Consider the following 72089-nt stretch of genomic DNA (forward strand, 5'->3'; position numbering starts at 1 on the left):
CTGCAGCAAGAGATAGCAGTATCTCAGGAAATAAGACTTTACACAGATTTATTGGAACCAATAAGCTAAAATATACCTTAAATAAGCAGATAATATCAGTTTCATTGACCATGGTGGGTGATTTGTTTCTTTACTTTTATTACTAAGCACAGCCTCTGTCTCAGCAGTAATTTAGTTTCTACAATTAATACTGTCCTTATAGTTAAAGCATTTTATTTCTTTTTTTCTAGATTCTAAACACTTTATAAATAAAAGTGTGCAGGAGGGGGAGACACCACTGTTTTATGTCCATCTCTGTGGAAACAAAGAGTGCAAGTCAGATGTTGTGAGAAATAAACCACCCCATTTCCTACCAGTGGGTAAGGAACAAAACCAGGGCAAATGTGTGGTGAAAGTAAATCTTAAGATAGCTTCATTAATTTTATTATTTATCCATGGCATTTATATGCCACTGGTCAGGCAGACCTTACAAAGTAGTTTACATGATACGATTGGAACAGTATGCACCTGTAACAATAAAACAAAACAAGATAAAACAGGGGAAATAAAACTTTTTTGAAAGACTGTTTTTGCTTCTCCCTCCCTTCAGAGCATGATGCTTGCTCAGGATCTCCTGTGGGTGATGGTTAGAAAACGGAGGAGCCACTACTGAGAGCTAGATAGCGATAGCACAACAAGATGCTTCTCTTTCTTCTCTCCTTGTCTCCAGGCAGGGTGGTTTTTCAGAAGACCCTGTGGTGGCAGTTAGTGAACGGTTTCTTAAGATTACTACCCTTTGAAAAATGCAGACAGGATGTTGTGACCACTGTGGTCACACACACCCCTGACCCCTGCTCTGTTTTTGTCCCTGCAGTGTTGTTAAAACACCCAGGCCAGGCTCAGAGACTCTGGCAGGAAATTTCTGAGGCTGGGCTGAGTTAGTTGCTTTAGCAGTCAGAGATTACGTTACATGCTCTGGCAGAGTTGTCAGTGCACTTGATTTCTGGGCTGCCCAAGCCCCTGTGATCCTTGGCTGACGATGACTTCGCTCTGCTAGGAGACAGATATTTCTTTGCAGGGCAAAGTATTTATCAGCTGGCAATTGTTCCTCAGTTCAGATTGCCATTTGAGCCAGAGAAGAAGTCAGGAGCTTTTCAATCTCCCATCTGCTTTGAATCAGGCTTTTGTGAGTCTCAGATGCTCTCCTCAGAACCATCTTGAGAGGTCTCTAATGACAGGGACTAGGTGAGAAAGCACTGGATTGGAGTGGATAGGGTTCAAGGTTTGAATCTCCTATGCAGGGAACTCAAAATGCAGAGTTATCTTCAAAATTTTGGAACCCCTTAGGCAAGAGACCACATGTGTCCCCCTCTTGAAGGGTGAGATTCCACAAACTCTGAGATTGTCTCAGTAATCACTTTACATCAGACAGAAGCTTTCCTCCAGAATTCACCTGGTCATCTGTCTTCATTCCCCTACAGTGCTTTGCATGCCCTTTATTGACTTCTGGCTCTTGGTCTCACTTTGAATATTTTTTAAAAAAAAAATCTTCACAATTGGTAAATCTTCTTACCATTGGTATTATTATCATGTCAGCATTCTTATGTCCATTTCTCATAGCTTTTCTACAAAAATGGTTTCACACTAGAAATAACTGCTCATCTTCTCTCCAAGTTAACTACCAAAATAGAAACTGCATGCTACTTCTTATCAGTGTGGTATATATAGTAATATCCCCCTTAAGTGCTCAGCCCCATCTGCTTCCTTTTTAGCTGCCTGGTTAGAGGGAAAGGTATGAGAGTTAAATACGTTTACATTTTATTTTCTAGCATAGCTCTCACAATGGCAACAGTTCATCTCCTAATCCAGATGGCAGATAGGTTCAGATGGTGATAGCAGAACAACTTGGTTTTCTTTTGATTATTGGACTGCAGGATGTTTGTCCAAACTCCAGAGGTTAATGTGACCTGACCCTGAAAGTCAGTGAAAGGACTTCCATTGACTGACAGGATTTGACTCAAGAAGGTCTAATATTTCTGCCAGGGAATATGCTGTGCAAGCAATCAGGTAGGCATAAAACTATGGGTTTATACTTATTGATCTTGAGTCCTGAGATACTGGAAGGCCGGTAATCAATACAAGGCTATGCGCCGGTCACATAATATTTTTCCAATATCTTCCAACATTCATCTGATTAATTTTGTCACAGGTGTAGCCTTGGCTCATTTATTAAAAGTGTTCTCAAAGCTGATGTAAATTAGCATGATAACAAAGAGAGTGGCTGCCTGAGTGAAGGCAAAATTGTACAACAAACGCAGGCAGTTTATAGATGTCTGAAAAAATGTACATGGCTAATGTATACAGCAGCCCCTAAACTACAAGGGACAAACTACAAGGGACAAACCAATCTGATAAGTAGTTCCACTAAAACCAATAGGACTCATCTATGCATTCTAGGTCGTCTCTCTCTCTCACACACACACATAGTTGAAAATGGTTGGGGAAATATCACAGTGGATACCCTGACATTGGATTTTGCAGCCTTAAAACATATCCCTTAAAAAAAAAAAAAGAAACTATCCCTAACTTTAATTAGGAATGACATACTAGCTGAACCTTAGCTTGCTAAGCAAAGTCAAACAGCCGCCACTGCATTTTTGGCCAGAAATCAGGTGCTCATTGCCTGCGCCTGATGCCCAGACATAGCTGCTTGGCTACTTACCCTCATGTCCATCTGTTGAAATGGCAAGGCGCCTTCACAGAAGTCACTTGGACTCATGCCTTCAGGGCAGAGAAACCAGTCATTGACAGACAGCCTGTGTTACAATGCCGACATCATATCTTCTGGAGGTGCCTCTCCTTTGAGCCTTTCCTATAGATCTGTTAATTGCAGACATCCTAAGGCCTTGTTACAGCTGATGGGAATGGGGAGCCAAGGGAGGAAAATATGTGAATTGTGCAGGAGGGTTTTTCTGAGTTGCCAGCGAGACAGATTGCGTTTGCAATAGGTGCAGGAAAACTCAGCTGTACTACCTGGAGTGGCAAAATAAAAATATGCAATGTGCAACCATGGCCTTTTGGTTTGTCAGGAAGAAAATGAGACAGAAAGAGCACATTTACAAAACGGGTAGAATAATAGATCAACACTGTTTCCTTGCCCCTTGATGCATGAAATTTACATGAAAATAGTGAATCTGTGTAGAACAACTAAATGACTCAGATCTCCAATACCTGCCTTGTTATCTACAGGCACCGTCTCAGGTGCCGTCTCTATCTGCAGTGGGTGCCCTCTTAGTTTTTCCTTTGCCCTCAGAGGGTCAGGGTGATGGCAGCCCAGGTAAGGGCATTCTCTGCAACAACCAGCATTCTTGACCTTGTCTTGTCTGCAGATCCTAGAAGAGGGTGTTAAAGCAATGGGTAATGGGATACAGAATGGCAAAGCGTGTTCTCCTTCATGGAGAGCACGTGTTGCGGTGGGGCCGACAGAAAACTCCAAAGTTGTGGGGTGGGCTAATTGATCGTTGGCCACTGATGTGATTGGGCTTCCCTTGTTGTTGGGAAGGAGTTAATGTTGCCATTTGTTGATTGACAGCCAGAAATGCTAAAACTCCTTGCACGAGGCGTAGAGCTTCCTCTTTTCGCCCCGTGGATCGGATTGCCTGTCCCCCCTTCCTATATTTAGGGTTGTTTGCTTAGACCTTGCTATGCCTGTCATGGGGTCGTCTGCTCTTGGGGCAGGGGCCCGGTAGGAATTTTGTCCATCTGGCTGATTGGCTGGGGCCATTTGGTTTTTGCCTACTGCGTAGCAAATCGTCACAACTTGGAAGGTTGAGGTTAGGCATTGGTTTATGGTTTGGTTAGATGAGGGGCATGGATTGGCTGTGCCTGCCCCTCTAATGCTACTGCTGCAAGGGATTCCATTAAAGGAATACAGGGGCTCACTATTGCTTTTGTCCACCCTGTCAAGGGGCTCGGGCCATGCAAGAGCCCCTGGTTGCATTTGGGGAGGGCTGAGGGCAGGTTCCCTGCTCCGTTGCTACCCCCAAGTGTATTCCCCTTTTCTGACTTTCACAGGCGTGCGGAATGTCAGTCTGTCCCCATGGGGCGGCAGATATTCGCAACCAATGCCTAAGCAACCACTCACATTTTTGTATTTTAATAAAGTTGTGGCCAAAATTATGCCAAAAACCTTAAACAAAATTTCTGTGTGATGTGTGAATTATTGGGGTGGCCCTGGGGACCTCAACACGCAAAGGGTTTTTTGTTTTTGGATCTATGCCAGGGCATTGGAGCACATTTGGTAAATGGGCTATCTGCCTTGCACTGTGTCTTCACAAGGAAGAGGGATGAAGAGAAAAGTAGTGAAGCTCCCAAGGAATACCAGAAATCCCACATGTCTCCAATTTCTCTCTCCATTTTTATTACAGTCAGAAGTGGCTTGCCTTGATCCAGATCACCATGGGAGGACTGGCAGGCCACGTGCATGTTTGCAGAGAAACAGTGCTTAAGGATCTACGATTAGGACAATTGCATAGTGGTTCCCCAGGGAAGTTCGCCTGCTGCCTTCATTATACACCTTTAGGCGCCAGACAAAACCGTTCCTTTTTAACCAGGCCTTTGGTTGACTAGATCAACATCCTATACCATTTCAAAATGTGGCTTTTGGGGGGTGTTATTGGGTTATTGTTTTTATTTTGATTTTATATACTGTGATCTTTTCTGTGAACTGCCCGGAGACCTCTCGGTATAGGGCGGTATATAAATTCAATAAATAAAATAAAATAAAAAAATCTGCGTGCAGCAATGGATGAGCTGCTGGGTATATTCTGTATCTCTTCTTCAGCATTTACCACACTTGGCTGCATATGCTTTGGAGCACATATAGATTGCATTTGCTGACTCCGATCAGCTAAGTTATTGGATCAGAGTATGAGCTCAGTTTGTTTTAGATTTTGAGATGTAAACATTTGCATGACAGCTATTCATTATGGTCAGGGTTTTCTTTTTTGCCTAGGATCAATAGAATGTGCTGGGTTTTTTTAATTATCTCCTTGTATTCTCAAAGGACGTTCTATACCCTGTAGTGGCTGTTATATTTTTACTTATATGATCTTTTCACAAGGGCAGAACCAGTGTAAATGCATTTTAAAGTACAATATAGAAAAGAACTAAAAGTGTTCATTTGCCTCTGTCTATGACAATGGTCTCAGGAAGAAAATTTTGCCCCACACCCAAAATTTATTTTGTGGATTAAAGGGAACAGCCAAAACGTACCATGAACATCTGGTAAGTAATTATGTGGAGCAAAAGTGGTGTAATAAAATAAGCAGAAGGGTCACTGCTGCCCTTCAAGTCACTTCTAAAAATGACTATCTTTTATGCGGTATAGTATGCAGAATTTAAGAGCAAGAATTAAGCTCTGCATACTGATCCCAAGAAACCTCAGAAAAGTCTTCATTTCAACTAGAGTTTGTTCTGTGATGACCTCTGCTACCATTTGACTACGTAAAATTACCTCGTATTAGAAAAGGAAGTCAAGTTCATCCACTCTCAGATGGCCTTTGAATTTTTATCTCTTAGGCCTTGATCTCTGTTATTGGGACTGAAGCCATTATCAGGCGTGGCTGACTCCAGAGGCCAGACAAAGTTCTCAGCTCAGGTTGTTGCCTCCAGAATTTCTCTTCCATTCATCACAGCCCAAAGTAGACTCTGCCTATGTACACATTACCCTTTACTCCAGCTCCATTGCTTTCTCTTTGCTGGAGTACACAAGGTGTTAGCCACAATCCTTTCAAATCCTGTACCTTGGTTTTCGAACAGCTTAGTTCCTGAACGTTTTGGCCGCCGAACGTCGCAACCCCGGAAGTGACTGTTCTGGTTTGCAAACTATTTTTGGAAGCCGAACGTTCGACTGGAGCTTCCTGCAGCCAATCAGAAGCCGCGATTTGGTTTTTGAATGTTTTGGAAGTCAAAAGGACTTGTGGAACGGATTCCATTTGACTTCCACAGTACAACTGTAGTTTCTTGAGAAATACTGCTGCTAGATGGGTTTCCCCTCCAACCAGCTCCCATCCAATTTGAAAAAGTAGGTGTTAAATTGATGTGCATACATTTTAGACGTCTGTTATCTATGAGCACATGCAGCAGGGGATATGACCTCATTGCATTTTTAGCCGCTAATGTGAACATATCCTCTCTGACACCACTCAACTCTCTCTTTTGACCATTCTGCTTGTTGTGAATGTATTTCTATGTCAGGAACAGTGATTCTAAATGATGTTTGGGATGGTGAAAATAGAATACAACAGTGGTAGTTGCTCCATATCAATTAACAAACGTAGGAACCTGCCTTATCAGCACTTTGGTCCATCCCACTACTGATTGCCCTGATTGGCAGCTGCTCCCCAGGGTCTCTGACAGAGATCTCTCCCAATCCTACTACCCCAAATGCTTTTAACTAGAAACAAATTAACCAGATTGAATTTGGGGGTCTCCTGATGAAAGGCACATTACTTGCATTGAATTGTAGCACTTCTATAATTTTCATGTGTCTAATCCCAGATGTCCCACTCAGCAAAACTAATATCAGAAAGATGCAACTGGTATTGATTAGCTTGCAAATGATTTGGGTTGTGAATGCTGATGTGCTTAAGGTGAGCACAAACTGATTGTAATATTAGCTCACTGACTTTGTAATAGAAAAAGCCGCAGTGAATCCTGAATACTTGCACCTAAAACTAGTCATAAAACCAAAACACAAACTTTACATTTTTCGGGGGCACCAAATCTCCTATCCCAGAAGCTCAGTTCCAGTTCTGAATACCAAGTCTCAGGAATGAAGAAATAAGGGGGGAAAGGTGATTTGAGCACACAGATAAAAATAATATTCAAAGACCATGGTTTTCTAGGTGTGGATTGGGTTTTCATGAGTTACCTGTAACTTTCCAGATGTGATGATGATGATTTTATTATTTATATGCTGCCCATCTGACTGGGCTGCCCCAGCCACTCTGGACAGCTTCCAGCAAAATATAAAAACATAATAAAACATCAAACATTTAAAACTTCCTTGAACAGGACTGTTTGGATGTATCATTTACTGTTTTTTCATTTAAAAGTTCTTCAAGTAAACTATTGAATTTAACTTATGGGCCTTGGGTATGTTTTTATTCAAAAAGGACTCAGTTTTTATGCATCCAGTCGCTTCAGACTCCACAGTATTAATATCTGCAGTGAGCCCCACATAGAGTGCATTGCAGTAGCCCAAGTGGGAGATAACCAGAGCATGTACCACTTTGGCGAGACAGTGCATAGGCAGGAATCCCATGATTCCTGACCATTGGCCATGCTTGCTGGGGCTGATGGGAGTTTGAGTCCAAGAACACCTGGAAGTTGCAGATGCCTACACCCAGCCTAGTGCATTTGATTGTGTGAAATTTTGGAAATAAAGAATTAACAATTAGCCTCCAGGCAGTCTTGAGTCCCCAGCACCTCTTTCCTTTTTTTCTTTTGCGAACTATTCACTGCTGAACCATATCTTCGAGGTATTCCAAACAGTAAGTTTCTGGCATGTAATGTACTAACTGTATATTTATTAAAGTACTGCTTCTGAATGTGTTTAGGTTAAAGAAGCAATGGAACGGCTTTTAAAAGAAAAAAGAAAAATACCCTCCTCACTCCTGCCGAGTAATCTTGAGTTCTCAAACCCTGCTGATGTTATGCTTCTTTCCTTCAGACATTTTTTAATTCCAGTTTTACTGTACAAAACTCTGAGGCATTAATTCTCCAGCTAATCTTTCTCCTTAGAAAATTCCCTGCCATTAAAAAGAATAGCTAATCACCATAAACACTGCTTAGACTCTCTCATGTTTTCCAGACTCTTTCAATAATTAATGAGTTTGCATTAACACTTTTAAAAAATATACGATATCAGAGCAATTTGTTTGGCTGAAGATCTGAACTTCAAAGAGTCTGTCAGTCTTATTATTCACTTGGGACCAAAGCGCACATTGGCCCAGTTGCTACAGCTGCCCCAATCTCCTTGGAGAAAGGGTGAGATTCATGTAATAAATAAAATACCAATATTTTTGCATGTCATCGCTCAGCTCATGTTGCAGCAGGTTGCAGAGGAGTTCAAAATTGATGATATTTTCTATGGGAAGCAAGTTAGAAGGCCTGTTTGCCACAATATGGCTGCAAAGAGAAGCGGGGGAAAGCAATTGTCATAAGTAGAATGGCCTTGCACCCTTAGTTGGGCAAAGTGTTCCAGAAGTTGAATTGCTCAGGTGTGCATAGTAGAATCTCGAAAGGAAAAGGAAATCTCCACGTGGGGTTGAGAGAGAGGGTTTGTTGACATTTTCCTGATAGAAAAATCAAACTTGGGGTCAGAGGGTGGGAAGAGACGTTCAGCTTGAATATTGCAATTCCAGGAATTCAGAAACCTTCTGTGAAAATTCTAGATGCTATTCTGACATGCTTTCAAGGAGTCCACCACACTTTTTAATATTCTACTGGGAGCTGCCCAGAGTGGCTGGGGAAACACAGCCACATGGGTGGGGTATAAATAAATTTGGTCAGGGTTCAGTCTGACTCATTTTTTCTTTGTATAAGAACAAGCATGAAGGAGGTTTCTCAGCCCACTCACAGGTCCTTATAATATCAGTGGGAACCGTTGGTCCTGGCGAGTATTAACCACTTTCAGTTTTAACCTGAGGATTGTCATTTGTCCAGTTTTAACTTTAACTTTAATTTATTTGAATTAATTATGGGATGCATTTTAATCAATTGATTGCTTGCTTTAGCCCCTCTGAGCCTGGCTCTGGCCCGGGGAGGGTGGGGTACAAATAAAAATTATTATTTATTATTATTCACTCTGTAACCTGCTGTGATTACAGCATGACAATTTATGTACATTTGTTGCCACCTACATTTTCACAGAGTTTTAACTCTTTCTTCTGAAACCATCTCTGCCCAAGACATATTTCACCTCTTTCATACCCTGGATGCTCTGCACGCTGCCATGTAGCGCACCTGTGAACAGAAACAGGTTGTGTGTGTTAGATCCAGAACCTTGAATTGAAACAAACCACTCACGCAAAGGGGAGGGAAGTGCAACCAGAATTAAATGAAATGCAAGTCAACTGATGGATTCTATGAAACATGCTGCCTAGGTTAAGGAAACTGCATCAATTTTGTATATTGCCACCTAATTAATTGTACTTTTATTCTGCTCATTGCTCAGTTTTCTATAAATTATATGGAAAGCTTCTGCTCTAAATTTTTGACCTTGGATATTTGAACAAAACCAGCTGGATGTGTACCAAGGACAATGTATTTTCACTGATTTTGGTAGCCCAGAAAATTGAATGTCCTGATCACGTACGGACAGGGATCCTCTTGCAGACGATAGTGCTGAAAGACAATAGTGCTGCCACGGTTGAAGACAGAAATGCTTCTGAATACCAGTTGCTGGAAACATCTGGAGGGTAAAGTGCTCTTGTGCTCAGATCCTGCATGTGGGTTTCTCACAGGCATCCGATTGGCCACTGTGAGAACAAGAGGCTGGATGGGCCATTGGCCAGATCCAGCAGGCTCTTCTTAGGTGCATAGTTAGGACAGAGCAAACACTTGTGACACAATGTTGGGGTTGGGGAGCACAGGCACATTCCTGATACGGCAAGTGCTCTACATATAAGTAGTGCATGAACAGAGCTAGGGTGACAATAAAATATGGTTTTCGAGTTTGAAGAATCCTAGCGTCCGGCTCTGAATAAACAAAGGTGCCTGATTTTCAAGAGTGTTACATACCACAAAACCTGGCATGACTGAAAACCTGGCACTTATAGGGAAAAAAGAAGGGAGGAAGTAGTAATGTGAGCTGTCTCCTGACTTGGCAAAACACGGGTCAGCTGGCTGTTCATATAGGCTCTCTCTGAAGACTTTAGCACTGCAATCAATGCAGTATTTTTCATTTTTTTACTTTCTGCTGACACATATTGGGAGAAGTGCAATGCAGTCCATGACAAGCAGGAAGCCTGTCTTTTCAACCCACCCTCTGAGTGCATTTTATGGAACTCTTCCACCATCACAGGGTGCTCTCAGCAAATCATTCTTTGACAGGAAGCACTAGATAGTGAGATACCATCTTAGGTCTTCTGCCTTCTGTGAATTCTTCCTTTCAGAAGGCCTTGGAGGTCAGAATCCATAGGATTGTGGCTGTAAAGGGAAATGACAGAAGGCATTATTGCAACACCAGACTACCTTATGCGTCCTGTCATGATCTTCATGGTCATGAGAAATTGAAATGTTGTGTTTCTTTCAAAATAGTAAGCGAGTTGTCACACATGTGAAATATAAACAACACAGAGTTTCGTAGGCCCTGTAGAACCTTAAGCATCTGACCTGAATTCTGCCGAAACCACAACAAGCTTCTAGTCCTGTAGATGACAGCTTAAAACCATTGATAAATAAAGATGACCATCTACCAAGTGATAACTAACTACCGTGTGCATGTAACCACCTGGTAAGCCGTATGGTACTGCTATGTGGTCAGGAGAACATTTGCTTATGTTTCTGCACCTGTTCCGAAATAAGGGGAGCAAAGGGAATGTAAAATTCTCATCTGTATTTGTCTGGATGGTGCAGACAACTGGCTTACCAAGTGATCACTCCAAACACTGAGATTAATCTCGGTGTTGGAAAAAGTAGCACAAGAAGCAGCTCATAGTGCTTTAAACTTTTGATTGCTTATATGAGCAACAATATATGAATCCATGGCTTTTGGCTGCTGTATTACCCACTGCAGTACTAAACTGCATATAATTTGATCACATTGGAACTTCCTCTTTTAATTTGCACATGGCTAGATTGTTTTCTTCCCCCTCTTTTGCAGCTCCCTTTGAATTTTATATCCCTTTAATGAGGAACTAAAATGGGTGCAGCTTCTGCCAGATGTTGTTTAATAATTTCATCCCAGTCAATCCTTTTGGAGATTCGATGGTGGGAATTGCACTTGGCTGTCTGCTGTAGCATTTCTTTAAAATCCAACCATTTTCTTAGCTCCTCTTCTTCATGTACTGAAGAAAATCATCCTTAAATAGTCCTGTTTCCTTCTGATCCTGTAGTCTCCAAGTGTGGTCATACAACAATGGTTATGATTCTCATTTCTCTATTGAAAATGGTTGTAATACTCATATAACTTTTTGGTGTTGTGGCTTTATTATAGAAATAATGCCTCTGAGCATGAGCTTCTCTTTCACCACTGCAGGGTACTCAAGGGACATTGGGAGGAATTCAGCATTGCACTAAGGTGATCATTCTGTCAGGGTAAGCATTTCTGCTTGCCTGACAGAATTATCCTCCCTCTTCTATCCCTAGAATTCTCTGGACCCCACAAACCAATTTGGGAGTGGGCACACAGGGGGAGGAGAGGGGAAAGTCACATTACATAAGTGGAAGTCCTTGTGCAGGGCTTTCACTCACGGAACTCATTAGTTGAATCCCTCCTAATGTTTCTCATGCTGTATTCTGGCTCAGGGCAATGTAAACCAGGAGGAGGAAGGGTTACATCATTTGTTTTACCAGACCCACACTTCAGGTTGGTTATACTGAGAATGGGTTATTGGCACTAAGTCACCCAGTGAATATTGGAGCAAGGATTCTTCTAACCCAGTTCTATCCAGTCCAAGTCCAACCCTCTAGCCATTACTCTACAACAGTGGTGGGCCTCTGGATGTTAACTGAAAAATCTAGAGACTCTAGAGAGATGGGAGAAAAATTCAGAGGCAAGCAGGCATGTATTTGTTTTTTTAAGAGGTTGGTCTCAGGAGCTATCAACATGAATGCTATTCAAGCAATCTATTTCTCCATGTGCAAGGCAACAGAAAGCTAGCAGCCTTGACAAACTGCTTCTTGCATAACTGAACATGATCACACTCACTCTTTTTCATTCAAAGAAATCTAATAAACACCAGGAGACAAATCCCAGGCCAACAGTTCAGCTGTCCAGTTGATTGACTGGGTTGCATCCTGTCTGCCCACTAAGGGCAACGGCGTGAAGGGAAGGGATTGAAGATCAAAGGCAATTTTGTGAACCTTCCAGGTTCCTGGGGCTGAGAGAGAACCAGGAACAATGAAGCTGCCTGTAAAAAGAAAGAAGTCCTGTCATGTCGTTTCAGCTTGCAATGGAAAAACAAAACAATTGTTAGTGCAGTGAGTGACATAGTACTCTTTAATTGCATTTTCCCTTTGTCGTTAGAGTGAGAGAAAGCCCCATAGTTCATAATAGATTCCGCTCCCCTGGCGATAGATATGGCAATCATGTTGTTGCTGCAATGTAATGCCAGGCCCTTTATAACCTTCTATAACACAAAGAAGGGGTTCTATTTGAGGGACAAGTTACAAGAAATCCTGCCTCTGCTTAGCTCCCCAGAAATGTGAAGCTATTGTTCATGGTGCACTAGGCCCAACCAGAATGAGCTTATTTCTGTACTTTTGGTGTATTTATTACTCTAGTTTGCTTTTTAAACAGGGATCAACATGGAAAAGTTCTGTCCCACAAATGCTTCCCTTTTGGGAACCTGAGTCTCTTCACTTTGTTCTCTCACCCAACCATCCTTCCATTCTAGGAAGTTTTGAATCAAGCTGCTGCCTCAACAGATTAAAATAAACTCAACTTTTGGAAGGGACCCCAAGGGTCATCTAGTCCAACCTCCTGTAATGCAAGAATCATAGCTGTCAAATTTTCCCTTTTCTTGCGAGGAATCCTATTCAGAATAAGGGAATTTCCCTTTAAAAAAGGGAACGTTGACGGCTATGGCAAGAATTCCAGCTAAAGAATCAGTGACAGATGGCCATTCAATTCATTGTCTTGTTGTGAACCACCCTGAGACCTTTGTGTATAGGGCAGTATATAAGTTGAATAAATAAATAATAATAATAATAACCTCCAATGAAGGACATCACCACCTTTCAAGGTAGCACATTCCATTGTCAAACAGTTCCTACTGTCAGAAAGTTTTCCCCAACATATAGTTGGAATCTCTTTTCTTGCAATTTGAATCCATTGGTCTAGGTCCTAACCTCTGGAACAGGAGAAAACAGGCTTGCTCTGTCTTCCACGTAACAGCTCTTCAGAAACTTGGAGGGGTTTCCTTTGTCAAGCAACCTTTCCCAACTTCAAGCCCTAAAGACACCAGAAGTAGACCCACTGAAATCAAAAGGATTTAAAGTAGTTTGGATCTAACTTAATCTCTTTCCCTTTACCTTCTTTCCAATAAAAAGAAAGGATGGCTAATATTAAAAGCTGTTGGAAATACTATTGCAGCATCTGTCAAAGTCATCGGTGACAAAGCTGGGTATTGAATTTAGCCACTTGCATTTCTAATTTCAGTCCGGTAGAGGGCAATTGTGCTCAGAACAGCAGTGAAAAAGCATCTCCTCTGCAGCTTTGAATACTGATTAGTGATGCCTGTTGAAAGAATGCAGTCAAAAGTTTGGCCTTGATATTTGATCCTGAATCACTGATCTAGTACACCACACAATGTGTCTATAGTTTAACGACATAATGCATTTTCAGGTGGAAAATAAAGCTGCACTTCTGCCTGGAAATTAGAGCTGCTGCTGCTTCTTTGGCGATCACTCGTAGCCGAGTAATATTGTCTTCCATAAACATGGTTTTAACAATGAGTCCGTAAGTGACTGTGGAGACCAATTCTGGACCCACACGTCCTTCCACAGTGGGGACATTGGTTGAGTGGGGACATTGGTGGGAGTTGATCACAGTGTGGATTTGCCAAGCGTGCCTTCCTCTTAGCACGTTTGAGCATCTAGCACACCTTACAGCCCATGGGTATGCTAAATTAAATACAGAACGCAACCCAGGCTTCTTCATCACATCTACATAGCACATGTGATAGTTTATATTATGTAATTTTTTTGTCTCTTTTGAGGACTAAGCATGAGAATAGCAATGAATAAATACTCTGTTCTTCTTAATCTTAACATTGGTTCTACCATTATGACAGTAGCATCACACACACACACACACACACACACACACACACACAATGTTTCCATGTAATTGGGTCAGACATGGCTGCTATAACTTAAGGAATTGGCATCTGACCTTTATTGGTTGACTTGAACCATTAATCTTCCTGGGCTCCTGGCTCCAGGACTGACACAGAGGCATACCATGTGATTTATTGTTATTTATTTATCACATTGTCCCCTGCTTTTCCACCAAGCTGCTGAGAGCAGCATACAAGGTGTTCCCCCAATTTTTATCTTTACCCTGTGGGTCAAGCTGAGAAGTAGTGACTAGCTCAAGGTTACTCAAGAAGAACCAGATCAGAAAGGAAAAAATAGCCTATGTAATCTAGCATTTGCTACAGTGGCCAAACACGTAGGAATATAGGAAGCTGCTTTATAATGAGTCATACCACTGCCCATCTAGCTCACTGTTATCTATACTGACTGGGGAAGGGTAGTACTTCTGGTGGGGGGACACGGTGTGTTTCTTCTGGTGTAGTTTGGCCACCTTTGTCCCCACTTTGCACTCAGCTCTCACCTGAGGCTCCTAGAAGCTGTCAAATGCGACAGCGTCCACACCCCAGGAATGGCTTCGACTGGCTGGCTAAACCAGGTGAGGGTAGCTGAATGTGAAGACAGGCTCTGGTGCATTTACCAGATGAGACCAATAGTGAGCCCAACAGTCAAGAAGCCTTTTTTTTTTTTTTTTTGCCTTGTCAGGTAGGGAAGGTAGCTCATCTAGGAGAAGGAAAACTCTGAATCTAAACCTCCTCTGCCTTGTGGGATATCTTTGGGAGAAGAAAACTCTGAGTAGTAAACCCTACACAAATTCAGAGTGGAGTCCCTAAGAGGGCTGGATGGCACCTTGTACGCCTTCTTCTGGCAACTCCTGCAGCCAAGGTGGTGCCAAATGTAGAGCTCTGCTTTCCTTTGGACCACATCAGCAAGGTCAAGAGGAAGGTCTTGTCGTCTGGCCAGCTCAGGACCTCCATACACACTGCCCAGGTTTGCACCCCCAGGGAGGTCACTTTGCTGCTGCCTAACACAGTGGTTTAGCTTCCTCCCTGGAGGCGCACTCTATTGTCACTCAAGACAGATGGATGTGAACAACAACAACAAAACCACTGAGCTATGGCCCTTCCCCATAAGAGGAAAGCCTTTGAGAAATCTGCATGCAAGACAGGAAGGCTCTTTCCTGCTGTGGTTCCCCATCAGCTGCTATTTCTGTGGTGTAGTGCCTCTGATGCTGGAAGTCACACATAGCAATAATGGGTAGCATCCATTGATAGAAAAATTCATGCAGGATAAGGCATCCCCTTACAAAGCCACCCAAGTTGGTGGACATCAGTACATTCTGTGGCAGTGAATGCCACAGTTTACTTAGGTACTGTGAGATAAAGTATTTTCTTTGTCCTGAATCTCCTACAATTCAGCTTCACTGGTGACGCCCTGCTTGGGGCTCTGGCTATATTGATTTTTCAGGTTGAGGCCACAAAGAAAACAAGATGGCCTATCCAAACTTTACCCTAGTTTGGCAGTTCCCAACTAAAGGCACCATGTGTTTAAAGTTTCCCAACACACATTTAAAGCATATTACTCCCCCCCCCCGGGTGGCACTGTGGGTTAAACCACAGAGCCTAGGACTTGCTGATCGAAAGGTTGGCGGTTCGAATCCTCGCGGCGGGGTGAGCTCCCGTCGTTCGGTCCCAGCTCCTGCCCACCTAGCAGTTCGAAAGCACCCCTAAGTGCAAGTAGATAAATAGGGACAGCTTTCTAGTGGGAAGGTAAATGGCATTTCCGTGTGCGGCGCTGGTGCTGGCTCACCAGATGCAGCTTCATCACGCTGGCCACGTGACCTGGAAGTGTCTTCGGACAGCGCTGGCTCCCGGCCTCTTGAGCAAGATGAGCGCGCAACCCTAGAGTCGGTCACGACTGGCCCTGACGGGCAGGGGTACCTTTACCTTTACCTTACTCCCCCCCTACTAAAATCCATCCTGAGAATTCTACTTAGTTAAGGGTGCTGGGAAAACTACAGTTCCCAGGATTCTTGGGGGGAAGTCTTGTGCTTTAAATGTGTGTTGGGTGTGCTTTAAGTGGCCAAAGTAATGAATAGAGAAAACCAAGCTGACCTCCAGGGACGCAGGACAGCAAGTCCCTTGTTCTATTTTCATAATCACTTGAAACAGATTAAAATAATTGGGAGTAAACATTAACAAGCTCGTAATGTTTAAATACCCTTTTCTCACCCTACTTTCATCAAGAAATGCATCGTCTAAGTTAATCTGAAGCCGCCAGTGTTACCACAAAACTGTAATTGCTTTTACCTGTCAATATATTTGGGGGGTGCGTGTGTTTGTTTTCCTGGAGATCCCAGTTGCTGATTTTGGATTTCCAAAGAAACAAAGCAAGGTACTTATCTACAAATTCTCTAAAGGCTGCAGAGGTGACTGCAGGAGTACAAACCTTTCCTTCTGTGTCCAGCATGCCAATATGCTGAAAATCTGTGGAATAGTTTTTTTGGGGTTGTCCCCCCCCCGTAAACCCCTAGTAAAATTCCAAAGTTATGCATTCTGGCACTCAAGAGTATCATGCTGCCAGTGTACTTAATTACACAGTCAGCTACTGCAGAGCTCCTGTAAGTGATAGGTCACTTTGCCGTTTTAGCAACTGGTAGCCTGCATATAGAACAGCCAGCAAAAAGGCTTTGGATTTTGTAGGCACATTAGAAATCATTATTTTACCCTCCCAACGACCCTGGGCCATGGTCAGCCAAATAAAACCTTGCTGCCTTCAGTGAAATGCAGAAGCAGCTTTGGCTCAATACAATGCACAAGCCACAGTGGAGTGGAGATTCCATTAATACACATACAGACCCCAAAGTCTGTGAACTCTCATATCCGCCCTGCGGAGTGCTCTCACATCAGATGTCAAAGAAATAAACAACTACCTGACATTTAGAAGACATCTGAAGGCAGCCCTGTTTAGGGAAGTTTTTAATGACTGATGTTTTAATGTATTATTTATCTTTTGTTGGAAGCTGCCCAGAATGGCTGGGGAAAACCAACCAGATAGGCAAGGTAGAAATAATAAATCATCATCATCATCACCACCACCATCCCAAACCCCTCTGCACAGCTTTCTTGGGTTGCGTACACTCAATGCCATTTTTGTCAATCCAAAATCATTCATTCTCTACCAACTCAACATGCTGCTTTCAGTCTTGATTGCTGTCCGCAAGGGTGGGAGTGCTTACTTGATACATTTGAAAAGCCTCCTTTTGATTAGGTTATGCTTCTTCTCTGCACATGCCCCAAGTGAAGGATGAAGGAAGCAGCAGTTGCAATGTCATAGGGCAGGCGTGTGGATACACCACTGGTGCCAGCACCCCCTGCACCTGTTTTCAAAGGAACACACTACAATGTAATGAAGAATCAGTGCACTCCCTGATTTGTAATCATAACACGCATCTAATACTAGTAGCATGTAGCTAAGACATACATCCAAGATTCCTGGAATTTCACTCCGGATTGGGAGTTATGTTTTTCTGTGAAACTAAAATGCCATGTTGTTTATCCTGAACCAGGATAATGCAGTAAGCTTTAACTAGAGGGCTGGGGGAGTTAAGGTGGGTCAATTCAGCAATAATTGGGGATACACGTGGTGCTGTGGTCTAAACCACCGAGCCTCTTGGGTTTCTTGATCGGAAGTTTGGCGGTTCGAATCCCTGCAACGGGGTGAGCTCCCGTTGCTCTGTCCCAGCTCCTGCCAACCTAGCAGCTCAAAAGCACACCAGTGCAAGTAGATAAATAGGTACCACTGTGGTGGGAAGGTAAACGGTGTTTCTGTGCGCTCTGGTTTCCGTCACAGTGCTCCATTGCGCCAGAAGCGGTTTAGTCATGCTGTGGCGGGAAAGTAAACAGCATTTTCATGCACTCTGGCTTTCATCACAGTGTTCCGTTGCACCAGTAGTGGTTTAGTCATGCTGGCCACATGACCCAGAAAGCTGTCTGTGGACAAACAGCGGCTCCCTTGGCTTGAAAGCAAGATGAGCGATGCAACCCCATAGTTGCCTTTGACTGGACTTAACCGTCCAGGGGTCCTTTACCTTTTCAGCAATAATTAATAGTTAAAGATTCTGATCTTGCATGTTTTTTCCTCTGAGTAAAGTTTCATAGTTGCTTACTCATATTCTACTTTATTTTCCTTACAATCACTATTTGCATACATTGTTCCTTATTCCTCCATTCCCCGGGATTCATTCCTGTATTTCTGCTGCCAATTTCTTTTTGATGCAACCCTGCTTATATCTTTTATAAACTGAAATGCATTCACTGGTCTTCTGCTGGTGTGTTTAAAATATTTGCCCTCTTGAATCCTGTCTGGTAACTACCCTCTTGCCCACTGGGACAATTTAAGAACCTCATTTTTCACAAGAAGCCATCAACAGCAGTGGCAGTAGCAGGGGGCCCAGTCGCTGATTCAGGCTAGATGTCATTTTGCCATTGGCTGGATGTGGCCCATCTTCCAAGGATTCATTACCCATGTCCCAGAGTGTCTGTTATTTCCTCAACCCTCTGAGGTATCCTTCCCCCAACCTGGAGTCCTCCAAATGTTCTGGATCACAACTCCCATCAGCTCCTGGGGCTAAAGTGACAAAACTATAGGAGGGCACCAGGTTGGGGAATGATGCTCTGAAGATCAAGAAGGTGTTTCAGATATTTTACAACTTCTGGATGTGCAGATTACAATGGTTCAAAGCCTTAATGATTGAATATAAATGAAATGTGTGGGTGTTTAATGGTGCCAAAGTAACATTATAAATAAATATTCAAGTAGCAGCAAAAGAAATAATTGTGAATTAAATAAACAAGAATTATCAAGTTAACCATGAAGGCTATTGACAGGCTTAATCTTAATAAAGAGACTAATAGTTCCTGCTAGACTAAAGATTTAGAATAAATTCCTATTCCTTATAAATAAGTTCCTTATACATTTCATATCAACCTGTCCAAGGTTGCTATAGTTACCAGATGTGTAGCTGCTGATGTTTCTCCAGGGTGGTCATTCCATTAATTGGTTCAGAAGTTAATCTTACTTTGAATTTGAAGTTCTCCTAACAAGCCCAAACCAGACTTGTGGATTTGATTGATTGTCTCCTATAGCTGCTTCGGTAACCATGACAACCTTTATCCAAACTGGAGAGTAAAGGCTGTTTCCCCCAGTCTGTGGATACCCATCCTTATATTGGCCATTGACGTCTTTAGCATTACTTGTCTTTTCTGCCGCATGCCTGCCATTAAAAGGAGGAAGAGGTTTTGCCTTAAGCTCACATAAGATGTGGGGAAATCGGCTGTTGATCTTTAGCCATCAGCACATCTGAAACTGCTTCACTGTTGCGCGAGAGATCTTCTAAAGCTGGACAAAGAATTATAATGCCACATTAGCTTCGCTTTGGCGTCCATTTCGGAAGGCCTGGCTCTACCCCTCGCAGCAAGAGCAAGGCAGTCAGGGAGAATGAATGGCTATTCCATAGGGGATCGAAGTTAGTGTCTCAGTCAACAGTTGCACTGCTGCTCCTTGCTCTGTGGCTGTTCAACAGCCCATAGTACTGCATGATTTAAGGAGTCTGCCAGACTCTCCTGACTTCCTGCCTTGCTTTGAATTAGATCTATGCTCAGCAGGCCTGAGCTACACAAGAGGAAGGGGGAAATCACTGGGCCAGGTCCCCAGCACCTGTGCAAAGAGCAGAATTGCCTTAAGGCACCTTTAGATGCCATATATTATTTACTGAATATTTATCCTGATTTGTTTGCACAAAACATAGATGATGTCTGTTGTTCTTTGACTGGGCATTCTGATTTGTTTATACAATTTCCCACCAGCTGATTCTTATTCCACACTTCCGAGTGCATTTCCCCATCACAAAAAATCCAGTTTATTTATTTATTATTATTATTATTTTAAAAGTGGATTTGTTGTGCCAGAGAACTTTAATGCACTGTAATTGTGGAAACCTACATTTGCTGGTACATAATTAGATCCAATTGTGTATTGGAGGTTAGGGGAGGGGTACTATCTCTGCTGCGGGACACATTTTACTCCTTCTAGGGTAGTTTGTCCACCTCTGGTCCCCACCCTGCACACAGTTCTCACCTGTAGCTCCTAGAAACTGTCAGCATGTGACAGCAGCCACACCCCGGTAATGGTTTCGACTGTCTGGTTAAACCAAGTGAGGATAGACAATGGGTCTCAGACCCTCGGTGAGTTAATGACTTCCCCCTGCATGTGAAGACAGGCTCCAGCAGACTGAGTGGAAGAGACCAATAGTGGGCCCAACGTTCAAGAAGGCAGTTTTTGCTTGTGGTGTAGAGGGCTGTTAGGGGCAGATGGGGCTCGTCAACCTGGGAAGGTAGCCCATCTAGGAAAAGGAAAACTCTGATCCTAAAACTCTGCTGACCTACAGGACATCTTTGGGAGAAGAAAACGCTTTGGAGTAAACCCTACACAAATCCAGAGTGGAGTCTCTAAGAAAGCTGGATGGCACCTTGTATGCCTCCTTCTGGCAATGTCTGCAGCCAAGCTGGTGCCAACTGTATTGCTCTGCTTTCCTTTGGACCACATCAGCAAGGCCAAGAGGGACGTCTTGTCATTTGGGCAGGCCAGGACTTCCATACACACTGCTTGTGCCCCAGGGAGGTCACTTTGGTGCAAGGATTTGCCTTCACCCTCAGAGCTGCACTCCATTGTCTCTCGAGACAGATGGATGCCAACAACTGAATCCTTCCTACAAATTAATGACAGTCTCTTCTGTGTAATTCACAGAATGAGGCTTGCTGATATTAGTACACCAGCCTCAGTACACCAGCTCATGTAATAGGAATGTTAGTGGCACATGGGGAAACCTAAGATGAAGTGAGGGAGCTCAGCTAGACTTTGTTTCATTCTAGTATCCAATTTCCCTTTCTGACATTTAACAACCTGACAGAGCTTACCCAATGTCATAAACAAGGTTTCCTACAGGAGCCTTGAGACGCTCTCATAGTTTGGCACCTTAGCAGCTATTAGCAAGGCACTTAAAAAGTCAATATGTCTGTACACAAGGAAAATAAGCTCTGCTTCTTACATTTCACACTCGTGTCTAAAAATCTGGATGCTCTGTAATGTGAAAATGGCCATGCAGGTGTTTTTTATACCCAGACATCTGGCAAAACAAAGTTGCTTGTTTAACCCTTCACATGTTGCATGCACAAGTGTGGCTCCATATCTGAGAAGCAGCCCTTGGGTGATTGGCACTCTGTCACAGATGCAGCCATGCACTCCATTTGACCTGCATTACAAACGCAAGCAGAAAGGATCCATTGTAGTATAAAAAATAGCACAGATGGACAGAGACCTTTTAAGCCCATTTTCTCAGGGATTTGAAGCTTCTCCATTTGATTCCTCCTCCCTAGCCATCACTCAAGCTCCATGTTTCTATTACAGATGCCTTAAAAGAAACCTCCTTTTTCACTTTCTCGTTTGCGCCCCTGCATCACATCAATCTCCACACAGTTCAAAGATTAGTATTTATTAGCAAACTGCTGCTTTTGTGTCAGCGGGGAACGTGTACACAAGTTCTCCGGTAATTGTGACTTTATGTATGCCTTTGGTGACAGAGTAAAGTGAATTAAACAAGGATAAAAAGGACAGGACGTTTACACAGGATACACAAGAAAGCAGTTTCTATATTAGCCTCTTTTTGGAAACCAGCCTTCCCAGAAACCCCTTGTGAATCAGAATTAGGACAGAGCAACTCGCATTTATATTGCAACTCTCATTCATTCCAATCTATAGGCTATTTGGTTTTCAAGTGTGTGTGTGTGTGTGTGTGTGTGTGTTTGCATTCCCAGTCCCAATGCCACCCTCCCCTAGGCAGTGGCCAAGTGAGATGTGATAGAACAAACTCAAGCAGACAACAATCAGGATTGAAAATGGCCACAACATTATTGATTACAGATGTAGGTGGAATTTTGGCTCAGCCATTGCATGTATACCCTCCTGCCAGACTGGAACTGCTTCAGGGTCTTGCCAAGGATTATGACCTCCCCAAGAAGGTCAATATACAATGCTCCCTGACCGGGCAAGGCAGCAACCAATGCCTAGCCAGCCAGCAAGGCACTGCGCAACAGGTGGGGCCTCTGATTGGGCCATTTGAAGCTAGCTTTCTGGCAGGAGTCTTGCCCTCTGATCCTGCTGGTTGAGGGAATTCCCAAAAGGCTGGCAAACACATGTGATCTGGCTGCTAGGGATGGTGGTGGAAAGTGAGAGGCTGCAATCGCTGCCACCTGGAAAAGTCATGAGTGGCTATAATCATCCTGGTTCTTTCCCAGTTGTGATTAGAATAGGTAAAAAAGGTAAAGGTGAAGGACCCCTGGACGGTTAAGTCCAGTCAAAGGTAACTATGGGGTTGCAACACTCATCTCGCTTTCAGGCCAAGGGAGCTGGTGTTTGTCCACAGACAGCTTTCTGGGTCATGTGGCCAGCATGACTAAACCACTACTGGCGCAACGGAACACTGTGATGAAAGCCAGAGTGCATGAAAATGCTGTTTACCTTCCCGCCACAGCGATACCTATTTATCTACTTGCACTGGTGTGTTTTCGAACTGCTAGGTTGGCAGAAGCTGGGACAGAGCAATGGGAGATCACACCTTTGCGGGGATTCTGATCAGCAAGCCCAAGAGGCTCAGTGGTTTAGACCACAGCGCCACCCGCGTCCCCTGTGATTAGAATACCACACCCATGACAAAGGGGTGGTTTCCATTTGTGCTTCATTGTTCAGCTTGTTCAGCTTTATTTCCATTAATCCCTCCCCTCTTATTTCTGGCCTCCTTTGCAGTATAAAATCATACATTTTCTTTTTCCTTTTTCCTTTTTGTGCTGCGTTGTTATTGCCTGTTGGTTTTGCTTTAATTGGATATGAGAAAACAACATAGGTGCAGCAAGAAGTTCACAGAGATAGGAGATTAGATTTACCTGTTTTCATGGGAGTAATATTTTACCCTTTTATTTCCTCCCCTCCACTATAATCACCAATATCTCTCATTTTTTTCTCTTTCACCTTCCCCCCTCCATCTTGTTTGCATTCCTTTTATTTTATTTTATTTTTAGAACAGTTTGCCCTTATTGTCATAGAGCACGCTATTAGAAAACTCAGGGAAAGAAAGTAGGAAGCTACAGGTTAGGCTAATTGGCAACACCTGCATGTCAGGATGCTATGAATTACAAAACAGCATCTCACTCTGAAGGATACAGAGCTGTGAATTGAGGAGCTACAAAAATGAGGAATGTTTTCTGACATTTTCCAATTCTCAGAAACTGGCTTAAAAGGAAAGAGCACTTAGAGAAGAAGTTTGAGGTACTTTTTGATTTCACACGAGGCAAGATCAAGTTTTCCCTTCTTGGAAGAAGGTTCTGAAAAAACATTTAGTGAGTAAAGAGAATGGCCAAACTTTAAGCCTGTCCTATTGAACTGAATGCGCTGGATTATGGAGAAAGCTAGAGAGTTCCAGAAAAACATCTACTTCTGCTTCATTGACTATGCAAAAGCCTTTGACTGTGTCAACCATAGCAAACGATGGCAAGTTCTTAAAGAACTTCTTAAAGAAATGGGAGTGCCTAATCACCTCATCTGTCTGCTGAGAAATCTCTATGTGGGACAAGAAGCTACAGTTAGAACTGGATATGGAACAACTGATTGGTTCAAAATTGGGAAAGGAGTACGGCAAGGCTGTATATTGTCTCCCTGCTTATTTAACTTATATGCAGAATTCATCATGCGAACGGCTGGGCTGGATGAATCCCAAACCGGAATTAAGATTGCCGGAAGAAATATCAACAACCTCAGATATGCAGAAGACACAACCTTGATGGCAGAAAGTGAGGAGGAATTAAAGAACCTTTTAATGAGGGTGAAAGAGGAGAGTGCAAAATATGGTCTGAAGCTCAACATCAAAAAAACTAAGATCATGGCCACTGGGCCCATCACCTCCTGGCAAATAGAAGGGGAAGAAATGGAGGCAGTGAGAGATTTTACTTTCTTGGGCTCCATGATCACTGCAGATGGTGACAGCAGCCACGAAATTAAAAGACACCTGCTTTTTGGGAGAAAAGCGATGGCAAACCTAGACAGCATCTTAAAAAGCAGAGACATCACCTTGCCAACAAAGGTCCGTATAGTTAAAGCCATGGTTTTCCCAGTAGTGATGTATGGAAGTGAGAGCTGGACCATAAAGAAGGCTGATCGCCGAAGAATTGATGCTTTTGAATTATGGTGCTGGAGGAGATTCTTGAGAGTCCCATGGACTGCAAGAAGATCAAACGTATCCATTCTTAAGGAAATCAGCCCTGAGTGCTCACTGGAAGGACAGATTGTGAAGCCGAGGCTCCAATACTTTGGCCACCTCATGAGAAGAGAAGACTCCCTGGAAAAGACCCTGATGTTGGGAAAGATGGAGGGCACAAGAAGAAGGGGATTGACAGAGGGTGAGATGGTTGGACGGTGTTCTCGAAACTATAAACATGAGTCTGACCAAACTGCGGGAGGCAGTGGAAGACAGAAGTGCCTGGCGTGCTCTGGTCCATGGGGTCACGAAGAGTCGGACATGACTAAATGACTAACAACAACAATAATTGAACTGAAAGGGGTTTTTCTCTCCCTTTCTCTTCCTTATTTTGAAAAAAAGCCAAACCACTGCTAATTTGTATTTCTATTAGTTTCATCAGAAACCTTCTCTTGCTTTTTTCTTGCTTATCAATAGGTTTTGTCAGGAAAGACATAAAGCTATTATCTATTATTATTTTCATTTTTTTAATAAAATATTTATTAAAGTTTTACAAAAAACAAAGGTTTACAGAATAAAAAGAAAACATAAAAAAGAAAAAATAAGAAAAAATACATAAAAAGAAAAAAGAAATAAAGTACAAGATACAAAAAGCAAATAGGTAAGAAAAATTAAAAACAAATCCATTTTTTGATATCTTTAAGCTCATTTGCTTGTTTCCTTGACCTCCTCACACCTCCCCTTTTTGTATTCCCATTTACATAATCAATTCAGCAAATCCTTACCCTCTTTCATTTATCTTAACTCTATATCTTAACATATTATAACTAAATATTTTCATCCATTATCTATCCATTTTTGCATATTCTTATTAACTTTGTTACTAATGCCTCTTGTTTTCAATCCAACATCATTTTAACATTCATTGATTTTACAATATTTCTGCAAGTAGTCTTTAAATTTCTTCCAATCTTCTTCCACCAACTCTTCTCCCTGGTCTCGGATTCTGCCAGTCATTTCCGCCAATTCCATATAGTCCATCATATCTATTATTATTTTCAGATTCTCTCATTCAATTATAATCTGTTGACACACTGGCAAGAATTCTTCATTGGAAACTGCTGTATTATAGTTCTCATAGTCAATAAAATGTTAAAATTCACTCATGGAGTGTGCCCACATTACAAATTAAGTAGCATGGTAGTAAACCCCATTGAATTCAATGGGGCTTTTGAGCAGACATGTATAGGATTGCACTGCTAAACCAGTTTCAAACTAGTTTAGCCAGCATGTCTTGTAGAATCTCCAGGATCTGTAGTTTCCTGTGAACCTTCAACAGAGGAAAATCTAGACTCTCACGAAACTGCTATTCTCAAAATTCTTGGTAGAAGGCAGGCCAGATTTACCGTATTTTTCGCTCTATAGGACGCACTTTTTCCCCTCCAAAAATGAAGGGGAAATGTGTGTGCGTCCTATGGAGCGAATGCAGGCTCCCTGGCTTCAGCGATAGCAAGGCAAAGCCTCCGAAGCCTGCGCTCCGGAGGCTTTGCGTTGCTTCCGCTGAAGCCAGGAGAGTCTGCTCTTTGAGGCTGGCGGTGGGGAAAGCAGCGCTTCCCCCATTGCCAGCCCCAGAGATTGGGGGCAGTGGGAAGGCGCGCAACGCCTTCCCGCTACTCTCCAACCCGGCTTCGAGGCTGGCGGTGGGGAAAGCAGCGCTTCCCCCATCGCCAGCCCCAGAGATTGGGGGGCAGCGGGAAGGCGAGCGATGCCTTCCCGCTACTCTCCAACCCAGGTTTGAGGCTGGCGGTGGGGAAAGCAGCACTTCCCCCATCGCCAGCCCCAGAGGATGGGGGGCAGCAGGAAGGCGCGCAACGCCTTTCCGCTACTCTCCAACCCGGGTTTGAGGCTGGCGGTGGGGAAAGCAGCGCTTCCCCCATCGCCAGCCCCAGAGATTGGGGGGCAGCGGGAAGGCGAGCGATGCCTTCCCGCTACTCTCCAACCCAGGTTTGAGGCTGGCGGTGGGGAAAGCAGCACTTCCCCCATCGCCAGCCCCAGAGGATGGGGGGCAGCAGGAAGGCGCGCAACGCCTTTCCGCTACTCTCCAACCCGGGTTTGAGGCTGGCGGTGGGGAAAGCAGCGCTTCCCCCATCGCCAGCCCCAGAGATTGGGGGGCAGCGGGAAGGCGTGCGACGCCTTCCCGCTACTCTCCAACCCTCCTGTGGGCTTTTGCGGGAGATGGGGGAATTCCCCCACCTCCCGCAAAAGCAGGCAAAAGCGGAGCGCTCTTTAAAGGCTGCGCGGCTCTTGCAGGCTTTTCTGCGAGGTGGGGGAATTCCCCCACCTCCAGAAAAGCCTGCAAGAGCTGCACAGCCTTTAAAGAGCGCGCAGCTCTTGGGGGCTTTTCCCCAAGGAGGGAGAAGGGACTGACTGGCCGAGTCAGTCCCTTCTCCCTCCTGCGGGCTTTTGCGGGAGATGGAGGAATTCCCCCACCTCCCGCAAAAGCAGGCAAAAGCCGTGCACTCTTTAAAGGGGCTGCACGGCTTTGCTGGCTTTTCTAGGAATTCCCCCACCTCCTAGAAAAGCCCGCAGGAGCCGCGCAGCCTTTAAAGAGCGAGCGGCTCTTGGGGGCTTTTCCCCAAGGAGGGAGAAGGGACTGACTGGCCGAGTCAGTCCCTTCTCCCTCCTGCGGGCTTTTGCGGGAGATGGGGGAATTCCCCCACCTCCCGCAAAAGCAGGCAAAAGCCGTGCGCTCTTTAAAGGGGCTGCACGGCTTTGCTGGCTTTTCTAGGAATTCCCCCACCTCCTAGAAAAGCCCGCAGGAGCCGCGCAGCCTTTAAAGAGCGAGCGGTTCTTGGGGGCTTTTCCCCAAAGAGGGAGAAGGGACTGACCGGCCGTTTCAGTCCCTTCTCCCTCCTGGTCGAAAAGCCCGCAGGAGTCACGCGGGGCTCCTGTGGGCTTTTGCGGGAGGTGGGGGAATTCCGCCACCTCCCGCAAAAGCAGGGAGAAGGTCTTGGAGTAGCGCACAGGCTGCGTGCAGCCTGTCCACTGCTCCCAGAGCTGGGGGGGGGGAATCATATTTTTTCCTTGATTTCCCCCCCTGAAAACTAGGTGCGTCCTATCGTCCGGTGCGTCCAATCGTGCGAAAAATACGGTAAACAAGTTTAAAACTGTAATGTAGGTGCATGTATGCTATCAAACTATTTTCTGGAACAACACTTTAAATAAATCACTCTTTCTTTTCCTGAATGATACTCTGCTTTTTCAGCTTATGTTCACTGTCTCCTTAGAACTATGCATCTGTTTTCATCAATCATTTGAATTGCATGGCCTGTCAGTGATCTCTTGACATTCATTAATACCTTGACATCATGCACCATGATGTAACATACCCGTCCATTAGCTACATGGTATTGGATTGTCTGAACAACATGATCTTATCAATGGAAGTCATTCCCACCCGTGGAATGAGAAAACCCTTTATAGAAAAGAACTTTGAATTATTTTTATTTGGAAGACAGGCATAGAGTTAACCAAGGAAAACATTCTGCATGCTCAAAAATTCTGCATATGCAAAATGAAAAAGAAAGGTCACCAAATTCTAACCTTTCCACATATTAGAATAATGTGGCTAAAATCATTCTAGTCCCAAAAGCCGATGCACTTTTGTTTAATTCCCTCTGATAATGGTATCTTTTCACCCAGTATATAAAATGTGCCTTTACTGATTTTTACCTTATGTGATGGCCTACATATCACAAAGAATATAAAGACAAATATATGAAAATATGAGTTAGTTTCGCTTTCATTTTAAGCTTGATTCAGTATTATGACCTCTTGTCTCTGCCGTTTTCATCCTGTCCTCTTTAGCTTGCTATTTTCTATCACCTCAGTGTTTGCAAGTCAGGGACAACCAAGACTGGATTTTGCCCAGTTGAATTCAGAAGAAATAACAATGGATCAAATAAGGAGTTTAAGGCTGCAATCCTAACCCCATTTAGCTAGGAGTATGATGTTCCACTGAATTCAGTAGAATTTACTTTTGAGTAGACATTATTAAGATTGCACGGCTAATTCAGAACAATCATTCTTTGGTTGGTTGTGCCCATAACAGTGACTGAAGATGAGATGATGGGGGGGGGAGTAAATGAGGTTCTGGGCAGTTAATAATGAAACTATCCCAAGAACAGTGGGATCAAAGGAGGAAAGCTCAAATATAGAGATCATTATTATCTGGAAATGCTGGCAAAAAAAGAGAATTTATCGAAGCAAAGTAGGGGCAGAGAATTTCAAAGGGAAGGAAATCAATATTATTCCTAGGTCAAAAGTCAACTATTGAAAAGTGTTGATCAGAAATTCTTTTCTGATCAAGTGAGATCACTGAGCGAGAACTGTTTTTCAAAATAAGCTAATAAAGGAAAATATGGAATATAAGCCCCCTGCGTGCTAATTAGATATAAAGACCTGTTAAAACAAGATTTTGACGAGATCGGGCATATTCAGGGTAGTATGGTAGTATGATGATATATAATGAGTTGAAAAAAATGTTGAAATATACATTTATAAAGAAACCAGAAGCATTTTTATTGGGCATTGTGGGGAGTGACATAAATAGAAAGGAATGTAAGCTCTTTTTATATGCAATAACAGCAGCAAGAATATTATTGGCCCAAAAATGGAAGCAAGAAGAGTTACCAACGATTGAAGAATGGAGGATGAAGTTAATGGACTATGCAGAATTAGATAAACTAACAGGAAGGATTTGAAACCGGCGAGACCAGAAATTCACGGAAGACTGGAGTAAATTTACAGACTATTTGAAAAGTAATTGTGAAGAACAGACAACGTTTGTAGGGTTGCAAGAAGTTTTGTGAGGAGTATTATTAGAAGTATTGTAAAAATGGACAAGGGGGAGGATGACTTGTTAAGAGATGTAAAGGCAATATAAAGTTAAGAAATGCATAAGAAGTGGTTAAAACGGTGGATCATCAGAGGTGCTGATGGAAGTCTAAAAAGATTGTATAAGTGATAAGTTTTGTGGTACATTTTATAATTTATATGTTAAAATTAATAAAAATATATATGTAAAAAAAATAAAACAAGATTTTGAGTCACATACCAGAGACTGACAGATTGATAAGATGAAGATGGACAATCAGAATTTTGAAAATGGAACCAACAAGCAAGAGAGCAGAACATAAATAAAAGGCATTTCCTCTAGAAACCAGAACATGGGGAGTCCCTGGAAATTAATTTAATTTAATTTGGAATATATAATTGGTGATAGTGTATATGATTTGATTTGATATGATTTGATTTGATAATAATTGAAATTTTTTTATTGGAAAATGAATAAAACTTATTTATAAAAAAAGAAATTCTTTGAAAGTTAGTGTTTACCAGTAAGGCTGTGAAAATTTATTTATTTACTATTTCAGCATCTAGCCCTTCTTTCATGAAATGAATATCAGGATGAACTACAATATAAAACACAATAAAAATAAAATAAAATCACACATCATTTAATTGAGAGAGAAAAATTACAACCACTATTAAAACCACACATTTCTAACAACAAAGCCGGTAGACAATTTAATTAAGTTTGCAACTGGTCCCAGTTACATCCATGAGTCCACCAAAATTTCCTGAACAAATATGTGCGCAAGTTGTATCTCAGAGAGGAGGGTATTCTGCCACCACAGAAACGGCTTTATCCCATGTTCCTGCACAGTGTACTTTGATGGATTGCATGTATATATCACATGTTTCTCTAAGGAACTCAAGGTGTCATACATGGTTCTCCACTTCCACATATAATTCCCACAACAACCCTATGAAGTAGGTTAGGCTGAGAGGCCCAAGGATGGCTCCACAGAAAGCATGTTACAACCACTCAGCTGAGAGGTTACCAGAGCAGGGATTACTGTGACAATGGCATCTCTGTCCAGGAACAGCCATGGCCGGTGAACCAGCAGGAACTAGGAAGAGGCACACATGGGAGACTTTAGTGCCTATTGAGGTAGGAATATACTAATTGCTCTTCATCTTGTCCTTTGGGACAGCTTAGAAAAACCAGCTGAGTAAAATTCTTGACATGCTCCTTAAAATCCTTAGAAAGCTTTTGAAATATCTTTCTCCTTGTTACCATTGTGTTTTTTTCTGTGTTATGTGCTCATATCACATTCTGTGTCATATTAACATTCTCTTTGATTTTTTTCTTTTGAGAAGTTCTTTCTTTATATACATGAATGCCTCCTACCAAGCACTTTTTATGCTGGACCCAAAACAAAAGATAAATAAGTAGGACTCTCTTCATGAGAGAGTTCAAATTACCTAGTGGCTCCAAAAAAATCTGCAACCTTTTTTCACGGGGGGAATCATTCCATTCCCTTGCCTTGTTCATGTTGGTTGCCCTTGATCATTGATGGGAGTTGTAGTTCAACAACATCTGGAGAGCCAAAGGTTGCCCACACCTGCTATGGGTGAATGAACCTTCCAGGTGAACTATAGGGTATGAAAGTTTCTCCTGAAGAAGGGAGGGAAAATGTGATATGATGCTGCTTGAAAATAAACCTAGCATATTTACTCATTGGGACGCGGGTGGCGCTGTGGGTTAAACCACAGAGCCTAGGACTTGCCGATCAGAAGGTCGGCGGTTCGAATCCCCACCACGGGGTGTGCTCCTGTTGCTCGGTCCCTGCTGCTGCCAACCTAGCAGTTTGAAAGCACCCCCGGGTGCAAGTAGATAAATAGGTACCGCTCTGGCGGGAAGGTAAATGGCGTTTCCGTGTGCTGATCTGGTTCACCAGAAGCAGCTTAGTCATGCTGGCCACATGACCTGGAAGCTGTACGCTGGCTCCCTTGGCCAATAAAGCGAGATGAGCGCCGCAACCCCAGAGTCGGTCACGACTGGACCTAATGGTCAGGGGTCCCTTTACCTTTTTATTTACTCGTAGTGAATGAGTTCTCTGAGTACCAATTCTTAGGTAGCTCAAGCAACACCATCCATGGACAAGAGAAAGGTATCAATAGATCTGGATGATACCCCCTCCCCCCAGTTTTTCAAAAGTACTCCCCTAAAATAAAAATAAACTTTGGGGGGAGGAATGCATAAGCAAAAGGGAGGGAAGTGCTGAGTATCTGCCTGTTGAGGGAAAGAATGGAAAACAGTGGATGGAAGAGTGAGAAGGCATGGAATGTAGTATCATGAAAGAAAACATGGCTAACTAGCTGAATAGGAGCACTTCACACAGCAACACTTCGTTGCGAGTCTTACTTGAAAAAAAGGTCAAATGAATCTTGTGCATACAGTGATCCCAAATGGACAGAGGAATAGCCTACTCTTGCAGTTGCAGGAATATCATCACCAGCAGAGGACAGTGAGGAGGCATTAGCCCTGATCGGAGGTAGAAAGAATGTGCTTCTGGCAGCACACACACTTTACGTTTAAAGCACACTTGACCCACTTTCTCTTCCTCAAAGAATTCTGGGCACTGCAGTTAAGGGTTAGCTGGGAATTGTAACACTGTGAGGCGTAGCTGGGAATTGTAACTTTGTGAGGCGAAAACTACAGTGCCCAGAAGTCTTTGGGGGGGGGGCAAATGTGCTTTGAATGTGCTTTAAAGATATTGTCCCAAAGCTGTTGTGTCATTTTGGGGTGGGAGCTGAGCCTATGGGCCCCTCCAAAGTGGCCTGGGGGAAAGGGAAGAGAAGAAATTTTGCTTAGACACAGCTCCCCACATTGACTTTGGAAGAGAAGGACTTGATTCCCTTTACTTTTATAAGATTTCTTACCCATCCTTCACAGAAAGATCCCAGTGCAAGTTACAGCAACAGAATATGCAGTTGTAACAACAAATAGATCCATTCCAAATGGAATGAAGCTGTATATGTTCAGCTAAAGAGGTGGGTCTCACAAAACAAATTACCTTAACTGCCAAAGACCTTGAAGTCACCAGGGGTTCATTGCTACTGTAAATTTTCTGGGATTTCCACACTTGTGGGTTGAAGTACAGAAATGTAGCATTCAACTTCAATGGAAGGCAACTATTGAGAATGGAGGGCATTAGAGACATGAAGACAATATCCTCACATTGCCATGCTACACCCAGCCTCATGGCCCTTAATTCTTGAAGCTGTAAAATGCATATAATACAAGGTGCAAAATGAAGAAGGACTTTGCTTGTAGGTAGCTGTGGAGGTAGGTGCTTATAGCAAACATCTGTGGGTCCTGACCGCTTTAATATTTGAGAACACAACACAGTTTTGCACCAGCTCTGCTGATGATTAAGAACCTTTGAAAGGGATTGATGTATCAGCCTACCATAGAGCAGCAGAGCAGTGCAAAAATCATTTTGTAATTATAGAACTTTCGTGTAACTTTGAAGTTTGATTATCTGCACAGTTTGCTGGTTTGCACCATTTGCTTATTTGCACAGTCTGCTTATTTGTGCAATTTGCTTATTCATATTGATTTGCATGTCATAATTTTAACCTGTTGAGTATATGCGGTTCTTGTGGAGATGTGCTGGTTCCAGCTTTCCAGCAGCTCTGTGACACCGATGGCCTGAGTCTGAGATTGGATGAAGATTATCACACCATCCCAGAGAAATTTGAGTGTGTCACATGGGACAGGCCTTTTAAAAACCACCACCAATTTCATTACAGTCCAAAGAAGATAATGGCATCATGGAATCCACAGAATTGGGTCTCAGAGAGCATTCCAGGAGATCTTATCACTTGTCACTTGAACTGAGTTTATTTGAACCCATTTATCATTTTCATTAGAATCATTGTAATGAGAAAGGAACACTGTTCCATTTTTTAATCTTGCCAGCATGTAATATACAGCCTGGATGTAAAGAAAGCGGCAGCAGACACTATCAAACTCATTTTCATTTTGCTTTGCTTGCAGCAATCTTCAAATAAAGGGGACATAGAGGGTAAATGAAGATGCAGAAGGGGGACTGTGTTAGAACACTTCCGGGTAGAAATGTCAGCATCTTTCTAAACTGTAATATGTTTCAGGAATCCCAAGGAGATCATGTTCAAAACCCCAAGGCTGGATGATCTTACAATATGTTCCTATCTGTATGTAAGTGTGTGTGTGTGTGTGTGTGTGTGTGTGTGTGTGTGTGTGTGTATTGATCAAGCTAAAAATCTGCAACTGCTTTGAGGTCTTCTTGGCTCATTACACTTTCTCACAGTGTGGTTCTGGTTGAATGTGCCAGAGATACTAGTGAATGCAATTCCCTCTTTGCGCGCACACAGAGAAGTTCTATTACCAAAGAGGGATTGTAAGCCTCTGGATTTTGATCAATGTACTTAAAAAACTGAGTTAGAAGAGAATAGCAAGAGATAAGACATAAAACTCTTACTGTCGTTTCCCTCATCTTTTACTTGTGATTTCAAGTCCTCATCTCCAGCACCATTTTTTTCAAGGAGAAAATTGACAGTATGTAGTGTGAAGCTTCATATACCACCAAGAATCGTTTTCCTCTTGCCCTTTTGCCCCTTCTCTTTTACTTTCTTGAAATTTCTCTCTGCATTATCCCAGGCTCTGACTATGCTCAGGGTTCTCTTTCCTCCATTTCCACAACCTGACATTATCAACAAGTTGCCTTGTACTGAGTCAGACCATTGCTACACCTCACCCTGCTGCTGCTGTCTCAAGCTGATGCCTGCATCTTTAATATATCCTCTGATTCAAGGATGGGGGCCTGACAGCTTGCAGGCTGGATTCAGCACACCAGGCCTTTTAGATCAGCCTGTGGGCCTCCTCAGCAACTGTCCAAATGGGACACCATCTTCTGGGAGCGCCTCTTCAAGTTGTAACTGAAGGGGAAGGTGGGTGAAGCACCACAATGATAATAAGAGCCATGCTGAATCAGGCCAAAGGCCTATCTAGTCCAACATACTGTTCTAGAGTGGCCAACCAGAAGCCAATAAACAGGACCTGAGTGCAGCGGCCCTGTCCCATCCTGCAATTCCCAGAAACTGGTATTCAGAGTCATACTGCTTCTGACAATTGTTCCCTTCAGGGCTTGCAATGTTATGCTAACGTTCCCTTCCAGCTGCCACTCAGAGTAGTGGTTCTCACCTTTCCCATTGGGAAAGGTTAGAGGGGAGGGGAGCCAGCTGTATCAAGACTCAGCATTTCGCGGCCCCTAGAGCCCCTAGAGTTACAAATAGCTCCCTTTCCCCCTCACTTTTCCCATGTGGAAATGCAGAAAAGAAATTAGAAATCTGCCAAAATATCCTTAAATGAAACCATATAATTGCATTGTACGAACAGGAGTATTTTCCTGTACTCCTATCAGAAATGCCATGCCAACAAAAATGTCTTAGATTTGCACTTTCCTTTATGTGGCCATATTTTATTTGTGGCTTATAGGCATCTTGCGATCAACCGGGATCGACAGTTCCCTTTCTTTTTCTGTGATTCCCTACTGATAAGTCCAAGCAGCTACTGAAGTGCTCATGATTGATTCCCAAGTGTATGACCTTATAGTCACAACTATTGAACGGAATCCCATTTCTGTAACTCATGTGGTTCATTCTGTAATTTTTTGATGCTTATCTCTTCTGACAAACCTCCCAATCTGTAGTCATCAGCAAATTTAATCAGCAGACACATTTTTACCACCCAAGTACAGCTGTGTCAGGGAACTGCCATCGGAACTAGAGGAGGAGGCGAGGCTCCACAGCGATGCTGGAGAGGGGCCAAGCACGGAGAGAGGCAGGTCTCCTGTTGGGGAAGAAAATCAGCGCAACACCAGGGATAGAGGGGGGCCAATGGGGGAAGCAGAGAGCAGGCTCCGGGACTCTTCACTGGACACCAGCGGGGAGAGTACAGGTCCTCCGCTACCCACGCCCTCCCTGCGCAGAAGACTTCCGCGCAGGGAGAGTAGGAGGAGACTGGGCGTCAAACAACTTTTATGTTGGAAAAGGTTTAAGAAACGCCCACTGACGGATTCTGCCAGCGACTGAACAGCCACGGAGTGGATGGCTGTCCAGAGAGAAATGGTTTAACCAGCCAACCTAGCCCAGAGCGGCGGCAACTTACGCACAAGCAACCCCTAAAGCCATGACAAGCTGCTAACAGACACAGAAGAAAATGGGTCTCAGAATGACCTCTAAGGAACTCTTAGGTTTTGCTTCTCTGTCTTGGTTTTTCAGCCCTTTTTGTTTTCTTATATGATTGTTTTCTTATTAGTAATTCCATTTTTAGACCACTTTCCACCAATGTTCTCAAAGCCGTATACAAAGAATACAGTAAAATGCAACATGAAATATTCAATAAAATTATCCAGGCATCACAATGAATAGGAACAGGACAGACTCCAGGTGGTGCTTCTAATGAAGGGGTTGCCAACATGGTGCCCATGAGTTCCATTGTGGCCTCAAGCACATCCCCTCAAAAATCTACGATGCGTAAGGTAGTGATTGTTCTGCCTGCTCAGTTCCATGGAAGTGAATGAGAAAGTATGGACACACTGAAACTTCATTAGCATATGGCCGTCTCTGTGCTCACAACGGATTGTTTGAAGAAATCAGTCTAAAGCAGACTTTCCTTCCATAATTTAACAGTAGCAAGCAGTAGAAAGCAGTAGCAACCACATCACGAATTTTAAGAGGGTCCTTGAAACAAAACAAAATAAATAAAAAAACAGTTAAAAGCATAATGGTGAAAAGTTTTGACCATTTTGCATGTATGTTTTGCTGTGGTTACTGTCTCAGGAAATGTTCACATATGTGTTTGTGTTCACAAGCCAGAAATTCTCTTGGTGCCATGGTAACAATTTCTTCTCCTTACTGTATATAAGCATGAAAGTCTTGGTAACACTCCCTCCCCCCACCTTGTGAAATAATTTTATCTCTTTCATAGCTACCCATCTTTAGGTGATCCACCACACCTCCCTCCCCGTTTCTTGACATCTCTGTTTTCTTTATGTGTCACATAGGCCCACATAGCTGGTAAGTGTTAGTGTTGGTGGAGTGGGAGAAGAAACAAATGCATGAAGACTCTGTGGAATGTAGGATTTGTTTGTACAGAAGGCTCACAGGCAAAATAACTTAATGCTTCTTCAGATAATCACTGTCAGTATTTGAAAAGGCATTTGCACAAAGCTTCAACGGGGGATAAAAAATCTGATTAGAATGTAGACTAAAACCTAGATAGGTGCTATCTGATACCAACGTTATATTGCTCATCGGGTGTAAGTTATGGTTTGTGCGTATTAATTTCTCCGATAGAAAACTGCTACATAAAGGGCAATTCTGAAACGGAGAAAATAAGGAATTACCAGTTGCCAATACTGCCCCTACTTCCCTCCATTATCAATTTCCCCATATTGGGTAGGTCTGAAGTGGGACTGTAAACTCATTTTTGCTGAATCTCTGCAATCTGGGCCCCTGATCATGCAATGTTGCTGATAATAGGAAGGACTTTACATGCATTCAGCTGAACATGTTTACAACCCCCCTTCAAATCAGTGCACTCAATGTGAGGATGTCAAGGGTGGAGGCAGCAGAGCCAATGCTCAGCTCCCCCACCCACCACCCTTCCAAAAATAGAATTAGGAATGAATAGGTATTGTGCGCTCCCAACAGATGCAACTGGAAATGCCCTGGGTGCAACCAGCCTGCTTAGTGATTTTGCAACTGAAGTGAATATTTTCGCTTCTTTTATGATTGATCAGGTCACACACGTTTCCATTTGTTCAAAGTCAAACAGTAGGTTGCACACATGAAAAATCTGGTGGTATTTAATCTGTTTCCATGCTTCTGCTTCCCTTTCTTTAAAGGTTCCAGACTACATTGACATGGTAGTCTCAGAAATTTAGTGGAGATATAATAATTTATCATGCAGAGTCTGAAGGGCTCAGAGAACTAGACCTTTTGAATGAGCCTTTTAATGTTTCCATGGCTGCACCTCACTTCTGCTTCTGAACCTATCCATCATTTTTATTTTAGACTATAAAGTTTGAAGGCAAAGACTTTTGTTAATTAGCACTCATCATCTCTTTACAGAAGACACTTGAGTAGTGATGGGAGAAATCTGCCCATTTCAGTTCTTTCCAAACTTTTTTTGGAGAATTCATGGACAGAACTCAGCATCTTCCCCCCACTCCTAAATACTTCAATGCTTGGAAAGACCGGCTTCAAGAGCTCCTTCACTGGCATTCATCCTTTTGTCTGCCAGTTATTTTCTCTGTTAAATTTCCACACTATAAACACTATAAATTTCCCGCAATAAACACTGGTCTAGTCTCACAATTCCCTGTGAAGAAGGATTGATTGCTAAACCATTTTCGGGGGGAATGGGGTCTCCTAAAAACTCTCAGCAAACTCAAGAAGCTATAGCTCTCATAATTATTTGAGGGAAGCCACGATGGTTTGAAGTGACACCAGAGAACTTTAAATGTATGGTGTGAATGTGGTCATAGTGTGGAATTTTTGGATGTAATGGCAGGCAGGGTGAGAGGTACGTAAAACGTTTGTTACTTTAATAAGGACATGCTTGCTATATTGATGGATACACTCAATTTGTATCCCACTTTACCACCAAACGGTGCTCAACTATGAGAATGAAATTATTTACGATCTTCATTTTTGAGGACAATGGGTCGTCACAAACATTAAGTTAAAGAAACAAGAGCAAATGAGTGTATGTTAATCCGTCTCACTCAAGGAGCTGGTCTGCAAGGCAAACTAGAGGAGTCATATATTCTCAAGGGACCCTTCAGCAGCAAAAGGAGTGCTAGATAAAGGATAATATTTCTTCAAATCCTTCACATTCCTGCCAGCTCTTTTGAAGGCACATAATGCAGAGATTAGCCTACATATAGAGACAAAGCCAGTGGGAACTAGAACAAGAAAGAACTTGGGTACTGAAAACTAAGTCTGAATAATGAAGGCCACATTGCTTTATTTTGCTGTGGAGTCCAGTGAGGTGCCTCTTTTGATGAATTAATCTGTTTCAGAAGGACACTTTCTTGGCATGTCTTCAGCACAGTTTTCCTTTTTTAGTGAACACTTGAGCTATATAGCGTGCCTAAACTCAGAAATAGGGCATCATTGCAGACCCTCTGTGTGGGAGGAAGATAGGTCAGAGAGACTGGTCAGAAAATAGCGGCGGAGTTAAGAAATCAGTGAAATATTGCTGATTTGTGTAAAATAAATCTGTTCCATATTCTGTTCCATAAGCATTGGGTGCTTAGTGTAAAGTCCAGTCCCTCATTAAAGCAGAACACTGTTAGATTAAAATGTTTTTGTTCTGTTGTGGGGGGTTGCACATAGACAAAGTCCAGCATTGCACTTTGGGAGACTTACAAATCAATCAAATATTGGAGAGTGGGAAGAGTGACTGTCGTTTAGAAAAAAGAAAATTAATCACAGGTCCCTGTTTTTAAGCACAGTCTTCCATTAATAAGATAGCAGGGTGAAATCCAATTGTGTCAGCCCCCACCAGAACATGCACTGTTTGCAGAATGGACTCATCTCTCCTTGCAACCCCCGACACGCCCTCAAAATCTGCTTTAGGGGTTTGCCAGGGTGAGGACTGTGGAAGCAGAAGGGGAAGTCCTGCTTGCATGAAGGCGTTATCTTATTTTTCCTCATAATGATCATGGGAGATTGATGAGGTAGATAGCAACTCACTGGTGCTAGTGTATTATTATTATTAATTATTATTCTTATTTATGATTCACTTTTCATGAGGCATTCTATATCCAGAATGCTTCATGGCTGAGCAAAGACTTGAGCAGAGATTTCCTCAGCGTCCAACTTTCTGCCCACCACATCACATTTGCAGCGCGGACAATTGCCGTGTACGAATGGAGAGCAAAACGTGCACCAACCGCAAGACAGAACTTCTCTGTTGTATTCAACTTCTTCTGGAAAAGCTCTGCAATATATAAATCTATGGAAAGCTATGGAAGGGTAGAGATTTGCCACCACGCTGTGAAGATTTTGTGCGATAATCCCACCTGCCGATCTCTGGCAACACTTCGCATGGCCCACCTGTGTGGACACCAAAAATAAACATTTTTGAAAACGTTTATAAAATGCAGATGTCTTGAGGCACGAGGGAGCTGGATATTGGTAAATCTGACTCCCTGTCTTACTCATGCATTTAAATTAACCTTTATTAGGCTACTGCATGGAACTTGAGCATATCTGCTGCCTAAACACCTGGCTGATTTGTGAGCAACCATCAGACCTAGAAAAGCAAACCTCAACAGAAAACCTGCAGTTTAAGTGACAGAAGCAGGCACAAAATAAGTAGAAGTTTTCTTGAGAACTAAACTGAGCATTTGGCTTTTGGGTTGGCATGGAGCACTGCATGGATATAAGGCCATGGACAATTCTCATTATCCTATAGACCTGATCATAAAGTAGCTTAGGGCCAGTTCACACAAAGCTTTATCTTCTGCATGCCATCAGTCATGGCTATGTCCCCAAATGGACCCTGGAGGCTTCGGGGATGTTGGGCTAGATGGCCATTGGTCTGATCCAACAGGCTGTTCCTGTGTTCTTATGACCTGAGTGCAATGGTATGGCTGCTACATGCTTCTCTCTTCTTTAAAGGAAAAGAATCTGAAGTGGGCAACCATTATCGAATGGTAGAGTAGACCTTTCCTTCCACAATTGACCAGTGGTTTTCATTATCATATAGGAAAATCACTGCCACAACAATAGACATCAGTGCTGGCTCTGAATTAGCTGAGCACAATTCACATATCTGTTTTCCCAAGGATTCATGGGTGCCAGTACGGGCCACATGATCTCCTGCAATGATTTTGCAAAGTTTTTTGCAGATAAAATCGCTCAGATTTGGGAAGAAGTAGACTCCACCGTGGGAGCAGGGCCAGTGCGGGAGAGTGCTAGAGTCCTGTGTAGTCAAGTTGTGTGGGATCAATTCCAATCTGTTACCTCCGAGGATGTGGACAGGCTGCTTGGATGAGTGAAGCCAACCACCTGTCTCCTGGATCCTTGCCCATCCTGGCTTATAAAAGCTAGCCAGGAAGGACTGGGTGATGGGCTTCGTGGGGTGGTGAATGCTTCCCTCCGTGAGGGAGCCTTCCCAGACCCGCTGAAAGAGGCGGTTATTAAACCGCTTCTTAAAAAACCATCTTTAGATGCGGCCACGATGGCCAATTATCGCCCAGTCTCAAATCTTCCATTCTTGGGCAAGGTGATTGAGCGAGTGGTTGCTGAACAACTCCAGGCACGCCTGGAAGAAGCGGACCATTTGGATCCCTTCCAGTCGGGATTCAGGCCTCATCATGGGACTGAAACTGCCTTGGTCGCACTGGTTGATGATCTCCGGCGGGCTAGGGACAAAGGTGAGAGCTGTTTCCTAGTTCTGCTGGATCTCTCAGCGGCGTTTGATACCATCGACCACAACATCCTTCTGGACCGTCTTGAGGGGCTGGGAGCTGGGGGCACTGTCATACAGTGGTTCCGCTCCTTCCTCCTGGGCCGTGTTCAGAAAGTGGTGTGGGGGATGAGTGTTCAGACCCCTGGGCTCTCACTTGTGGGGTGCCTCAGGGTTCTGTCCTCTCTCCCCCATGCTTTTCAACATTTACATGCAGCCACTGGGAGAGATCATCAGGAGGTTTGGGCTGGGTGTTCATCAGTATGCGGATGATACCCAGCTCTACCTCTCTTTTAAATCAGAACCAGTGAAGGCGGTGAAGGTCCTGTGTGAGTGTCTGGAGGCGGTTGGAGGATGGATGGCGGCTAACAGATTGAGGTTGAATCCTGACAAGACAGAAGTACTGTTTTTGGGGGACAGGAGGCGGGCAGGTGTGGAGGATTCCCTGGTCCTGAATGGGGTAACTGTGCCCCTGAAGGACCAGGTGCGCAGCCTGGGAGTCATTTTGGACTCACAGCTGTCCATGGAGGCACAGGTCAAATCTGTATCCAGGGCAGCTGTTTACCAGCTCCATCTGGTACGTAGGCTGAGACCCTATCTGCCTGCAGACTGTCTCGCCAGAGTGGTGCATGCTCTGGTTATCTCCCGCTTGGACTACTGCAATGCGCTCTACGTGGAGCTACCTTTGAAGGTGACCCGGAAACTACAACTAATCCAGAACGCGGCAGCTAGACTGGTGACTGCGGGTGGCCGCCGAGACAATATAACACCGGTCTTGAAAGACCTACATTGGCTCCCAGTACGTTTCCGAGCACAATTCAAAGTGTTGGTGCTGACCTTTAAAGCCCTAAACGGCCTCGGTCCAGTATATCTGAAGGAGCGTCTCCTCCCCCATCGTTCTGCCCGGACACTGAGGTCCAGCTCCGAGGGCCTTCTGGCGGTTCCCTCACAGTGAGAGGCCAAGTTACAGGGAACCAGACAGAGGTCTTTCTCAGTAGTGGCGCCCACCCTGTGGAACGCCCTCCCATCAGATGTCAAAGCGATAAACAACTACCTGACATTCAGAAGACATCTGAAGGCAGCCCTGTTCAGGGAAGTTTTTAATATGTGACATTTTAGTGTATTTTTCATCTTTGTTGGAAGCCGCCCAGAGTGGCTGGGGAAACCCAGCCAGATGGGCGGGGTACAAATAATAAATTATTATTAGTAGTAGTAGTAGTAGAAGCGGGGCCAGATGGGTCACATGGAGAATGAAGAAGAGAACAACGTGTGTGATCTGCCCAAAATAAAATGACAAAATCTCAAGCACAAGAAAGATTCGGAGTGGAATGAAATGCATCCCTTGTTTTGTTCATCAGGTAACTTCTAGAAAGGGCTATCCTTACCATAAGTGATGACTTTTGCACAACCTGCAGCAGGGTTGCGATTCGGGTTGTCGGAGAACACCTGCAAATTCACATTTATGGATTCTTATTATTTATTACATTTGTTAGTTGCTTTTTACAACAAAACCCAACAAGATAAAATACAAGCGATAAAAACACTTAAAGCTAGATCCTTTAGAACAATGTGTAATAAAAAAATGGCCAGCCATGTTTTCTGCAAAGCTAAAAATACTCTATTATGCCTTACAGGAAAAGTTTGATAGAATTTATTATGTTTGCTCTCTAGTACCATTCTCAATGCAGAACATTCAAAAATGCATTTCCTGGTTTGTTCTTGACCTCATGAGTGAGTCAAATGCATTGAAATTTAGCAAACACTGCAGGCTCAATCATAGAAATGGCAGTGGATCCATTGAAAATAATCTGAGCCTGATGTTCCTTTGAACCTTAGCATTATTTCAGTAAAATAACTCAATCTGCATTATCCAGTGTATCCAAGGTACCTCTTTGGCCTGAAAGCATGTGCATGATGATTTATAGGATGGTTCAATAAAAGCTATTACATTATCAACATTGTGCATGCTTTTTCTCCTGGGAAATGCATAATGACATTTATTGCCATGAGACATTTAAAGTGCTTCAGTGTATGATCTATTGTGCTAAGATGCAACATTTTTATTACTTAAATGCAGAAAACCTTGTAATAATCGTTGAGAACTTAACTATTTCTTTGACATTGTATTTTACCAAATACTGCTGCCAGTTCAGTAGCTGTTATACAACATGTAACACAAGAATATGTTAGTTATGAAATAATTTGAAGCAGCAGCGATGGCAGCAATATGGAGCGAAGGCAAGAAAATGACACAGATAAGTGTGACTAAACTTCAAGGAGGGGGGAGAATTCAATGGAGCAGCATTTTCAGTGTTAGCATCAGATTCCATGGCAGTGTTCTGTTTGATAACACTTCCTTCTAGAGATGGCGGGGGAATTCAGCTTGCATTTTAATGTGAACTTACATAATTCACACTTCCCCAAACCTTACGTGGGCTATCCTTCAAAATTCCCACTTCTCCAAATATCATGACTCAGTTCTCCATCCAAAATATGTGTATGAAAATGTGTTGGTTAGGGTAAAGTGTGAATAAAAAGACAAACTGAACTGAATATTGGTGAAAATAACATTTAAAAAAGCATTGCAATGGGAGAAATTACTTGCCAGCCAGTATATTGGGCAAAACCGATTTATTAAAAGAAATGTGCACTAAAATGCTGATGAATTTTTCGGAGGAAAGTTTGCAAACTGAACTGAATTTAAGATTGGAAAAGTGAGAAACTGAGAAATCCATCTCCATTTATGACACTGAAATCTGTCCCTGGAAAAAAAGTGAACCAGGAGTTGGGAATCTCCTGCCTGAGAGTCAGTTTGTGATTCAAGTTAGCCCATGAGGCCATTTCCCTCAAACCATGCCCACCTGTTACTGGGCCACATCATCTGATGGGTAGGTTTGGCTCCTGAATGTTGCTTTGACTGCATGCTCCCTGTGAGAAATGTGTTGGCAAAGCAGGCCCCTTCAGAAGCTGTGGTTGTGCCCTCCCCCCAGCGGAGGGCTCAGTCCTGCTGAGTACAGTTTTGTCATCATGTTTCCTGGTGGAGCAAAGCCTGGCAGCCAGCAGGATTGATAAGGAGAGAGTGCAATCCTTCTGGGGTCTGCTTCACTAGTATGTTCCTCTCCCCGCTCATGGGGGGAAGGTGGGCAGGATAACCCATCTATCGGCCACTTGACATCACCATCAAGGTTGGCTCATGGGGTTGGGGGAAGATAAAGATTTGGCACACCAGGCCAAAAGCAGCCAGCCCACCAATAACATAGACTGAGGTGGTTGCTGCAGGCAGAACCGAGGAGGAAGAGGAAGAGGAAGCCGCTGCTGCTTTCCATAGCAGGGTCTCCATAGCTGCTGTGTAAAGTGGTAGCAGGGCAGTGGCTTCTCTTCCTTCTCTTCTCCTGCTCCAAGTGCCACCTCTCCCTGGACAGCCTCAGTGAATAGGCTTTCTTCTCTCATTGCTTAATTAATAATAATAATAATAACAACAATAATAACAATAATAAATTTTATTTATACCCCACACTCCCCAGCCAGGGCTGGGCTCAGGGTGGCTAACATCAAATATAAATTACAATAAAACTTAATAAAAAACAACAACAACAAACAAACAGTTAATTAAAATACTGCTTAAAATACAGCTTAAAATGCAGCCTCGTTTTAGTAGTAGCACATAAATCAAGACCATAAAGGGAGGAAACATCAGATATTCACCCGAGCCAGCTATCCATGCTGGTCCTACATGGGCCAGCAAAAAAGCCAAGGAAAAATTTATATACCAAATCCCATATAAGAGCAGGAAACCTTTTCACTGAGTGCCCGGAGAGCAGCAAGCCTATTGGAGAGCAGTAAGCTACTGCCTCATTGCTGCTGCTACTTTACACAGCAGCAACGGCAATGCAACCCCGCCGTGTAAAGGATTGAATAATAAAATCATAAAACCAGCAGTGGGGCAGCAGCTTCCTCTTACGCCTTGCCACCTCCTCCTCCTCCCTTGCTCAACCATTCCCCCACTCGCTTGCCTTTCCTCTGCCTCCACCCACCCACCCATTCCACTCCATGTTTCAAATGTGAGGAATATTAAAAGGCCTTCTATCCTGAGAAGATTTTATCAGATTTCATCCTGAGTAGAATATTTCCAGTTTGGTGTAAACTCAGGCCCACAACTTCCGATTGAGCTCAGTCGCATTACACTGCAGCGGCTGGACTTTTGGAGTTTTGCTTTGTTACAGTTTCCGCTGGCATTTGCTAGAATTGTTCCTATGCTAAGGTTTTATTTGGCCCAATATATTTTTATACTTCCCATTGTTGAGCTTGCATTTGCATTTTAACTTATCCTCTGTCCTGTGCCAAGGGTATTTAGTGTGGTATCCAACTCTGCCGCCAGATCCTACTCCTGCTCAATGCTTTGAAGCATATGGCCATTAAAGATATATTTCCTAGTCTTGCTCTAATCCCGAGGCTCATTACCTTGCACTTCTCTGCGCTGAATTGCTTCATCTGCCCATGCTCCAAGTCAATGCAAGTCATTCCAAATTTGATTGCCTTCCTGCTTTGTATTGACTGCTCCTACCATATTCTCAGCAGTCAATTTAATCTCCTTTATTTCCATTTGTAAAGCTAACCATTTTGAGGCAGACACTGTTTTCCTAAGCTCCTCAATAGCCATCTTCGCTCCATTCATTCCCAGCCACTAGACCTTTTCAGGTGGTTGTCCCACTTTATTAGTGTTGGTGGCAAGGAAAGATACAAGTAAAAAGAGAATTTCTTGGATGCCAAGGTCCAGGTTTGGAGCAAGTACTCTTTAGTGAGAGAATGCTAGCAGGGATTTAAAATCACAAAACATGTAGCAAAGTAAAGCATGGAAATATAGGCCGTTAGACCTTTAAAATACAGTATGTGTCCTTCTAAATTCCTTCCAAAATAGTTCCCTCTTCCCTCAGCACAGGAAAAGATTACACATTTGGCAAGTTAAAAACGGTTTACATACAAACTCTCCCAAGGTCAGGTTTTCCATACAGCAGTCGGAAAACACAGGCAGTGCTACTTGGCTTCGTTACAGGGGTGAAAGTTCTTAAATTGTTGATAGGGACACAAGAATGGCTTGTAAAAGTCATGCACTCTGAGCTTGGAGCAACCAACTCAGATTCTCTTCACTCACTGAGCTTCTCTGGTCGTCTGAAGGGGAACTATAGGCTCGATTACCTTCCTCCTAAGGTGAGGGAGAGTGACCTAAGCCTGGCAGGACAGCTTACTCTATGGCATTAAGCTCTTTATGCATTAATTAGGCTTAAGCATGCTGGTTATATGAGGTTGGTTATCCCACAATTAGCTCACGTCCAATCAGTCTCTTGTTTATCTCTTGTTACTATGGTTAGTCTTTGTGTTCTCCTCTCTTACTGCTCTGTGTATTTCATTTCAGTCATGCTGTATTAGCTTTTGTTCAGCAGAATCTTATCATTTGCCCCATGCAGCTTTTACTTAATTAAATCATATTTTTCTTAAGTGTTCACTGAATGCCATCACACTTAATGTCCTCAAAATGATCACTGCAGAAAATGAAGTGCACATGCTGGATATGTATTTGATCTCCTAAATAAACTCGTCAATGAAATGAGTTAGAGAGAAACAGTAAGTGAAGATTCAATACATGCAGTCTTCTTATGTGATCCATTAGCAGAGGCCTTCTCATAATTTATTTAAGAAGTTTAGGGTGTGACATGAAGCAATTAAAAACGTGATCTAATCTATACAAATCTAAGTAAAGTGCTATGTTCCGTAAGATCCCTGACAAGCATTTAATTTTGACATACACTTCAGTCAGCCCTCTTTCTATTGATATTCTCACAGACGTCAAGGGAATGAGAACTGCACCACAAGTGACCCTCATAAATCCTATTTAACAGGGTGGGGTACCTCCATCCTACATTCAAAATGCAGCCCCCCAGGCTTCCTCATCTGACCCTCTAGATTTTAGACTCTCCCCAGATCACACCAATCTGTATCACACATTTGTAACCACAACAGTCCTGATGATATCTCAGTTATTCAGTTGGGGAATTGAAACAGAAAGTGTAACTTACACTGCATGGAGCCAACTGAGTAGTTTATGGCACAGTAGTGACTTAAATACCTATGTCTCAAGGTCAGACTGAACCTTCTGTCTGCATAACTACGATGGAGCTCTGGCTAACAACCATCAAGAAGAAACCTTTTCCTCAGTTCTTTTGAACATAGCCGGCTTTCAGGCAGCTGCCTTATACATGCCGGCATAGCAAACTGTTTGGTAATGGAACAGAAATTGCTGCATTTCATGCTAACCCCAGCAGGATTTTACCATGTACAGTCATACCTCGGGTTACAGACGTTTGGGTTGTGTGATTTCAGAATGCGCACTGCGCCGAAACTGGAAGTACCGGAACTGGTTACTTCCGGGTTTTGGCGCTTGCACATGTGCAGAAGCGCCGAATCGCGACTTGAGCATGCGCACACATGGCGCTGAGGGTTGCGAGCATGCCTCCTGAATGGATCATGTTTGCAACCCGAGCGTCCACTGTAGTATCATTGTGTGTTTTCTGAACTAAAACACACACCTGTGCCAAAGTCAAATTAGCATCCCAATCCTCAGCCTCTGGCATGGAAGTCAGCTCCATGGGAATGAATGGGACTGAACAGTGCAATCTGACCCATGTCTGCTTGGAAGGAAGACCCACTGAGATTAATGGGTCTTCCTCCCGGGTAAGTGTGCAGGTTTTTGTAGGATCAGGAGGGTACGAAAACCTACTTTGTGAAGTTGAGAGATTGTGCTTTGTGAGATTACAAAGTGTGGCCCCCTTGAACTTTTAATCCTCAGATTCAATGGCCAAGCAAGCTGAGACATAGGAGATCTGAGATTGAATCACCCAACAGTTATTTCAGTGTTTAAAAGCAGCTGCAGCCTCATATTGGGTTGGGGCTTCACCACTGAGGGAAAGAGGAGTTAAACCATTTCCCTTGCATGCTTTTCCAGTAAAAATTCCTCGTTTCTCCTGTGACACAAATACTCCTTGTAGGGGAGGAGAAAATACAAGTGCAGTGCAGACACCTGTCCCCCCTCCCTCCAAAAGCAGGACTATTAGTCACCCTCCACGGGCTGTTTTTATGTTTCGAAAAAGACACCAGGAGATCTTATCAGGGCAACTATGCTTTTGCCGTGAAACAGACGTGAAACATACTTATAAAAATTTGGTGTAGCACTTTAAATCTGTCAGATGGAAATCCCAAGGTACTTCTCACACTGCCATCCCTCTGCATAGAGGAAGATGAGACACAGGAACCCATTTTCTTTCAACAGCCATGAGTAAGCTATGATAGGGGCAATGACACCGTACATTTAAAAAAATAAATGCCAGTGACATCTTGGCTGCAATATTGAGAGGAAACATGTATGATATCACTTGCATTTAGAAATACAAAAGATAAATAAATTTATTCATGAGAGTCCACTCGTGACTGTTTATCCCTGTAAATAGCATTTTCTGGAAGTAGCAGTAAGTTCACTATTCATTTAGAGTCAGCAATTGCTTTCCTAGCTATACACATAACTGGAGTGCACTCAGCATAATGCAATACGTATTAAATGCACTTTTAAAGGATTGGCCTGATGATAAGTTGCATAATATTAAAATAGGCTCCCTCAAAACACTTTACATTGCACTTGGCTAAAACGAGGTACCATGCAGAATGTATAACGAGGATTGTGAATGGTTTTTAATGTAGAATGAGACACAACAACTGGAGACCCCAGGGTCAAATCCAGATGGCAATCCATGGTGAGGTATATGAGCACACAGAGAAGCAGCCTTCCACATGCACAGCCTATGCAGATGCACATCTGGAGATACACTCCATTTGCCTTATGAAGGTTGTCTGCACCCAGACTAGTGATGGGCCCAGAAGTAGCCCCATTATGATGTCAAGGCAGAAAGGCTGCTCCTGGCAACTTGGATGCAGTGGCATTTGGCACACTTGAAGAGTATGAGGCCACCCAGCACAGAAGAACTGCCTGCTCCAGAGTCAAATCCATAACACTGGTATTTCTGTATGTCTTGTTTGGACTGAATTTCAGTTTGTTTTCTTTCATCCAGTTGCTGTTTAGTCAAAAGCTTCTACCATGCTCCCTGATCAGGAGAAATGGAAGTGGTTGCGGTTGTTGGTTGCTGTTGTTAGCATAATTTAGCCCTAAACATTTTTCCCCTCCTCAATTCAAATGTTGAAAAAGCATGTGGGATGTAGCCCAGGGACGAGGACAACTGTCCCACCAGTACTAATCAAGAACTTGCTTCACAGGTAGAAGCAGAACCACTGAAAAGTAGTGCCTCCAGCTGCCCATTTACCCAGGTGATTAAGAAAAACGTCATGGTTAATGGCATCAAAAGCCACTCAGAGATCAAGAAGAATTAGCAGGGTCACAGTCCCTCCACCATTTCTCAGTGTAGGCCATCCACAACAGTCCTCAATACATGGGACTGTTGTTTGGGATGGAGTGGAGAGAGATTACGCTTCCCAGCAGTTTCTCCACTATACAAGCGGCACCTTAAGAGAAGACAACTGGATTTAGATCCCACGTGGCAAATGAATTGCTATATATTTATCACATCAAATATATGTCTACCTAAGTAAGAAACAGCCATCTGACACACTTCTATTCCACCACGGACAGTGAGCTAATCGAGAAGTACGACAGATCCAGATTAGTCCCTCAAGCATTTTGTGAACACAAGCCTCACTGAAATGAACGGGGGTTGTGCCAGCAGACCTGCTTTGAGAACGAGACAATCTTTTTGGCTTAGCTCTTTAGGAAAGCTTGGGTCTTTCTTGGCACATTTATGCCTGTTTGTTCCATCCTGAGGCCACTGCATCCAGGCCAAGATTATCCCATGGCCTGGAAACTGGCGAATAGCCGTTCTGCTTTGGAACATGATCAAAGGCCTTCCAAGCTTCCCTTCATTTTCTTTCTTCTCTCACTGAAAAACAAAACTTAGATCAAAACTTAGCAAGCAGTAGCCTTTTCACTTAAGACATACAGATGCCAGCTTCCTATACACAGTCTAGGCAGGTAGGGTCCGTTCCCCCTGTGGCCAGGAAGCCATATAGTTTCTGTCAGCTACATGGACCAACATCAAACAAGTCTAGTCTGAAGTGATATGTGGGGAATCGGCTCTCTCCATTCCCCAAATGAGAACAGTTTGGACATGCCCTTATCAAATCCTATCAGCAATCATTTGTGAAGAGGGAAAAATGGTTCCAGGTAAAATGCAACTCCAAAGATTGCTCTAAGGATGGCAAGAAAGAAAACTTAAGTACACGGTGACTTTCATTGGTGCCAAGGGAATGCAGAGACATGGACATATTTCTTTTCCTTTAACAGCTTTTTTTAAAAGCCAGATGCCTACTGGCAGCGACCAGCTGACAAAGCTTATCAGCTTGCATACCAGAGATAGGACAAGCAGTAACAATATCCACAACGATACATCTGCAGAATCTGTCAAACGCTGTTTCTTGATTTGGAGAGACTATCTGTAAATGGCTCTTTGTACGACCAATATTTTTAAAATCCTGGCATGCTAATATCCTGCTCCTTTTCTCAGATGCACTTAAAACTAACCTTGGTTCACATTCAGCCCCCAGCCTACCGACTGACTGCAAGAAAGTTTCCTCCAATATGACTCATGGTTTGAATTTTTGCTTGATATTTGTGGCTGAATGCATTCTAAAGCTGGCCAGTTATGCTGTGTAGGGATCGCCAACCCTTTTGGGCTTGTGGGTACATTTGCAAACCAGATAAACTGTTGTGGGCACTACACACTCCCCTGAAGCCAAACACACATCACAGCTTATTCTGTTATCTACAGCAGTATGATTCTTTCAAGCAGAACTTTCAAGCAGTGAGGAGAGGGTGAAGGAACCTTGTGGGCACTAGGGAAGTCCTCTGTGGATGCATGTGATCCATGGGTACCATGTTGCCAACCTCAATATATATATGAAAGCTCCTTTTTAGCAGTGCACTTAATGTTTAACAAGGAAATTCTTAAACTGAGGTCCCCCTTGAGCAACCCCTGATGACACTGTCCCTCATCTGATCTAAGTCTGAAACTTAACACCCCCAAGTGACGTGAAGAAGGCAGACATTTTTCAGAATCTCCAGGCAAAAGTAGCTTGTCATGCAGGGTTGAGAAAATCTGGTTCTGCTTTGATTCCTTCTTCTGCCCATGAGCCCTGTCCTCGTGTTCAACTGTGCAGCTAGCTAACATAAGCCTCAACAAAGCAGGGTAAAATAAATCATGACTGTCTCCTGACTGGTGATGGAGTTTGGAATATTTCCTTCCTAAAAGCTGCTTAACATTCTAGTGTGTGAATGGATCTAACACTTTGGAAAAGCTTTAATTAGCTGCACCTGGTTCCTTTTTTGAGCTGTTGTCTATTCTGTCCCTGTGAGCCTCCACCTGTTTATTTTCGGGACCTTTATCCCTTCACCTGTTTGCTTCAGCATATGTTCTGTCTTGAAGGTTGCCTTTTGATGGCTTGCCATGGACTGTTTCCCTTGTAAACCAGAGTTCTTCTTTTCTCTTACGCCCATGAGTCTCATCCTGATCCTGCCAAGGACTGCTGGGTCTGGACCAGGCTCACAGCCGAGTTGACTAACTTCTTACAATGTAATCCCATGGCAGGAGGCCCGCTTCTACTGACTTCTGAAGATACACAGAGTGTTCCCATTTCATTTATGAATCACTTCCCATGAAACATCTAGAAATGGTTGAAAACATCAACAATAAAAACATAAAAAACACACCAAAAACTGTTTCAGATCCAATACAGAGGCGAGGATAAAAACAGCAAGGTGGAGTCTAATGTCCATTAATTCCAGAGGTGGTCAACCTGCAGCTTTTGAGGTTCACATGAGGTCAGCATTCTGGAAAGTATGAAGTATCCCTCCTATGAGAAAGAGAGAGAGGGAGGGAGGGATGGTCCAACCTACCTTCTGCTCTGGCTCTGCCCATTGTTGGCTTCCGTTTCCCCCTTCCTATCGCCACCACATGGCCCCCCTGAGAGATAAGCCTCAGGGGACTGCAGCTCTCAACAGAACAAAGGTTCCCACTCTGGCTTTATTCAACTGTGTGATCAGCTCACACACCCTTTGATAAAGTGAATAGCATTGCTCGTATTTTAGGAGGGAAGGAGCCATTGAGTTCAATAGCTGCTGAGCTCTTAATACTTCAGAGGTCCTTTGCTACCTTCTTTTTTTTATTCCACCTGCTGTTTTTTCTTTTTAATTCAGAAAACCCACCATTTTCCAGTTCTGTGAATCTGTATTTAAGTCATCACTCCATCATTGTCAATTTTCTTTTACAAGATCCTGCTTCACAAAGCACTGCAGCAGAAGCACTATGATTTCCGGAAAGCAAAGGTTGATGTGCATTACTGAACAAAAGTAAGCTGCCCTGTGTGCTTTGAACTATACGGAATATAAAAAGGCAGTTAAGGAACAACTGATTTCGTGTTAAGCCTTGAGGATGTAACTGATTCACCAGCCGAATCTCCTGTGGTGTATCTCCTAGGGCATTTCCTCTAGGAAAGTTGACCTTGCTGCTTACTCTTCCCCTAATGCTAGGAAGGGGCATTGTAAAATTCAGCTTTCCACTAGGTGGCAAAGACAGGCAATGATTTGGTTATACTTCCCTAGGGATACACAAATCTGTCAGTTTTTATTTCTTTCAAGTTCTCATTTTCCCCATTTTAAGCATGGTTTTCCATGTTTCCTCTTCGGTTTGCATTTTTAAAAAGGCCTCATGAAAATTCACCAGCATTTTAATGCGTATTTCTCTGAATACATACATTTTTGTATGCAGTTTCTCTAATATACACAGTTTTAACCAGCACCCCCCCTAACACATTGCAGTTTTATATGATGTTTTCATTGAATGTTCATTTTTTTATGCACACTTTCCATAACACGTACATTTTTGGCTGGAGAACAGCACTGCAAAATTTGGAGAGGCATGAAGTTCGAAAGATAGATGTATTTCTGTAAAGATAGCAGACTGCTTTGGGAAGTATGAATTAGGTTTTCATTAAAATCCGAACCGAACCAAATTTCTTTCTCATCTCCCTACCACCACCCAGCAAGGTGTGGAAGCTCAAAGCTATAGAAGGCACTCTACAAAATTCAGTGCTATTCTGCAGGAACAAATATAACTTTTTACTTTAGATCGCAACAGAGTTGAAAGTCTTGAGATCACAGAACGATGGAGAGAAAGACAGAGCAACACAGATTATGAAAATTCAAAGCAATGCTTCACAGATAACCAGATGTCTACTAGTTAAACACCAGCAACCCTGATTGTGCCAATAATGTCATACTGTCAGGCGTGGCCATTAGAGAGAAGTGGTGGTGATACTTTATGATGATGATTTAAATTTGCATACCGCCCTATACCCGCAGGTCACAGGGCAGTTCACAACATTAAAACACAAAATACATAATAAAAACAAGAACAACTCGTCTCCACTCTGAGCCTCTTCCTGCCCCCCCAGACTTCCTTCCAAACTCAAAACCCCCAAAGGCTCCTGCCTCTCGCCATATGGGCTCCCCACCAATGCCCCCCATTTGCTAAGAGGCAAGCTACCCCCCAAGTCATCCCCACCCCAAAATGGGGGCCTTGACTTATGCCCCCCCAGCCAGGACCCCCTGCTCTCTCCTTGGCCATGTCATGTGACCCATTGGGCTCAACACCACCTTTCCATGGGGGGATTTAGGTGGGAACTCAGCCACAAACCTGCGTCACGTCACACACACCCCTCATGCACATCTGGCTTCCCACCGGCCACAACACTGTGCTTACCATGAGGTAGCATTCTGAAGGTGCAGCAGCAGATCCAATCTGCACCATGCCTCAATCTTTGCCACCTCACTCTTCCCCCTCTCCCGCATGGGTTGCCATGCGTCCGGAAAATCCCAGACCTGTCCTATTTTGGGGGTTCTACATTCCCATCCTCTTCCCCTTCTTGCTTGGAGCCCAAAGTTTGTGAGTAGCGGTGGGGCTGAGAGCGCTAGAGGTGGCAGCAGCAGGGTCTCCAGGTGGCATTTGGGAGCCATAGTGCCACTGTAGCTGCCAGAGCCTGCCAAGTGCCTGGAGCTGCCCCTCTGCCACAGCCGCCTCTTCTCTTTTCTGGCAATTTCCCCCAAAGGCCCAATGATTTTTGTTGAGCTGCCAATCACCTGGATTTTAACTTCATGAAATATGGCCACCCTAGATGACTGACAGGAAAACAGGTGCATGGTGTTCCCCTACCGCTCTGGCCCTGTGATTAAAGTTATAGACATTTTAGGGAGATGTGTTGTGTTCTGATGCATTGCAGTCAACATTAAAAGCCCTTTTGTATTATTGAGTTTAAATGACTAACCAGTCCCATCAGAGGAAGCCCTGTGCAAGGTGACAGAGATTTCCTCCTCTTCTCCACCCTCGCATGCTGCTGCGACCCCCAAAATGGTTTCTTGGGGATTGGGAAAACTTATAGAACAGCGCACAGGGGGAGGAGAGAGGGAACATTCCATCTGGAAAGCTGAAATGCTTGCTCAGGCAGACTGATTGTAAGAGCGCCATGTTGTATTCCACCCAAAGTAACTAACTGATTGACTACCATCCAGAAATACTTCTAGGACCCCAATAACTCACTCTTTCATCAAGAATTCTATAAAACTCTTGTGGCCTTGAAGGTTCTATCTAAAATACAAACATATTGGCTCTGCCAGTATGGATGGCTGAAATAGTTACAAGTCATACAGCGTGCAAGAATAAAGCAAAAGAAAGTTCATCAGAATGCAAAGTGTGTTGTTGGATGGTGTCATGGCTACCCCTGTCCACCTTGGAAAGCAATGGCGGTGGCTGGAAGATAGGGTTAACTGCTGCAGTGGAGCTGGCCTTTGCACACCAGCAAAACCTTATACACTTGTTGAAGCCCCTTTCCACAAACAGAGAGCTGTCTCTGCATGAGGATGATATACTTGGAAGTAAGTTGCACTGCATTCATTGGAATGGTCTTCAAATTAGTTATGCTTCAGTTTGCATCCTTCATCTGACAGAAAGAAATCGTGGAACATGCCACAGCATGCCACAATTTTATCCAAAAGTCAAGAAATGCCTTGGTTTCTTTGAAGAGCAGTGTTATTTTCCCACCCTAGGATCATTTGATATCAGAGGAGAAAGTTCTGCTATCTTTACTCATGAGTAACAGGAAGCAGTCCTTTAAACGGCCTTGGAACAAATTGCAGAGCAAGATAACTTAGAAAGAAATAGTTTAACAACAAGCTTTGTAAGTTAAGTGACTTTGTACTTGATATGCCCATACACATATATAAATCTGTCAGTTTGATAGCAGTGTAATTAATTTAATTTGAATAGCAATATTTTCACGGCACAGAAATCTGATTTAAACCAAAGCTTTCAAAGACAAGAGAGAGGCTAGTTTTTAATTAAACCAACAGTTTATTGGCATACCCACTGCTCCTAGTGAAGGAGACGGGAAATATTTTTTCATACGGAAGAAATACAGGAGATAACTATGATTCTCTTCAGAAAAGTAACTATATTTTTAATGAATTTTGTTGGACTTAGATAAAATGTGCACACACCAGTGTCTAATTTCTGAAATGAATGTTCCACTGCAAGGTCCGCAGGGCTATCTGGCCCACCAAATCCTTACCCCATGTAACTCACATCTGGCAAAGAAGTAGTTGCATATTGCTCAGTCCATCTGTTCAGGACTGTTCCACATTACGGCACAACAACTCACCTCCTAGAGTTTGCTGTTGACTCTACTTTCAACAGAGAACTGCAGCCAATTCAGGGGCCCAAAGAAGCATGCCTGTATGAGGCACATCTGTCCAAAGACCTGTCCATTTAAATTACATATTCAGGCACTGAATAATGTGCACATTTTCAAACAGTTATACCTTCCATTCTTTTCCATTCTGAACCTGACACTAAAAACTAATCCCGGGAAAAAGTCATGGTGAGCCCTAGCAAAATAAACACACAATCACACTTGAATTTTACAGTATACAGTATTTCATTCTCATGTTATATATGTACATGTTTCTGTGGGCAATGGCATAAAAAAAAAGAAGCACAGCTTGTCTCTTATATTCTGCAGGCAGATATGTCAGATTAAGCAAAGTATGGCATTTAAGAAAACATTATACCTGTATATTTGTCCTCTCAATGCAGCCAGTTTGAGCTATACGCACTGAGGGAGAATCAGTATGGAAGCCTATATTACCTTTCATGAAAATATCATTTTTCTGAGTATAAACACACTTTAAGAATGACATTTTATACCCCGCTAGACCTGCAGTGATGAAGCATAACTGCATTACACATGATACCAAGCTGTTTCAGAATTCTTATACCAACGACTGGCATGCAACAATAGTTACGAATCTTCAGAACTGTCACTGATATCTAGCACTGAACAACAAGGGGTAGGGTGAATGTTCCCTTTGGAAAGTAAATCCTAAACTCCTTGCTCTTTAATATTTCTAGAGCAGGAAAGCCTCCCCAGCAGTTGGACAGCCTAGAGGTTTATTCAGGCTGTGGTGGCAGCCTATGAAAGCACTTTTTTTTGTTATATAGAAAGTGAGTTTCTAGTACAGAAAACCCCACTCTCCCCCAATCCACAATACTTTCATGAGTGAATAGCAGCATCTGGGGGTGAGAAGATTTTCACCAGGATCGTGACTTAGGAGGAACAGATTAAGAACTTCTCCCTGTGTGCTGTAGTCAGAATTCTGATATGCTTCTTGAAAACTCCTTTTTAAAGAGGAAAACACACACACACACACACACACACACACACACAGGCAAGGTATGCATTTAACATTGTGTGCAGTTAGGTCCTAGATGTCAGTGCTATCAATTCTGCAGCTTTTTACCAGCAGGGGGACTTTAACTTCAAGATTTTCCATTTCCTGGTGGTTTTCTTTTTCAACACAACAATATAGTCTGAAATGCCCAATGACAGGGCCGGCCCGCCCATGAGACAGGCTGAAGCAGCTACTTTGAGTAGCTGAATCCAGCAAGGCAGTGTTCCTGCAGGCACTCCACCAACCCCTGCCGCTGGGGTTGCCTAGCAGCAGCTTCTTCCAACAACAAGAATTCCACAAGATCTTGCTAGATGTCACCAGAAGGCACAGATGCTCAACCCTGGTAAGCAAGGCTTTGGTGAGGAGCGCGGACAGGGGGAATGGCACCTACCTCTTTCACCTCAGGAAGCAAGTCATCTCTAGTGCTAAACAACGTGTGCATGGTTTCTTCCTTGGATTCTAACTTGGTTTCAATGTGTGCAGCAGAACGAATAAATTTGCTTTCTGAAATGATGCAACAGCTGTGTAATGCTCTTCTGCAGGGAATAAGGTTCATACCATCACTGTTTAAATGTTGACATCAGGTAAGGTCCACCTGTTTGCCTAGGCTTTTATTAATTCTACTGCATTTCTGGGCGTCTGTTATATATGATGCTTCATAGCTGAACTTAAAATGAGGTGAATTATAGATTGTTGTGATATTTTACTGGTTTTAAGTTTGCACTGTTGTTTAACTTTGAAATAACACAATGACGGGCGGGATAGAAGAAATAAATAATAAATTGCTCCTTTCGATCACCATAAAGAAGTCAAAGGGGAAGTTGTGATGCTGCAATATTCAGCCAACCTACAATTCACTGTGCAGGGAGAGATTTACTGGCTGTGATTACTATATGTAGGACCTCACCTATTGGTTTGTCACGAATTCTGCTCATATTGATCCAGAGCACATTCCAACGTATAGTTAGCAGAGTAGAAAAAGACTTAGCACATTGCAGGATTCCCCAAAAATAGACCAGAGGCAATTAATATTTCATCCAGCAGAGTTTTACTGCTACTGAAGGAAAATGAGCATAAAAGTTGCAAATCCAATACATTCAGGATTGGCACTTTCCATAAGAAAATCCAGTTGCAGCAGACTTAACTTAAACTTACAGTAACTTACAATAGGACTAAAACCTTAACACTAAGCATACTATGTACAGAACACCACACCAGGAGGAAAAAGAGACAGAAAATGAAACTAAGGCTCCTTCTGGCCTATTATTATAGTCAGCATGACCTTGAGTGAAAGAGATAACAGAACCAGTTTAAACGAGCTGTTCAGTTTCTCTGAAGGAATAACCCAAACATCATGAATCTTGTGCCTGTTTCTAGGCAGAATAGAAACTTATGTGTCAGCTAGAAACTTCCAGCTTGCAGCAACTTGTATCACACAGAGAAGCTTCCAGAACCCTCTTGAATCAATTAGAATAGGAAAGATCTTTACACATCACATCAATATTTCCTGTTCTAAGAAAATGCAAACTGAGATTGTTGACCAGATACAGGGGTGGTTTATGTACTGAACTTAGAAATGCCTCAATATGGGAGAGGAGTATATTTGTTGAGTTTAGTTTTATTTCGCGCTGTTTCATCAAAGTATGCCTCATCCAGGAAATGTCCACCTGCAACATCATTAACATCATGCTACTAAAATAATACCATCAGCCAGGCCCTCCCTGCTTCTCATTGGCTCTGGCATCAGCTACTAGTAGTCTCCCTGCCTTCTGCCCCAATGGCCCAATGGTCACCCATCACCACTGACTCTATGTACTCAGCGGAAGTGTACATTCTTCCTATGCGGAAGATCACAGCTGCTGTCACCTGTTGAAAGGATAAGGTAGCAGATGATGGGGAAAGTCTGCAACCTGGAAAACCACATTCAGTCAGTGTACAGGCAATACCGGGCTAGATGGAGAAATAATCTGCTCTGCTCTAAAGCAGCTTATTCTGTTCCTAGTCCTGGCTCATTCTGGCTGATATCAATGGCAATTTCCTCATATCTAGCTCTGAGGGAGTCTGTTAATGCTGTGAAAAGCATACGATTTCTTATCAGTGTTGTTCCTTTATTATCTCCTTCCATTGGACAAAAGGTTATATTGCAACCACCATCTTAATGGAGAGATTCTGAACTGAGATGGAGCTGGATAAAACTGCAGGAAACCAGTTTGGTAAATCACTTTCCTTCTCTCCACCTTTGTTTCCCCTCCAACTTTCACCTCCATTCTCTAATTAGATTGCTGGGTGGGTTTGGGTTTGCTTGTTTTTTGTAAATACTTTATCAGCTGTGTTTGCCTGGCTCTTCCTCTAGCAAAGTCTTGATTACTAGAGTTGGCAATAGACTTCAGTTTTACAGCTCTGGCTCTCAAAGGTTCGGATTCCCCAATGAGGCACAGAGAAATGAAGGCAGGCAGAGGCAGAAAATAAATGCAGGAAGTGGAGGGAGACTACATCTGGCTTTGCAAACATAGTGCCTACAGGTGCCATGGTGCCTAGAGGTGTCTGCCAAAGCGCCCACCAAGCTCCCCTGCACCGTTCAAGATCCAAAGTCCTAAGCTGCTCCAGTTTATTGTACCTGACACCTTCACTGATGCATTTTTGGCATCAGGTGTAAACTTTATCACTCCCCCCTGCAACTTTTGATGGACTATGATGATGTTTTTGCTGCTAATGGGCTGCCCAAGCTTTCTGTAGCTGTTATGACGATGGAGACATTGTATCGTGTATTTATTAATTGAATGTGCTTTGTATGTGTTAATTTTATAACATATTTTAATTTTTCTCAAGTTTTAAGATATGATGTAAGAAGCAATTAATAAGTCAAATATATAGTAGTAGTGGTGGTAACAGGAATAAAAATGAAATAAAAATTTAAAAATAGTCACATTTTTTTGCCCACTTTTGCCTCTGGCTTTGGCCTTTGGCTCCACCCACCACTAGCAGACAGCCCCCAGAAAGCTGCCCAAAGGCTTAAAAGGCTCTTCACCACTGGCTTAGATTACGTCATCATCATTACTGATTGAAGAAGAAGAAGAAGAAGAAGAATATGAAAAAATGAAAGAAAAATGAAAGAAAAATGGAAAAGAGAAAGTATGTGTGTGTGTATTTGTCTTCATATATATATATATATATTAATAATAATAGACCACCACCAGTTCACATTGCAGATACAGTGACCACCAATGAACAGACTTTTAATTAAGCATATGTGTTAATATAGACCTTGGCTGAGCATTCGATCTGATTGAGGCCAATATATCGAGGAGGAAGTGGGATTGTTCCCAGTGGGTTTTCCCTGACCCCAATACATTGCTCAGGACTGGCTTTGTAGAAGAGCACACCAGTGCATGGAGATCAGGCTGGGATCTGTCACTACAAAGCCACTTCCAACATCAGGAGGAGGTGGTGTTGCAGGCTTCCTTGAGGAAAAAAATGGTTGCAAAAGGACCTGATAACCTATATAGTATATAGGGTTCTATTTTTTTATAATTGCTTTCCAGTCGCTAAGTGCACTGCAATTTGAGCAGCTAAGAAGCAACTCGTAAAAGCTCTCATTTAAAAATCTACCACATCATAATGAGCATTACAAGATCCTCTGCAGCCACTTGGTATAATGGAAAGGACCATAACATTAGCATATAAAACATAGCTGCACAGCATAAAAACATTTAAGATGAATTTGTGTTACTGAATGAGGCTGGTATTATTATAGATTACTAAATAAATAGCCTACTATTAATTACTTAGAGGGTGACTAATTTATTTAGTCTGAAATGCTGTGATTGTTACCAAGCAATGGATGAATGCCAGCTTGTAGGGTTATTATTACTTACAGTCCTTGAAAACTCAATACCTAGAGGAGAACGAGTCCTTATGTAAATCGACTCCTTTCGTGGTGTCATATAACAACAATGGCATTAGATGGATGTTAACATGCTACCTCATAATGGCTCTACAGGAAGTTAATTCAAACGGAAAATTCTTTATCATTATTGTTCTCCTGCTTCTAGGAGATCCATGCCTGATGGGAGAGCAAAATTAAATCCATCAGGCACACAATGGCAAAATTCACTTCACTACATTGTTCTCATAATGACTTTTCACATGAAAAAACATCCATAGCGTGGGCAGAGTGTTTTTATCTAGTGAACTCTGCAGACCCCAGAGCAGAGGGGCCCAGCCATTAGCCTTAAACATAATTGCTCCCATCCAAAAAGGATGATTAGCATTTGAAAAGCAGACAGATACATCTAAGAAATCAGAGAAACATTTGACACACACAGTCTGTAAGTAGCTGGCACTGATCAGGGAGTGGGAGAGCCAAGACATTAGATGGACTCAGCCCTACATCCCCTTTGATTACTATCCTATTCAAGGAGTTCATTGAGCTCCGGAGAAGTATCTGCTCTGTAGATCCAAGCACTCTGAAACAATGTTATGAAAGTATTTTAATTATTTTTTTTATTGCTACTTCTCATCTGTATCCCACCCTTTCTTCAAGGAGCCCAGAGTAACATACATAGGGTTGTCTTAACTGCATCTTCACATCAGTCCTGTGACTTCTGGTTGGCTCAGGGTGACCCTTTGAATGCCATGCCTGTGCAGGGACATGAAACCAAGGGCAGATCCACGCAATGCATTTAAAGCCCATCCAAGTACATGACATCCCCCAAGAATGAGGAAACCCTGACAAAAGAACAGTGGCAAGAGAAATTGATGAACTATGCAGAACTGTGTAAACTGGCATACAAACTGTGAGATAAGGAGAAGCTGTGACTTCAAAGAAGAATGGGAACTTTTTACAAATTACTTTAAAAGACAACAAAATGAACTGGATTCCTTGGCAGGTTTTGAATAAACATACACAAATTTATTGATGGTTAATATACTAGACAGATAATATAAGAATTTATACAATTTTACAGTATGCAGAGAATAATATGTGTTGAGAAATCAGAGAGATGAGCTGAGGGAAGTCTCGGGGGGGGGGAGGGTTCGATGCAGAGGTGGGGGGAAGGGGGGAAATAGTGAATATGATATGATTTGATATTTTGTTATGTTGAAATTGTTAATAAAAAACTTTTTTTTAAGAAGATATTTATTAAGATTTTCCATTTTATACAAACAAAGAAAAAAAGGAAAAAAATTAAAAAGAAAAAATATTAAAAACACATAAATTTCATATCTTATTTTTCAATAACATATTTCCCTGACCTCCTCATACCTCCCCTTCTTGTATTCCAGTTCAAATTGTTCATCCAGCAAATCCTTATCTCATAGCATTACAGCTAAAAGCCTTATTTTCTATCCATCTTCTTAAATTATTGTAACTTATACTTTTACTTATATACAAAAAAAACTATTTTTTCATATTCTTTTATACCATTACAGCTGATAACCCCTTAATTTCAATCCAACATCACTCAATATTCCTTAATATTACAATATTTTTGCAAATAGTCTTTGAATTTCTTCCATTCTTCTTCTGCCGATTCTTCTCCCTGGTCACGGATTCTGCCAGTCAATTCTGCCAATCCCATAAAGTCAATCAACTTCGTCTGCCATTCTTCCAGAGTGGGTAGATCTTGAGTCTTCCAATACTTTGCGATGAGTATTCTTGCTGCTGTTGTAGCATACATAAAGAAAGTTCTATCCTTTTTTAACACCAATTGGCCGACCATGCCCAAGAGAAAGGCCTCTGGTTTCTTCACAAAGGTATATTTAAATACCTTTTTCAATTCATTATAAATCATTTCCCAGAAAGCCTTAATCCTAGGGCACGTCCACCAAAGGTGGAAAAATGTACCTTCAATTTCTTTACATTTCCAACATTTATTATCGGGCAAATGGTAAATTTTTGCAAGCTTGACTGGGGTCATGTACCACCTATATATCATTTTCATAATATTTTCTCTTAAGGCATTACATGCCGTAAATTTCATACCTGTGGTCCACAACTGTTCCCAGTCAGCAAACATAATGTTATGTCCAACATCTTGTGCCCATTTAATCATAGCAGATTTAACCGTTTCATCCTGAGTATTCCATTTCAACAGCAAGTTATACATTCTTGATAGTATCTTAGTTTTGGGTTCTAAAAGTTCTGTTTCTAGTTTGGATTTTTCCACCTGGAAGCCAATTTTCCTGTCCAAATTGTAAGCCTCCATTATCTGAAAATAATGAAGCCAGTCTCGCACTTTATCTTTTAGTTTCTCAAAACTCTGCAATTTCAATTTGTCACCTTCTTGTTCCAAAGTTAATTAAAAAAAAACTTTTTAAAAAAGAAAGAAAGAAAGAAAGAAAGCACATGACTTCCCCCAAAGAATTATGGGAACTATAGTTTAAGAGAGCTAGGGACTGTAGCTGTAGGAAGGGAAACTGCATGATTCTTTGGGGGACGTCATGTGCTTTAAATGTTCACTGGATATACTTTGAATATATGTTGTGGAGCTGCCCCAAGTGTATCTACCGACCCCATGCACACAATAGTGAACACACCCATCTTTCTTGGGCATGCCGGGCTCCCACAAAGTCCATCTTGTTGTTAGTAAGGGCTGCAACTCTCTCTAAAAAGTCTTTGGAGGAAATTCATTCTAATGTACACTGCGTCTGAAAAAGCGTGTTCTCCTTCATGGAGAGCACGTGTTGCGGTGGGGGCTGCCAGGACACTCCAAAGTTGTGGGGCGGGCTAATTGATCGTTGGCCACTGATGCTATTGGGCTTCCCTTATTGTTGGGAAGAAGTTAATGTTGCCATTTGTTGATTGACAGCCAGAAACATGCTAAAAACTCCTTGCATGCTAAAACTCCTTACACGAGGCTAGGGCTTCCTCTTTTCGCCCGTGCATCGGATTGCCCCTCCCCTCCCTATATTTAGGGTTGTTTGCTTTGACCTTGCTATGCCTGTCATGGGGTTGTCTGCTCTTGGGGCAGGGGCCCGGTAGGAATTTTGTCCATCTGGCTGATTGGCTGGGGCCATTTGGTTTTTGCCTACTGCATAGAAAATCGTCACAACTTGTAAGATTGTGGTTAGGCATTGGTTTATGGTTTGGTTGGTTGAGGGGCATGGATTGGCTGTGCCTGCCCCTCTGATGCTGCTGCTGCAAGGGATTCCGTTAAAGGAATCGGGGGCTAAATATTGCTTGTCCACCCTGTCAAGGGGGCTCGGGCCACTGCAAGAGCTCCTGGCTGCATTTGGGGAGGGCTGAGGGCAGGTTCCCTGCTCCGTCGCTACCCCCAAATGTATTCCCCTTTTCTGACTTTTGCAGGCGTGCGGAATGTCAGTCTGTCCCCCACGGTGGGGGCAGATAGTCGCAACCAATGCCTAAGCAACCACTCACATGTTTGTATTTTAATAAAGTTTTGGCCAAAATTATGCCAAAAACCTTAAACAAAAAATTTGGTGTGATGTGTGAGTTATTGGGGTGGCCCTGGGGACCTCGACACGCAAAAGCATTAACCTCCCAGATGCTGGAGCGAATTCACAGGCAGGGAATGCAATCCATTATCTTCCTATAAGTTTTATCAAGCATGTCCATCTGGCCACTGCAGGTAGCTGGCTGTTGTTGGATCTGCCCCAGTCCTGATAGTCTTATCATTGGATCACCTTTCTCAGCACTGCTGACTTCTTGTGCTGAGCACACACACCCAAGGAGGACAAATGGACAAAACCATACACCTACAGAAGTTCCTAAGGTGGACAGAATACACACACACATGTGCTTCTGGTAACTACATAGGTGTCATTAACTTTCCCAGGCTTGTTCCCTGGCTGAACAATTGGAGCAACAGTGGGAACAAGATCCTGCGCTGCTGACTTAAGTTTCCTCATTGGATTGAGCGAGCACAAGCAACTGGCAACTTTTCCTACACTGAAGTGGCCACTGTGCTTGCCTCTTCAAGACCCTCCTGGTCATAGGAGATAGTTGGGCAGGAGATTGTGGAGATTTGACCGGCCCATCCCTCACCGGAACAGCCTCTTTCTCTGCTTCCAACACATCCTGCACCCACTGCTTGGAGCATTTACATGAAATTTACGTTTACATGAAATTTAGTCATTACCATAGTTCATTTTTAACCAGCATTCAGCGTCCAGCCAGTCAAAAGTACAGTCTTTGCTGGGTCTTGAACTGTCAGCAATCAATACTTTATCCAAAATTCACATATCCGATTCTGGGCCTGGTTAAATGTTAAATTGCTTTCATTTCAGTCAAACTCGTAAAATCAGATTTTCAGTAAGCTGGGGCTTGTGCCCAATTTGGAGGGGGGGGGGAGGGAATGTTTCTGAGAAATGGAAACATCTGTGCTTTCTGAAACACCACAAAAAAAATATCTGACAAAAGAACAGCTTGCTTCAGGCCATGTTGAGCTAAAGTGATCAGCAATGATAAAGAATTCTTAAATCTCTAACAACGAAACCTTCTACATGTTGACTCAAATAAATTCTCATTGATTTCAGTGGGCCTTAGTCCAGATAAATGGGGCTGCAATTTAAAACTCTGAATTCATAAAGAAAATACTCACATATATTTGAGTACAGCAGGGCAGACAGAAAGCATTTTGCTATCTTGGGGTTACATCAGGTCTTATCAAACCTTAATCGAGAGAGAAGTGTCAGCTTTAATACATTCATACAGATGAAAAGTCAGCAAGTGCATCATTTGGGTCTTCTTAATTTTTCAAAGCAATCATGTTAATATTAATTTTTGAGCAATTACTGTCTTTTTGACAATGTTATTTATCCTTTATAAACTGATGTCAGAGTGCATCTTTTGTATATTAATGTATGACAAGCAATGAACTATTTCCAGGATATTTAGCAGGATATTAAACCTAAATGAAGAAGAACAACTTAATCATCAAAGAATCACTTCATGCTTTTAATTTTTTGGCTTTTGCCTTCTTTGTCAGAAATACTAACAATGTATGAATCTGATATTCCATGAAGGGGGGGGGGAGTTTATTGCATGCCATTGAGCTGTATGATACTTGTAAATGATAAACAAACAGGTGTTGTTGTTTTTAAAAGAAATACTAACACAATCAGTATGAATTTGATTAATATTTTAGGACATATTGCCTTTGAAACATGCCATACAAAGCTTGCAGGAGTTTGGATTACACATGCAAATGGAGGATGGAAATAAAAACGTCACAGTAGCCCACAGTAGAGTCACTTGGAGTGTTTTTATCTTGACAAGTTGGACAACGGATTGTCCAAGATGGAACTGGCCATTTTATTTAAATGGTGTTTATGGTAGTGTGGTCCCTTAACACTGATTGGCTGAATTAGTTATTGGTGGCATGGGATGTTGCTCAAAGAACTAAATTGTTTGTAGTGCAGATTCTGTGGGGGAAGGAAAGTTGCCAGTTGACAACAGAATTAAAACATTACACAGGGAGAGGTTGATGACTGAGAAACAGTCTCACAAAAAAAGGAAGAAGTGTCTGAAGAAGTGTGCTTGCACACAGAATCTTACACCCAGAACCTACTTAGTTGGTCTCTAAGGTGCTTCTGGACAATTTTTTTATTTTATTTTGATGGCGTCAGACCAACACGGCTACCTACCTGAAACAAAAAAAGGAAGTTAAGGAACAGGGAGGCCTCTCTTCATCCTTGGTTTCAGGCACAGAGTGCACCAGAGTAATCCTCGAGATTAAACTTGTCAATACATTTACACTGCAGGGAAAATTCTTGTATAAAACCATGTATAAGCAAGATAATTTGTACAATTGATTATTTACACAGATCCCTCTTAAGGAACAGAATATGCATGAGTTCTGCAGGGTTGCCAACTGGTAATTGTCTTCCCCTCCCAAATGATTTTTCATCCTTTGCCAAGGAAGTGGGTATGATGGCAATATCCATTGCTCTGCAATCACCATTTCCTCTTGATGTGGCGGATTCTTTCTGTTCAGCAGAGCTTCCGAGGGAAGCCACAAAGGAACTATAGATGGCTCAGCACTACACAGAGCAGTGAGCAAAATGGAACCACCTGATGCCATATAACATATACAAGGGCTACACAACTTAAGCATGCTGAGAGTAGAAATGCTGTGGGTACTTTTTGTACCATTAGTTTCAAGCTTTAATTATGAGACAACTAGAGACTTCTTTGCTCCCTTATGAAGGGACTTTGGAATGAAATCTGGAATATATTTTGGCTGATTCAATCAAGTTAATAACAGAGTAGTGCCCAGCTACCTCTTCTCAAACATCTCACAAGATACTCTGCTGCACTGCCCCACCACACTGGCTACTCCTGGTGGTTTAGTAGGCAAACCCTAGTTTAATAGCAATGTTTAATAGCAATGCCATATGACTGACCAAAACAGTTGTACATAGAGAAAAGCTCCAACTTGGCAAAATAGTGAATTCATGCATTATTACTGCCATTAGAGTAGTTTTTACGACATCAGGCTATGTGCGGAAAACACACAGAATGTATGTTTCCCATTTCTTGGACCCCTGTTGTAGTTTGCTCAAGAGGGGTAGCCACACTGCAGCAAAAATGATAAAGAATCCATTGGCACTATAAAGACGAACAGATTTATTGTGGCATAAGCTTTAGCGAGCCAAAAGACACTACGTCAGACACATGAAATGCTATCCTCAGTTGGCAGATATTGCACACGCACAGTTGCCTGGGTGCCCCAGGACTCTTGTATTTTGAAGTCTGTATCATCATTTGTCCAACTGTAATGCTTATTAATATAGCTGGTTAAGAGAAATGTGACAAAAAGGAAACATTATTTGTAACAAAAGAGGTTTCAAAGATACTAAAAAGTTTAGGACTTTGCGAGAGCAAGTTGACAATTCTCAAAATGGTGCTGCAAATTCTTGCCCAGAGTTGGTGAAATTATTGTTTACTTGCATCTTCACCGCTATTTCTTGTTCTGTTAATTTAAGATTGGGGAATTAATTGCTAGGAAAAAAATTATACACAATTTTAAGCCAGAAATAGGACTGAAAGGTCCATCTGTAAATTCTTGTAACATATTTTTGGTTAACAATTATTCTTGGTCTATCAAGAACCAGAGGTCAATAATTATATAATTCAATTGTTTTAACCAGACTAATTACCTCTAGTTTGCAAAGTTGGCCTATATAAAATCGTCTAACACTGGGCAACACTGACTTAATGAACCCTGTCAGCAGAATCCTTGAACAAAGGCTTCCACTTACACAATGGGGCTTTCCCCCCTTCTCCCACAGCACACCTTCTGAAATTTACTTAGGGTGGAGGTCTGGAGAACTCCCTAACAGTGTCCAGAGGGGAGGGGTTTGTTCCAACTGACAAGGCAGTATATGCTTGTGCAGACAGAACATCTGTACTGGTGTGATGTTGAATCCCACCTATTGTTTCTGGAGGATGCTCAGATCAGATTAATCTCCTATTGTGACGCTGTGGGGGATCCATGAAGAGAAAATACATATTTACATGCTCTTCTAGTACAAACTTGGAATACAAAGAGTAAGGTGCATTCATGGCTGGTCTTCTAGATTGTAGTAAGAAATACAAGGGGTCATAGGGTTCCTTACTTTAGATTTCAATAATGCTGCCCCTTGGGTGGGCTAAGTCATGAGCAGTGATGGTCAAGGTCAGCAGGAAGCAAATCCAGGTAGACAAGTAAGAGATGTAGGATAGAACCTTGCTTTCAGTAAGGAGTCTGATGTAAATAATGGGTAGAGCCTGATAGTGCATGTAGGGCCAACAGCAGGCCAGCCATGAGGTTTTACCAGGTTTTTTTTTAATATCCCAAACCAAGTGTTTTTGCCAGAAAGTAGATTTTATAGTTTGGACCAATAAAATCATGGATGTTTGGAAACCCAGGGAGAAGTTGGAGGAAGCAATTTCTTAGTTGCATTGGACCTGAGTTAGGATATGATATGAATGACTACTTTTCATAGAATGAGGCATGAAATTGGTTCTTCATGGCAGTGTAGACTGCAAGGGACCTGAAAATTACCTAGATTGGCTTCCTACAGTTAAACATGTGTTCACATACCTTACAGAGACATCCTGATGACAGAAGAAGACTTACGATTTTTATCCATTATGTGCTTAATTATAATGGACTGCTACAACAAGTCATGACTAGGGAGGCTGATTAACTTTCTATGGGCTTTTAAATGTCTTTTTAGGAGGGGGTTATTGGTTGGTTTTTCTTTTTATATGTATTTTGTGTTCTTGTTTCGTATTTTTATGTTGTGACCTGCCATGTGATCTTCAGATTATGGGTGACTTACCAATTAAAAAAATAAAAATAACAACCCACTTTTCGAGGTTGAAAGCATTCACAAACTGACTTACAAAACTGCAAAGCATATCATTTAAACAAATCAGTAGAAAACAACACTCTGAGTCTTTTTCAGTTCTTTCTAAGATTTTAGTACATGAACCAAAATATCAGTAAAGGGTAGGAGATGGGGGATCCTGACCAAACCAAAACAAATTGGATGAATTATCTCTGAGATTTCTTGAAGGAATTTGCCACAGTCTTGTCTGAATGGAGAATGTGGTCTCCGTAGATAATACCACAGTTCTTATCTTTCATGATGATGTAACCATTGGGAGGTATTCCACTGAATAGTTCCATCAGCACAAGGGTTTCTGCTAGCGCAAAGGGACTTTCCTCCTCTTCTCCCCCTGTGCATGCCCCCCCATGTGCTCTGGCGGGTTGGGGAAAACACCAGAACAGATTTAGGGGGCACATGGGGGAGGAAAGGAGGGTAACATTCCACAGAACCAATGTAGCAACAATGCTGCATTGAATACAACCAATAGTTATCCAGTATGTGGATCAGGAGTTCAGTGAAGTTCTCTGTGGAGAGTACCACAACACTCAGTCAGAACTTGGTGGTCCTCTTTTGGCCATACTTGGACTCAAAGCAGATGCAGCCAGAGTTGGAGGGAAAGGTTCTGTGAAAGGCATGAATGCTGATGGACATGGCTTAAACTTTTATGTGCTCGACAATGTATTATGTAGTGTCAAAGATACACCTTAGCTTTTGATGCATGTTACAGCAAAAAGCTCATATTTTAGCCTCTCAAAACACAGGGCTAATCTGAGTAGGAAAGGGTGTAATATTCTTTATTAGGAGCAGTAAACCTCAACTGGTTCTATCAGTAATTGTGATTGCTCACTGCCAAGTGATACTGACATGGGATGGCCAGAAGGGCTATGTGTCATGTTAAATAATTCAATGCTTTACATGTTTAATCTTTTATTTGCCCAGAAGCATGTAGACATATACATAACAATGCAACGATGTAAGGGTCACACAACCTTAAGGAAGTAGACAAAAAACATCAGTCCAGCAAAGAAACCTCAAACAATTCCTCCCCAGTCTCCCAAACTGGCCTCCTTCCCTTCCCTTGTGGAACAACGTAGGCATGCTGTCACACCCAATTTTGTATCAAAGATGCAGAAATCTAAGGGATGCCAACTGAAGCTTAGCTGCTGAGGAAGAATGGCAGGAGTTGTTCATGTCCTGCTTATGGATTTGCCAGAGACATCTGTTTGGCCACTGTAAGGAATATCCACAAACAGTTAAACACTGTTTACTGTGTTTATTGATACCCCGATTTCCCAATCAATACTGTGAAAGGGTTAGAAAAAGGGCAGGTAGAACTGTAACTCTTTCTTTAAATATGGAGAATCAACTGCATTCACTTGTTCCATATTCACTGGGGTTTCAATTTTTAAAAAAAAAAATCAGCATATTTTGTGGTCTTCCATTAGCATATATGTATCTAGTTGCTGAAATTGGGGTGAAATTGGGGTCAATGCACATTTTAAAGCATAAACTCCTTTAATATAATTTTGGTGAGACTGAATAGAATAAAAGCAGGAGGAAAGAAGTCCTTCTCATTGTTACATGGATAACATGAGATAATGAAGAGTTTAATAGCATATGTATTTTAACACTCTTTTATAACACTTGGGTGCCCTTTAGACTTACTTGGAGATACGTGAGAGCTGCTTACTCACGAGCTGTTTCTGCATAGGTTGGATGCAGGACTCAACCATGCAGGTGGCCATATGTATCGTTCTTATAATATTGACAATAGGCTGATTCCATGGGAAAGACCTACCGGCATGATTTGCCATTTAAGCAAATATCCATGGGTGAATAGAATCATAGAACTGAATAGCTCACACATGGCTCATAATGCTTTTGTTTGTGTGTAAAATGAAATTATTATTTGATAATGACTTATATATAGGAAAAAAATACTGAACAAAAGAAGAGTCAGAATTGCTTAGTGACTCCCCCAGCTGGAACCATAATGCAGCTATGCTGCTCATATCCCACTAAATTCCTGACAAGGTGTTGTAAGATCACAAAAGACTCACATCCAGTTGTGATTTCATTTTCCTTTGTTGGTATTTTGGATGGGAAGAAAATAGAACGGCCCAGTATTTTTAAGAAGCAGAAATAGTCAGATGTGAAGCAACAAGGGGCTTCAGTTATATCCGCATATCTGACTCACGCCTGATCACTCACATATTACAAAGAATCACATCTCACCTCTCCATACCTCAGGCATGTTCTTGCTGGATGCATGGAGAAATAAGGATATGAAGGTCATTGTTTGCTTCATATGTTGTCTTGGCCAATTGTCCAGTTCTTCAGCAATTCTTGGAGAGCTTCCAATAATTCTTGGAGATCCAGTCGCCTAATGGCAAATTCAGGTTGTGCAATTATAGTTGACTGGGAGGTCTTGCATAACAAACCCTCTTTCCCGTAGGATCAGACTTTTTGCAATACTGAAAGTGATGGGAAAACACACTAGAAAGTGGAGGATAAAACTTGCTTTGGGTCAATGTCATCTAACCTCCCTCCAAACAAATCAGAACGAATGCTCATTAAATTGCCAACATCATCTATTCTTCCTGCAAACAAATCAGGATGAATGCTCAGTAAACAGGTCATCTGGAAGTGCCCTTAGTATCAGTGTCTTTGCAGCGTAGGAGAAATGACTCAATGATTCTCTCGGTGGTCATGAGCCCAGGCATAAAGTGGTCCAAGCAATGCAGATAGCTTCCTATAACTTCATGAAAGTCAAATCACACAGTTTGTTGCCATAGATCCTGCCAAATAATTCTGCACCATATTTAGAGAGGATAAAAATGTCCCTCTGAAGTCATTACAGTTGCAGTACTGTAGTATGCACACTATTGGAGAGGTGCCTATTATAACTTAGAGTCGTAGTAAAGTTACATGATATTATTGTCACCAAATTAATGCGGGTTCCATGGTGAATGTGGGAGGGTAATAGGTGCATAGTCCTTTCTCTGCTTTTCCCATTGGTGGTATTCTTTTTTTTTTTTAAGAATAATTTTTTATTAACCAACCAACCAACCACATCAAATCAAACCAAATTACATAAATTCCAAATTACACAGCCGAATTTTAAATTTTTGTTGGGGGTACCCATA

General features: G+C 42.5%; 2 long non-coding RNA genes across 2 annotated transcripts; both read left to right on the forward strand.

The window, feature by feature from the left end:
• Positions 1–265: 265 nt before the first annotated feature.
• Positions 266–42665, forward strand: LOC310756521. The gene is made up of 4 exons (XR_014544916.1): positions 266–359; positions 1914–2046; positions 39050–40101; positions 41923–42665. It is a non-coding gene; the product is annotated as an uncharacterized lncRNA (long non-coding RNA).
• A 9425-nt stretch (positions 42666–52090) lies between these two features.
• LOC310756527 lies at positions 52091–61521 on the forward strand. The gene is made up of 4 exons (XR_014544918.1): positions 52091–52170; positions 58737–58814; positions 59584–59733; positions 61145–61521. It is a non-coding gene; the product is annotated as an uncharacterized lncRNA (long non-coding RNA).
• Positions 61522–72089: the final 10568 nt, after the last annotated feature.

Source organism: Podarcis filfolensis, assembly GCF_964270895.1.
Source record: "Podarcis filfolensis genome assembly, chromosome: 1".
Taxonomy (NCBI): domain Eukaryota; kingdom Metazoa; phylum Chordata; class Lepidosauria; order Squamata; family Lacertidae; genus Podarcis; species Podarcis filfolensis.